We start from the raw sequence: 60428 nt of genomic DNA on the forward strand, positions 1-60428 counted from the left end.
TAAATTATAGAGTGGATAAATATTTTGTTTATTAATTGCATCTTAAAGCTTTTAAAATTTTGATATTAAATATCAGTTGAAATATTCAATACAAGATCAACACAATACAATTTTATTTATATTAGTAGTGTCTTTAGAAACAGAAAAAAAAATAATCAATAGTTAAAATGCTGGTACTTTCTTTTCTTTTTGGGAGGGAGAAAAACACATATGATATGCCGCTGTGTAGTTCTGATGAATTATTTTAACTAAAATCTCTTAATCTGCTGGGGAAATGTTTTGGACACAGTAACAGAGAAAACCAACAATAGCTCAAACATGCACATGTCCATATATGTCCATATTTTAAAATATACAAATATTTTACATGAATTATATACATATACAGAAAGAAAAAAAAGCCGAAAAACTTTGTAATAAACCTAGCGTATACTAACAATGTTTAATGGGGTTTTAGTCGAGAGTTCAGGGACCAAAGGCGGTGTTGAGAGTTCGATGTCGTGTTCCTCCAACCATTCCTGACTGACATTGGGCAATGTCCTGTTGAAAAAAAAATAGCACTGTCCTCGGGAAAGACCTCCTGAAGATATGGGTGCTTATAGTCAGCAAACATGTCCCTGTAGCATTCACAATTCAGGGATTGTGATAGGATGTTAGGGCATACAGAGAGAATGCTCCACAGAACATCACACCAGCTCCAGCATCACCGGCCTGTAGCACTCCAACGTTGTAACCAGAATATTGTGCGGTTTTCGCCAGATACAGACCTGCCCATCAGTGTAACTCGTCACTCCAGATGAGCGTTTTCCATGTGTCCAAGGTCCGCTTACATCTTTCTTTGGCTGTGTGACATTGCCCCCTGGTATAAGGGACTGGGAGTGTTTGTTTGTGTGTGATTCCAGATAGGCCGCAGACTTCCACAACCCTGACTGTGATGGATGTATGAATGAATGATAACGTGGTTGCGGCATAAAGATACTTTTGTGCTTTTGTCGTCCCCCTGTGGTGAAAAGTAAAACTGCTCTTCAAATAGCCAATATTACTTTAAATACACTTGGTTTTAATCAACTGTTCCCTTTTGCCACACTCTTTTCTTTTTAGTTCTGTGTACACATTTTACACTAGATAATGTCTTAAATGAGAATTTAGGTGAAAGACAATTTACATAGTTTTCCATTTTTAAATTTGTATGTGATGCCACTCCTCACATTCCAAACTTCAAAAGGATCTGTCAACATGCATGTGACAGGAGTTGCCCATGAATAGTTTTTATTATCATTGATTATTATTATATCTCTCTGAGAAGGAAACACAGCAGAACTTAAAGTTCTTTAATTCATTATCTGTAACCGCTTATCCAGTTCAGGGTCGCGGTGGGTCCAGAGCCTACCTGGAATCATTGGGCACAAGGTGGGAATACACCCTGGAGGGGGCACCAGTCCTTCACAGGGCAACACAGACACACACACCCACACCCACACCTACGGACACTTGAGTCACCAATCCACCTACCAACGTGTGTTTTTGGACTGTGGGAGGAAACCGGAGCACCCGGAGGAAACCCGCGCAGACACAGGGAGAACACACCAACTCCTCACTGACAGTCACCCTGAGCGGGAATCAAACCCACAACCTCCAGGTCCCCTGGAGCTGTGTGACTGCGACACTACCTGCTGCGCCACCATTCTTAAATATTTTTGAACTGCTTTAATGTGAGTAGAAGACAAAGTGGAATTACAAATCACTGATTTCTGTTTTCCATGTTTGTATATTTATTTACAGAACTACAATATGTGACTACACAACTGTAGTACCAGCATAATTGGTTGAAATGCAAAAAAAAAAAAAAATCAATATAAGAAACTGTTAGAAACCGTGGGAATGCTTTTTCCATAAAATAGGGTTAGTGTAAATGTATTTAATGACCTGACAAACACTTTAATTGTGAGTAGTAATTTCAAAGGACTAATGATACATTTGTCTTTAGATTAGACTACTCCGTCTATCTTTAATTAAAACTAATGACTGTTAAAATTGAGCTTTCCAGGATCAGTGTCATTAACCACAGTTAGACACCCCGTGTTTAATCACAGGAGATAAAATAAATATCAAAAGCAAAAAACAAACAAACAATTTTAGGTTATTTCTTTAAGGATATATAAATAAGTATACATAAAAACATTGATCTGTAGTTGTATTGAATCTTCATTAACAATCATTATCTCAGATCTGTTAGTTTTATGCAAACAGGCTCCATCTTGTTCAAGTCTGAAACATCTCGAAAATGTTGATATTTGTAAAAGGAACATTTTATCAAAACCTAATTGTAACAAATGAATTGTGCAGCTGTAATTCATGAAAAAGACTGACGTCTCATTTGTGTCTTTTATGAGTTCAGTCATAAATGTTATTCCCGAATAAGAAAAGAAAAAATGCTACATAGAATGATCGAGTATTTCATTCCCTACTTTATGTAATACTTGCTGTAATTCAAATGTATTGAAGGTTTCTGGAGGTTTCATTAATAAACTAAAGGTCACAAGAAAGTTAAAGTTAGTTATTAAAAGTGTTTTATTTAATGTTACTTGGTCAACTTGTGTTTTTGTTCCCATATTTAAACTGAACACACAAAGAGAGTTTATTTAAATATTGTGATTTCTGTGGGAAGTCTGTTATCACTTTGGCAAAAAGTACATCTAATTCAACATATTCATACAGAGAGTGACACTTCAAAATAAAATCATATGTATAAAACCCACTACCACTAAAGTGGTATAATGCCCTGGAATGTTTCAGTAGGAGTGGAATGAGCATGAGGTTAGACTCTACTACACAGGCAAATAGTCTCACAGGTCCCTTTGAGAGGAATCAGACACAGAGCCCACAAGGCAGTGACTCCACTTCAGTAGTGGTTCTATGTACAGAAACATTGGGACAGAACTGCGTTAGCATTGAGAGAACACTGCTGGAGTCTCACTGGGTCTGAGTGGGTCTGCTTTTCCTCTCCTGCCAGTCTTTTTCTCTCAGACTCAACTCTGTCTCAGTAAAGGCAGCAGGGCCCCAGTTTGTGATCTTCTGTGGGCCTTTTGAGCCTGAACACACACACACACACACACGCACGAAAAAGACAAGCAATCAGTATTAACATTGGGCAATACCCAAATAAATAAAGATGAGGAATTTAGTCTATGGATAAAGAAGAACATGCAATAATATTGTTTTTTCTGCAACATACGGCAGCCATTCTTATAGCTGCATTTTAAGAACCATGCAGAATAATGCAATTATAATAATTATAATGATGCTTTATATGACTAAGAACATGACTAAGAGTTGTGTGCTGCTTACCAGGCTGTATAAGACGGATTAGCCCCTCATGATGGGCCACTTTATCCTTCCAGCTCTTTGTATTATTGGTGGCATCCTCTAGTTTCTTCATTACTTCCTGTTCAGAAAAGGATGCACATGATTATGGCCCATATATCAAAAAGTTCTCTAACATTTTCAATATACCAGAATTAGATGGAGTTCTAAACAAATCTTGGATGCACTTGACTTGGACTTGTAATAAATCTAGTCTTGCGATGACAGTTGCATGTCATTCATAAAATCCAATTAAGTCTATGTTTAGTCTTAATCTGGGAACTGAATGTGCTACATGAACTTCAATTAACGGCAACTTCAATCAAATTCATTTTGTGTATGTGTGTGTGTGTGAGAGAGAGAGAAAGTGACAATATCCATGTATGCATGCATGTGACTTACCTCATACTGCTCCAGTGCGCCATGCCTCTCTGCCTCCAGGTGTTGCAGCTGCTGCATGGCAGCTTGCAAAGCATCCTCTTTGGCGAGCCGCTCTCTCTCCAGTTCTTCCTTCTCTGCCTGCGTTTGTGATATGGCCTGTTGCTGCCGTAAATGGATCTGCTCCAGCTCTGCGCGCTTTTCTGCCTCCTCTTCTAACAGCCTGTACCAAACCAAAGACAATTCAGCAGGAGGACAGTGTGCTACAGCTTGCAGCTAGTGGCATAACCTAGATCTGTTTTGACTAAAATTATATATATATATATATAAGTTACTTACACTAAACATTAATTACTTATTCACTGTTGAGGACTCAAACAAGTTGATCTATTCATTATATTAATAATTCAATTAACTGAAGTATATAGGGCTTTCAAAATACCTAGTAGAAACTTACATTGAAAATAGTACTTAGAATACGACACACACCACATACAACAGACGGCATATATATATTAATTAGCCTTTTTCAGCGGCAGTTCAGGCATGGATGTTGATGTAGGTAAAAAAAAAAATCAACTAAACTATTCCCCACTTTTCCAGACAGTCCTGTTAATTGTTAATCAAGCCCATGACCTTCCAGTTCCAAGCCTGCCTCTCTATCCTTAAAGGTGACATCCATGATTCTAATAAAAAGAGGAAAAAAAAAACATTTTTGAATATGTTTTGTTTGTTTTGTCAGCATTTGCCAGTTCGGTCAGATATGCTAGGCTTCCTTTCTCTCTGCTCATGAGAGAAAAATGGAAAAGGGCCCTCCAAATGCTGAAAATCATCAAAAGTGTTGATGTATTGTTTTTCCTTTATTAGAATTGTGCCATTTCTCCTGGCATGTGGACTCATTTGGAGATCACACATTCCCTGACCTTACCTCATCTGATAATCTGTTAGACAAACATGGTTAACTTTACGACAGTGCACCAGGAACTCTGATAATGTTTATGGTTTGTTTACAACAGTGATGTGTTACGACAGTTCATCCTGTTCTCAGATCCTGCTTACGATCAATCCATGTGTAAGGTTGCAAAATGGGGTATAAAGATGTGTGACTCTCACAGACCATTAGATCAGTCTGAGGTTCATCCAGAGCGCTCAATAAACAGCATTATATCCAGACTGATCTACTCTCTTCAGTTTGAAACCACCAGAATACAAGTTTACAACAGTGGGTAATAACTGTGTGAAAATAACTGCATGAAATTAAACACAGATCGAATATACTACAAAACTAAATAACTGGAATTACAAATTAGTTTTTGTGGTAATTCAAACGGTGAATAAAAACTTAGAGAAGTTAAACTTCAGCCACTTACAAACAACAGTTATTTTTCTCCTCAAACATAACATTCTACCTTAAAAGACATACATTACCGTTGCCAGTGGGGCGTGGTACAGCCTTAATCACCAGGGAGGACAGTGTGGATTTCTGGTTAAGAGTATGTTAGAGCTATAAAGCTAGCTTGGAAAGGGGTGGGTCTGGGATTCCAGACTTCACTGTTGAGCCTTCCAGAAGTGTCATGGGCTTAATTCATTGAAACCCTGATGAGGGGAGGTGCCTACCTTAAGACCCCTGTAAACAGCTAGTGATGCAGTGGGTGATTTGGGAAGTCATTGTCTGGGCCCAATGAGTAACCATAGTTTGCTGATCGGATAATAACGTCCACATCAACCCTAGTGTAGTATTGTTGTTGCAGGTAGTAAGAGGGTGGGCAGGGCCCTATGTGAAGCTCTAATGGATTGGCATTGGATATTGTACACCTTATTCTATGTATAACTACAATTACTATCTGAAACACACATACTGCATTTAGGAAGAAAAATTTGCCCAAAAAATTAAAGGAGGGGTTTTTGTTTGGCTTTTTTATTTATTTATATATTTTTTTAAACAAAGCTTTTGATTTGATATTGTGTGCCAGCACAATGACTTTAAACACAAATGTCTAAATAACTACAGAGTCCACAGTATGTGTAAAATTTCACAGCAATAGAATGAGACTTGGTGAGAGTGTGTTTTAAAGTGCTGATTTGTTAACAGGTCAGCACAATGGCAGGAAGACTGCAGGCCTGTGTGAGGTCAGACAGGGAACAGGAACAGCATACTAAAACCAGCAAATCACAGCATCTCACATCCTTTAACATTGCTCTGTCTCTGTCACTTCTCCCTCCATCAAATATCTCAGAGCTGTCTGTCATTCACACAGTGCTTTTGTCTTTAGACAGTCTTTCTGCAAACTTCCAGAAAGGCCAGCTGAGATGCAGGCTTTAGAAGTGTTTGCTAATAAGGTTACACAAAATTCTTATGTGTTGAGTTAAACAAGTTAAACAATATCTTTAAAGGTAACTTAAGCACAATTATTATGCAAAGAAATGATACTGGTGTCAGTGTCAACAGGGGAAGTGGCTTGAGTGGAAGTACTCATGCATTTTAAAAAGTTTGCAGTCCTATCTACTGCAGCTGTGGCAACACTGAGCACTTCAGTGAATGTCATAAAATATAGATCCAAAATCTCGGAGACCAAAAGCCGTGGGGGCCTTGTATCCAGTGACATTCACTGGCCATGTGTTACCCAGTGGCATTTGTGATCCTAGAGTCCACAATAAAGCATCCCTGTAAGGTCCTTGAGGCTGCAGGGCATCTAGGGTCTCATTTTAGAGTTTAAACTGCCACTCACTGGCACCCTCTATGCAGACTTGCAGCCAGTGACCGTAGAAAACATGGACAGCACAATGTCTGTCCTACAGTGTACATTTAAGAACATCCTCAGACCTCAGCATCAGTACTCAGGCATTGAACAGAATGGCATCATTCCTCATACTCAATGATAAACCATTTTCATATCTCAGATCATGTGAAACTGAACATCAGGCTTCAGACCAAATGGCTTCAGCCCAAATGGCCTCAGACCAAACTTCCTCAGAAAAAAAGGCTTTAGATCAAACCCCCTCAGAAAAAAGGCATCTGTAAAATGGCCTCAGACCAAATTCATGTGCTTGAAACTTTTTGTTATGTGTTTATGAAGCCCTAGTGACTGTAAATGAGTGAACAGGCAAACTGGCTCAGCCTGGTATGCTAGGCTTTCTTTCTCTTTTCTCTCTGCTCATGGCAGAGGCATCTGGATTATTTTTGTGCAGAGAGAACTCCAAACGTTGATGAACCTAAATGAGGGTATTGCTTATGACTGCTCCATAGGTGGGTAATATTGACTTGCTTTTGTTGTTTTGGATCACTTAAGGTGGAAATGTCATTTTGTTTCTCCTCAAACACAATGTTCCATCTTAAAAGACACTTAGCCTCAGAATGTAAACAAACGGAGAGTACTGTGATTGGCTACAATTGTAGACGTTCCATTTAAAAGGGAGAACATGACTAGGTTTCCACTTCTATTCCTTCGCTACCAAACTACATTTTCATTTTATTTTTATTGCCCATTTAAAGAATTTCTGAACACATTTTTCTGAACTGAATGGTGAATTAAGCCAATCTTCAGGCTCCAATGTAAGTGACTATTGTCAAAGTGTACGTACTTATGTAGTCCTGTGGTAAAATTCAAAATGTCAATATTTTTAGTGTAAGACAAATTTTAAATAGCATTTCAAATATTAACAATTCTTTAATGTAGGACCCCAAATTGTAATACCAATTTGCAGTTACATGACACTCTTTAATTTAAAGCTTTTAAAGTTTTGGTCCTAGATTAACAATATTGACATTTTACAGTTCAGCACAGGACTTATACAATACCTATATTCCTTGAGATTCCTTGAGTGAGGATGCATCAGGATGGCCTCAGACAGCTTTGTTTACATGTATGTGACAACCAGTGAGTAAGATATTCAGAAATTCATATTATTTAATAACTTAAACGCTGAGTTGCACTGTACTGGTAATCTGCACTGAGGCAAATTAGCTCCTTTCAAAAAAGAGAATGACCAATATATTTTGTGTGGCGCCTGCAGAGATTGCATGCAAAACCAGCTCCATCAAGGTCTCGTCCTACAGGAAGTTTTTGACGTCACCAAAGTTTGAATTTTGTCGAGGGCATTAGGATTAAGGCACCATTTTTAGGTGCACTTTTGTTATATATAATATGCATGTGTGAGTGTACCTGGCCTGCAATTTGCGCACAGTTTCTTCATCCTGCCTTGCCTGCCTCTCATCCTCCAGTGCCTCTTCCAGGCGACGGTACATATCCTCTAACTCCTGCACTCGCTGAAAGTACTGCTCCAGTTCACTGGACTTCTGTGCCACCTGCTCCTCCATCTGCAGCCGCACCTGAGACACACACACACACATATTTTACAACAAGGCAAGCTTATTAAGTATCATTGTTAATTTTGGCAGTTGATTTTGGTTTAGTTTTAGTGTTAGTCTTTAGACTACAACGTGTATTAGTTTTAGTAATATGTTTGCGACTTAATTATTGTTAGTTTTAATTGATGAAAATGACATTTTGTGTAGTTATTAGTAGTCAACAACATTTAAAAATATTTAGCATAATTTATTCATTAATTCATTATCTGTAACCGCTTATCCAGTTCAGGGTCGCGGTGGGTCCAGAGCCTACCTGGAATCATTGGGCGCAAGGCAGGGATACACCCTGGAGGGGGCGCCAGTCCTTCACAGGGCAACACAGACCCACACACATTCACTCTCACACTCACACCTACGGACACTTTTGAGTCGCCAATCCACGTACCAACGTGTGTTTTTGGAGCGTGGGAGGAAACCGGAGCACCCGGAGGAAACCCACGCGGACACGGGGAGAACACTACCTGCTGCGCCACCATGCTTAAAAGTGATGTTAAATTTAGAAACACGTTAAACCTAGATTGAGCAGATTTACCAATGTTTGAAATCTATGACTCATTGGCCAATTGTTGATAAGAGGGATACTCAGATTTGCTTCTTTGGGAGTTGACTCCACTAAATCCCTTTGACATTATTCCAGTTTCAATGTGAACAGAGATGCTGTTTAGCTGCACTTCTTTGGAACTATATTCTGAAAATAAGTCTGGACCTTTCAAAGCAGTATCTGCTCCATGTCTCAGGGCTGTGATAAAGAAAGAGGTTCTTTACTTTTTAATATAGAAAGTGGAGTCAAGCCATTTTAGAGCAAAATCTCCTCACACTCCTAAAGGAAAATCCTCTTTCCTCATGATAGTCATGTGACACACTGGCAGATACTGTGGTGTCTTCTTTTTGCTGTGTGTACAACTATTCCAGTGTGGTTCCAGAGCCTTATGAATAGGACGAGCAGCCGAAAAGGTGAAAGTAAATGTGCCTTGTCACCTTGACAACACTGGCAAAAAAAACAAAGTCTTTTGCTTTTTTTTTTCTTTGCCGTTTTATGTTTTCAGGTCAGAAATTGGATAATGGGTTATTTATCAGCCTTTCACTATATTGTTAATGAATATTTTTATTACAATTGTTAATGAAATTTATATTTCAGTAACTAAGGGTTTAATAACATGATTGTATGATAAAGTTGACTGCAAAGAAATAGAGTTTTCATTGAACGTTATCTCAGTATTTCAGTGACACCCTTACTAATTTTGTATATCAATATCAGGAACAAATAGGTGTCAATGCCAGTAATGCCGTCATTTGAGAGATATATCAAAGTAAACCAATATAGACATTGCAAAACATATTAGGAATGTTAAAATTAGGATTTACCCAGCACAGACGTCACAAATCTCATACTATTATTTCCAGAGTTAATGAAGTGGAACACAAAGACAAAAATTTGTCACTGTCTGATTAAATATGGACTGCACTATGTGTGTGTATCAGATTATAACAAGTTTCTGTGCTTCCACTTTCAAAGAATAACTGCAGAAAACAGAATTTATACTAAAGTGAACTTCCTAAAAGTCTACAATCACACCAGGCTTAAGTCACCAAACAGCCCATTGGTGCAAGTCCCTGAATGAGGATATGATGTCATTTAAAGAATTGGTTTGGTATTATTACCACTGACTAAGGCTGGTCTTAGACGAAGGAATATTTTTAACAGGGAAGTTCCACTGCCACGATACTTGGCAGAAAGTATAAAGAAAAAGATTGAATAAAATGATGGAGCAACATATAATTTTTTGGGGCACTGTTTTCAAACACTTAACCACACTCAACAACAGTGTAAGAACAATGGAATACCATTTTCTCTTTCTCCATTTCGGCTCTGTAAATGTGCTCCAGTTCGTTCTGGGTTTGCAGACGTCTGCGCTCTTCCTCTGCTGCATTAGCTGCTGCCTCCTCCAGTTTCTGGCCAGTGACAGGGACATAATGGCAATTATATTTAACTGTGCACGGCAAGAGATTTCAATTTCTGTAAAGTATGTGTAGAAAATAAGATATTAGTGTATCTCACACTGTATTAAAAACACAGTTTGTAAGGCTATGTGAAATAATACATTTTTCATGACAAGACATAAGCCTATATAACCATCTGTAAAGGCTTAATTCAACAAGCAGCAGCTGTCAATCTTTGATAGGGTGAAATTAACTGCTAATAAAATTTGTTATCCAATTGGTTGTGTTAGCCTTGTTGTTGAAGTCATATTTAAAAGATCTTTGGCTATTTTGTGTTTTTTGGATTGTTCCATCTTCAATGCCGTAATTCAGTGTACAACAAAATATAAGTATTTTAAATAGATATGCATTACTGATTAGTTCCATTGCATAAATACACTACAGACTGTCAAGCTCAAGGAAACTATCTTTAAGAGTGCTGGCAATTAAAGAAGGTATTTGTCCAGGTTGGTCCTCAAAGATGATCACAAGACCTTTACTAAATGCAAAGGACAGCAGTGAAGGTCATTACAAGCAAGCAGAGGAAAAGCAGGACAGTAATAAAACAGCATGCAAAAGGGAACTTGTTCAGCAGTAAACCCAAACACTGCGGGACTTCTCAGAACATTCAACACACATAAACCTGAAAGAAACATCTCATTTACACAGTCCTTCAAGGTGTACTGACTCTGCATTTTCATAGTTGAAAAAAAAAGGCAAAACCACATTCACATAGCCACAAGCAACTTCTCAACTGTATCTATACCCCATGTGCATAAATAGACAACAGCTTTTATATTGTGAAATTTAAGAAAAATCCACATAGCACAGTGAAAATTGTTAATCGGTTTTCATACAAGCAACCTGTACATTTCTTCTCCAATTTTAAATTATAAACAAAGTTGGGGTTAATAAGTGCAGATGATTGTTATATGCTGACATTGTATTTGTAACAGTCACAAAAACATGGGTAAATTTATGTAAAATGCTATTTATTTAACACAACTGTATGTTGTCTGAAGCAGTTAAGCTTTCCAAATATATTTATAAAAATGTATGCCTCAAATTAATTATTAGTGGACAATGGCTGTGTTGATTAAAAACAGGCATTTTTTGCAAAATATAAAATGTAACTATATATAATTTACATGCTATCTGTAATACATTTAGATGAAGTTGTGAATAAAATGTCCAAAAAAATTATCTAAATTAGGCATTAGGCACTGCCCCAGTGTTTCTCAATAGCTTGGTGTCATCCTAACAAGTTCATGGGTTGCAGCTGACGTCACAGTACAGAGTAACGACCATATTGGGACACACAATTCAAATTAAAAACTGTCACTACACTTGTAGTCCTCATTTTGACATAAAAAAAAAATAAAAGTATGGATCCCTGACCCATTTATCCATGTCATGTTTGTAAACAGAGTTCTGTTCATCTTTGTCAGTCAGAGGAGCTCGGGCACCCCAAAGTAGCACATTAATCCCTACATAGCGCACATCACAGACAATAAAACTAATAATACAGAAAGTCATTTGATGCTAATTCGACAGAGAAACTTGAATTTCATAGCTCACAAAAAATTATTTTCATCATACAACGCACTTCATGAGTGCACAAACTGTACTCTACAGAGGGTTTAGGGAGACATGGAAACCTCTTTCACTGACCTCTCACACATTCAGACAAGGAAATTTACTTTATTAAACTGTAAGCCAACCCAGAGGAATAACATAGGTAGACCATTGCCATAAACATCCAAAAATCTGTTTCCACTCTCAGATCAGAGGATCAGATTATTTACCCTGTAAATAGAGGGGAAAATTGAGACAAAAATTTGTGGCTTGTGTCTGTAGTCTCTTACATGCTAAAACAACAACAGTGAAATAAAATGATTACTGAAAGTTGTATATGATCTTTGTATGAATAACTCAATCATACTTGGACAGAAGAGCACAGTTTTTCATTAGATCCTATAACAAAAAGCTAATGTGGCTAACATTTTAAATTATTTTTTATGTTTTTCCTCTTCATTATGATACACCCGACTGAGTCTACATAAAAACCCTACAAGTGTTTTAAAGATGAAAGACTTTCAAGCTGAGTATATCAGTACATTGCAGTTTCATAAGAAAAAAAATGACAAGAAAACATACTTAATCGAAAACAACAGTGAAATCAAACACTGAAAATGTCAAATGAAGGCATGGTGTTTTGCAAGGCAGCATGAGTGAGTGACACTTCTAAATATAGCAACACCATAATCACAGAGTCCCCTCTCTTTACTACATCAGCTGACTCTGCAGTCAGAAAGCAAAACAACATGAGCATGCATAGCTACAATTAGCTCATCTTTACTGAGAATATGGCTTCAGTCTTAATGTGACTGTAAGCACTTTCTCACTTTGCATTCTGTGAGAGATTTGGCAGCGTGAAATGTCTCAGGTGGTGGAGCAGAGACATAGGGCAGGTATTGTGTCTCTGTCTGAGCGCTGCAGGGCTGGATCCAGTGAAGCTAGCTATCTCCTGGTGCACTTATTGTATTGCTGTGTGTAAGGCCTATGTGGGGTAGGCAGTGACTCAACAATATCAGATTGTTCTCATTCACACTCTGGCTCAGACACACTGAAGTCACACAAAGAGAACTTGTACTCATAATAAGTCCAATGATTGTTACCACTTCACACTGTCTGCTCAGTAGCACAGTGTTACTCCATTGTGAAATATTGTATAATGTAAGTTACTTGCACTACACAGACCTGCATGTTACAGATTAATGAAAAGTTTCCTTATGACCATCAGTAGATTTAAGCTGACCTCACCAAGGCCAAAGATAAAAACTGAATATCAAACTGAGGCCCACTGATTACAAATTTTAGAATTATTTAACCTTATAAACTAGTTATTTCTTACTACCAGTGGGAGATCAGCTTTACTATTCGATTGTACTCAGGTTTAATTACATGAAAACAGTCTGACATTTTTGTGTCAAGCAATGGTAAAAATATGGCTGTAATTTGAATTGTATTATAACAAAACTGTATGCATAACAATTACTTTTCCACACATTTAATTCATAAATGATAAAATACCTACTTGGCTACATGACTGTTGTACAGACTAATGGTGCATTTTCACATTTTCAAAAAACAAAATAAAAGTGAATTTGATGCCCTAAGCCACTAGCTCATTGTACTACAATATTTCCATGAATTATGCAATCACAATAATGAGAGCAGACTGAAAACACAGGATAAGTAAATTTGAGAGAGCAAGCAAAAACATGCCCAACCCCCTTTCACCCCACCCCCATCACAGAATCAAATGACCTCTCTCCAGAAATGCTGAAACACACAGTGGGCCTAATCTGATTTAAACTGTCAAACAGCTAATTAGCGAAAACTTCTGCTCAAGAGTATCTTGTGAGATAATTATAAATGAACGAAGAGGGAACTAACAGAAGAAACTTTTAGATTATCAAATGCCTATGATACAGAAGCACTGAGAGTTCCTGTGGAAATACACATTTGTGAATGGTCAATGTGGTCACAGTCTTTGTTCCTGTTTTACTTTTTATATATATATATTTAGATTGAGTGTGTATATGCTGGTATTTTTACTGGTCATATGATAATAACTTTCTATACTTTTGCTAATTGTCTTGTATCACATTCAGTAAACTTCTACTTTAAATCACAACTTTTGGACAGACAGGACAAAAAGTAAGGCTACGGTTTAATATAAAACCTGCTTAAAGCTAAAAAGTAATGGTCAGAAAAGGGTAGACAGAATTATATATGAGTGCAGGGAAGGCAGGTCAAACTCCACTCTAGGAGAGCTGTGACATCTTGCTCAGATTCAAATAATTTTAGTATATTTGGAGTCATGAAAAGACATGATGCTGGACAAAAAGGATTAATGAAATAATCCTGATTTAAGGGCTGAGAATAATAGACAATTCCTGTACTGTAAGGAGCTTACAGACCTTCCTCATAGCCTCCAGCTCTCTCTGCTTGTTTTCATTGGCTGTCTGCAGCTCTCTCATCCTGAGTTCCAGCTGCTCCTGCTCTGCCTGTTGCTTCTGTCGCAACTCTCGCCGCTTCTGCCTTGCCTCGTGGTGTGGAGCCGGCCGCCCCACCTTCAGCAGAGAGATACATGTCTGAATAGCTGAGAGGCAGAGAAAGTAAAAGGAGGCATGTGAGATGAACACTGGACAATAAAGAAATCTCCCAGACATTAAACAAACCATTTAACCTTTAAACCCAAAGGCAGCTTCTGACAAACCTCAGGGGGGCAATGGTTGACATTTTGTTCATAGGAAATTTTAAGAGCTAGCCATCAGGACAACCAGAAACCACTAGATTCATAAAGCTTTCTCTTTATCTACATACTGTACAGTATTTGTGGATCGGTATATCCAGAAGTTCATTAGAAATAACTTCTTTAATAACGAAATAAATCACTTTGCCTTCAGTGACTGAACAATCAACTATGGTCATATACAAATACATTATCATTATTCATCTTTTAATATTTTGATGAGAGATCAGCTTTATCATTGTTCATTCATTGGCTGTAACCACTTATCCAATTCACGGTCACGGTGGGTCCTGAGCCTACCCGGATTCACTCATATAAAAATCTATATATTTCCAATATTCAGATAACATTTTATTTTAGGTGCAGGAGATCCTGAATAAAGAGTATTGTGAAGTGTACAGTAGCCACACTGACCAGAATGTTAGCTGCTCCCTTTATGTGGCTCTGGTTATCCATACAGGGTTGTGCTCAAAATTCACCAGTGCTCTATTCACTATATACTTCACTACATTGTGAGCAATGTATTTTTTGTAAATGTAATTTTGGAACACGTCTCACTTTGTGTATGGCTAAAGCATGTAGGGGCGAGCCCTCCCAGAACCTATAGAGAATGAACTGAGAGTCAATGAGAGGAGTCAAGATGATAACTCACCATCTTAAATCTCCCAAACAAAACCTAAAGCTGATTGGACTGTGATACTCAGAGGACGGACAATACTGTGGCACAATGAGAGAAAAAAAAAATCCTGCCTTTGCCTTATGCCAGTGTGTTGCCATATTGCCCTAATGAACGAACTGCTCATGCCTAAATATATATTTAATATGATGACTCATGAATAAACTGTTACTAAAATGTTTAAACAGCTTTACACTATGATGACACATCTGCATCACCCTACAATATAATTGTTGGGATGCTAACAGGAGCTCTGATGTAAACCTGAGTGAATATGTGAATGAGTTACAAGCCAGTTCAATAATAAACCCCTTAAATAAGCACATAGGTTTTAGAGCTTTATATTTATTTAAATTTCATTAATTTATTCAGTAATTATCTGTAATAGCTTATCCAGTTCAGGGTCTTTGTGGTTCCGGAGCCTACCCAGAATTATTGGGCAGGAACACACTCTGCAGCGGGCACCAGTCCTTCACAGGGCGACACACACATATTCAAACCTACGGACACATCTGAGTCACCAATCCACCTGTGTGTTTTTGGAATGTGGGAGGAAACCCACGTGGACACAAGAAGAACCCAAAAAACTACTCACAGTCAGTCACCCTAAGCAGGACTTGAACCCACAACCTCCAGGAGCTGTGACAATACCTGCTGCGCCACCGTGCCACCCCTATTTAAAGTTCAATACTTATTCATTCATTCATTCGTCTGAAACCGCTCATCCAATTCAGGGCCGCGGTGGGCCCGGAACTTACCCAGACTCACTGGGCGCAAGGCGAGAACACACCCTGGAGGGGGAGCCTTGTGTCCAATGATTCCATGTAGGCTCTAGACCCACCGCGACCCTGAATTGGATAAGCGGTTACAGATAATGTATGAATGAATTAACTCTTATCGTGTGTTTATGTGTTCTTGTATTAAAAATGTTCTTGAGTATCCTGAGAAGCACTAATAAATAAAGTTTGGAGTCTGGAGATTCTACAGGCCTTCAACAGCTTCACTTCCTGCATCCATGTACCAACTCCATGTGCAATAGATAATTGGAAAAAAATAATCATGCATTTACATGTTAAAGAAAGTAACTATAACTTAATAGATTTTAAAGTATCAGTGTCATTACTGAATATAAGTATATGCATCATCAAAGTGAATCAAGACATATTCCTACCTTGAATCCATTCCTGTTTCTTCTTTTTGTCTGAAGCGCTGATTTCAAAGCTTTTGTCTGAGCACTTGACAAAGAATAGGCATTTTTTGCCTTCCTTATCTGGTAATGACTGTGAAAGGGAGGGTGGATTAGTCAGCACAGTGTCAAGGCAAAAAAGGAAGGATATTGATTTAATAACAATGATTGTGTAATACAGGAATATCTCAGACTGTAACACTCCACCCACTTGCCTTTCAGCTTAAAACACTGTAGTTTCACTTTTTTGGATAGTCCCTGTATGTAAGTTGTGCATTAACAAGGACACATTAGACGTTTCCCAATTCCTAGTTAACGGCCTTATTGCTAAAAAGGCAGCTGACGAAACTGTCAATGTTCCAACTGACATTCAGTCTCATAAGAGAAGTTACTAAGGTGCTCCAACTAGACAGCAATGATGTCACTACTTGCTTTACTAATTTCACTGTCATTACTCACTGATCTTGAACAGTTTAGGGGAAAACAGCAGTAAACAATTCCACCCATCTTAAAAAAATAACAGCCGTATCCACTAAAGGATCATCCAAAGCTCTCTTACATTACAATAAAAGTATCCTAGTAGGCCACATAGGATTGAGACAGCCTACTTGTCTGGAGTGCAGTATGAACTATAAAACTTTCTAGGCAGACAGCTCACTAGGCGCTTGACCTAAGGAACTGAACTGAGTTTTCGAGCCAAACTGTAAAAGCACAAGTACTGAGGGCTGTGGACCAGGAGCTCCATGTCTGTGTCCATGTCCCTGCCAGATGTGCTTTGTGCTTCATTCCCAGCTCCCACTGACTTTATGTCAACTTTATTTTTATTCAGTAATAAATCCACTTGTTCTGATGTTGTCCCAATTTAATATTCAAGAAAGAATGTTTAAACACTCAGGCTGTGGAGACCTGTGTGTGCATGTTGGCTGCCACACAGAGGCATAGTGTGTGTTTTTAATACACTTTAGTTTGAGATTACATAAAACTGTGCATACTGTGCTGTGATTTAAAAAACACTCTCTATTACACCTCTGCTTGAAATCCATATTTAAGATGTCATACAGATTGATTTTAGAATTATCTTGCCTCAACACAGCAGTTCCCATCTAGGAAGATATCTCCTTTTTTCTCAGCCAGGTCTTCACTCACATAGTACGAAATGCAACTGGGCCGGAGAAGAAACCACCGCTCAGTCCAGTTCTTACGTTTGTGACCTTTTTTCAACATATAACCCTGAAAGACAAAGAACAAGAAGGACTTTTGTCATCCTATGTCAACATCCTATGTAATATCAACAGTGAGTGGAAAAAATGCCCTTCGAGGGACTTGGTGCAATACACATATAATGCACCACACAGCAAAGTGCAGAAAGACAATGCAGTGCAATGTACATTACAGAGAATTGCCAAGCACAATACTGGAAACATCACACTGCAAATGTCCTGCAAATAAATAACCACTTAATGGATATTTTATAACAGGAAAATAATAAATTAAGTGCATCTAATAGAAGAAATTTTCAAATTCATTCCTGGTTCTGAATTTGTCTTCTCATCATCCAGGTAAGCTCTTTAGTCATTATCAGACCCCATCAGTCCATAAACTTATTCAAATTTGTAGATGTCCAGTGTTGGTTTCTCATGCAAATATTTTTTTCCCCTGGACAGAAACATTTTTCTACTGTGGACCTGAATAAACATGAAAAGTACTCTTTATCTTATGGTCTTGCACAGTAGTTAAGACACCCTTTCTGTCTCTTCTAATAAATCACTGACCTGACAGAACCGTTCAATTACTTATTTTTCAGTGTATTATGTATTGTCTCTCTTTCAGGAATATATTCTTGCAATGTATAAATAAATAAATAAACCCCCTAACTTGACTGGAAATTACGTAAACAAAATTGTGGTCAAGGACAATACTGTTTATATCTCACAAAACAAGTTCTTACATTCTTTTTCTGACCAGAACTGGTAGCAAATTAAATGGCTAAATTTGTTGCTGCCAGTACGTTTCTCAACAATGCTTCATGTCAAAACAAACCTCTCAGAATTTCCTTCTGAATTCCTCTTTAAAGTCTCTAGTGGAAGTGCATACATTGGATAATATACACTTAGTTAACTGGGCGTGGAGGAGAGCACATGTACATGTAAAAATAGAATTCAAAGCTATTTATAGCTTCTAGTTTGAAAGTGACAGACATTTATATGGTAAAGGACATGGAATAAATTTCATGCACAGTAACTGATTTCCTGTTAGTATTCTCTGCCTGTGGTAGCACATCTGGCCTTGGCAATAGTCTCCTCCCCCGCCTCTGTGCATACTGATTCAAACCAAAAACAGTAAACACTACTGCTATCAGAGAGCCCCATTGATGCCACCTGCATTTTGCAAACCACGAGTTAATTCTGGCTGCTACAAACTCACAGATGTCACAGCCACACAACAGACAATGCAGTCTACACAGAGATCAATATGCAGCAAACATCTGCTTAAACAATGTGCTTGTCATACAGTGTGAAAAATGCATTTTGTAGCCCAACCATAACACTACACATATTAGATGACTGATAATTATGAACTCCTTTTTTTGCACATGAGGAACTATTGGATTGAGGCATAGTTAAGAATTACTCATTAAGCAGGCTGTTTCAATCACGAATGTGAAATTTCCCCTTTCCTTTGTGAGCAGCACTAAGATATAACCAGTAGGTCACAGGATTCAAGTACATGTCTGTACACGGGTGGTGCTTGTTGATGGTATATTGATGTAACTGTAAAATGTTTAAAAATCTTAAGTGTAAAAAAAAAAAAAAAACAATGCTCGCTTCTATATTTTGGCTTGTACTGAAGGCTGTTTCTTTTGGGAAATTACAAATTACTTTATTGGGAGACTACAAGCTGCTTTAAAGTAAAGTAAATGAGATATTGGGACCTGTTTCAGTACATCCAGGATAAGCTCCTGGAAGACTTCACTGATGCCCATGGAGAGGGTCTGACGGTCCATGCCTTTGCTGAAGTGGCCCATGCCCACCAGCTCGATCAGCTCCCATGCAGTTAGGCACTGCTGCTTGCTGCATAACTGCACTTTGTAGTCCTCAAATTTCTCCTCGATCCAGCTGCCTCCCATCGCTTCTGTCAGCTTGCGCAAGAAATATTCAATCTGAGAGATAAAGGATGAAGATTAAACATGAGACTGCATCGCTGTATTGAGGACAATTACAACTTTTGGATTTGTAGGTAAACCGTAGGTAAACTGTTATCAGAAGTGCATAGAAATACATAAATATACATTTCTGACAGCAAAAGTAATATGAAACAAGACAACACAGACACAGTAAATTTCAGTAAATATTACAGGAAACAGGTTAGTTCCTTCTTTTACAAAACCGTTAAGCAACACAATAGTGTGACCCATATCATGTTAATATACAGAAGACCCATTTGTTGATAATAATGGGATAGATATTTTCTAGGAGATCATTCAAATATATTTAGATTTTTAAGCATTCACTTTTTATATTTGGATGGGCTGATGTTTTGTTTTTCTGTTTATGAGATGATTTTAATAAATACATATCTTTTTTAACAATTAAACAAAAAGTTATTACACATCATATATGTGGACAAGGAACAAGGACTGCATGCTATATTTTTAAATACTCAATCCTATGACTGAGATATGCCACAACAGATTTTAAACTAGCGAAGTGTTTGTAACTTTAACATTTTCATATAAAAATCCACAATGGAATAAACTGACACTAATTTGTTGTCTGTCTGACCTCCTCTGAGACGATGATCAAGGGGTACCGGTCTTCAGAGAGGAAGTTGAATATGCACCATATTTTAAAGGCATCTTCTTCAGAAATAAGCAGGTGATTTCTGTTTAAGTTTTTTCTGGCACTCAGTGTCCAACACATCCTGTTAAAGTCCACTCGGTCAAAGTTATCCTGGACCTGCACAAAAAAAAAAAAAGCTGCAATTAATTAGCTTAATGAACTAGCATCTGGTTGACTCTGATTCTGACAGATTTATACATCAGAATTAACTGAATGCCCCGCCCCAAACATCTATTATCAATAAATGAAGACTGAAACGACAATGTTGCATGCTTGCTTCTGGCACTGAACTGGCGTTCCCAGGGAAACCTCTGGAATGCTTTGCCAAAAGTCGCTGATAATAGAGCCTTACCCAATGGACCCTCGACAGGGAAACAGTTCAGCATTAAAACCACGCAAATGTTCTCTCAAATGGCCTGTGCTATATTCAGACAATTCACTCAGAAACAGACAGCTGACAAACATTCTTAGTAAGAGGCTTATTCATATTCACAAGACACTGGACCCTAATCAACAAAACCCAAAGAGATTTAGAAACATACAGGTAATCCCATCTGAACAGAAAATCAGCATTTAAAAAACCTGTAGCCAAGAATATTTTACCACAGCCAACTTTATGGCAATCCTTGTAATTATTGATGATGGTTGGCAGTTTGGTTTTAACCAAGCCTTGCACTAAAGTTACTGACACATGTTTGTTTGCCTAGTTCACAGATTCTCAGACCCATTCTTCAGTTACCCCAATCATTAGCCAAGCAAACATTCTCACAAACACCCTGCTGTTCTATCTGTTCATTCCCACTCCAGACACTTCCCTGTGACATTAACTGCAATAAACTGGAATAAACATCCACATATGAGATATCCAAAGTCACATTCAGAAAGCAGGGGGGATGCCTACATTTTTTATTACTATTTCATATATGTACTGTATATATTACATACTTGTGCATGGTCCTGAATTATAAACAACTAAATCTAAAACTAAAATTTTGACCGACTTTAACTTCTGAGTATTTTCAAAGGACATTTTCACCTAAACTCATAAATTTATGAGAAAGCAACCCTATATTTTGACTGGGATAATAATTTACTTTTTGAGTATAATTTCAACTTATTTTCTAACATTAACATTTTAGCTCAAAAAGAGCCCACCAAGATCAGACAAGCCTAGTTTTCCCAGTTTTACCGCTTATCCAGTTCAGGGTCACAGTGGGTCCGGTGCCTACCCGGAATCACACCCTGGAGGGGCGCCAGGGCAACACAAGGCACAACACACCCCCATATGGAAACTTTTGAGTAGTCAAACCACCTACCTACATGTGTTTTTAGACCGTGGGAGGACACCGGAGCACCCTGAGGAAACCCATGCGGACACTGGAAGAACACACCACAGACAGTCACCCAGAACGGGACTCGAACCCACAACCTCCAGTTCCCTAGAGCTATGTGACTGCGACACTACCTGCTGCACCACCATGCCACCCAACAAAGTAAAAAAGATCAAATGGCAAATGATTGATGTACTTAAAAGTCCTAAATAGGAATCCTTTACCTGATTCTTTTGTATTTCCTAAACTGTTCTTTTCCACATTTATTTTAGTCATTGTTTCCTCACATAAAAGATAAGAAGTGTTGTAACTTTAACTATTACCGCCCGCTGCCACCTAAACAAAAAGCACTGAGATTTCTTGAGCGTGTGACACAGAGTGCTAACCATGTTGTCTGGGTTTGTAATGTTCTATAGTAGTAGTAAGATAGATAGTAGATAGTAGATAGTAGATATTTCTCTAACACTGCTGAAATGAAGTATTTGTTACTTCCTTACAACCATTTCACAACAACTGACAGAAACATTTGTAAACATTTAATTTGTCATAAAGACATTTTATAACATGATACTTGTTGTAATAATTTGATATAAATACTTACGTAGTTTTGTGTCTACGTGAAACATTCCTGGGTTTAATGAAACCCTAAATTAAATGTTTATAATTGTGGGGCACTTTTGCTCTCTTGTTTGTTTATGTTCAGAAGCTCTGCATCTTTTAAGGTGGAACGGTATGTTTGAGAGAAACATTGTGTGAATTGTCAAAGAAACTAACTTGTAAAAAGTTAGAGTCAGTTCCACCTTAAGTAATAATTACAGCAAAAATAGGTCAGTATTACCCACCTATGGAGCTTTTCAAAGTTTGGAGGTCTATTTGTTGTCTAAAAACCTCCAGGTGCCTTTTCTCTGCCATGAACAGGAATAGTGAAAGTCTAGCGTACTGGGCAAAGATACTTTCTTTTTTTACCCATTTACTGGGGCTTCATATACAATTTCTTCAGTTCAGTTGCTGAAAAATCTTATGTCAGCAAAGTCTTAGTAGAGCCATAGTACTTTTTATAGTTTATGTGGTTAACAGAGTACTTATCCGTGAGTTAGAATATGTGCAGATAAGCCTTGTGAAATGCTGGCTCAACATAATTCACCAATGCACAACTATCTCCCACAGCTGGGAGAGAGTTTGTTTTGAACGAGTAGCCCTTGTGTACTAATTTTTGTCTCTCTCACTCTCACACACATGCACGCACACCTCCCATTTCGCTCTGAGCACTGCGGGGCCACACAATAGTAGCCTTGTGGAGCCATTGCTGCTGCTGAGACACAGAGAAAACTGGTGATTTGCATTCTGAGGAGCTGAGAGTGAGCAAGATTTATAAACATGCCTTATCACTGCCTCTGGCCTCACACACAAACACACACACACCTCCAAACCTATGCAGTTATGTAAACAAAAGCTCATCATGTAGTGCTACATAATGTAAAAGACAAAATTTTGTTACGTGCATAGGTCTTAATCATTATTCATACTTTAATGGGACAAAAAAGTATCCATAAATACACCTAAATACAAGGAAATATGCTGAAACTTCATGTAACTATGTAGAAACCCTGTATAAACATATCACAATAGTGACGAAGTTGTGATATAAAAAAAAGGACAAATAGGACACATGCACCACAACAACTCTATGAAAAAAAAAAAAAACCCAGGTCTCTGCTTGCAGGTTTTTAAGAGAGACGCTCTATTTTGGTCCTGCGTTTGTGTAGCGGCCCTGCTCTCTTTTGTTCCCTTTCTGACATCATGGCACTTCATTAACAATGCATTCCAGGATTCGAGAGAGAGCCATGGAGGCGGAAGAATGACTCTGTTCCACATTTCACCCAAAAAAAAGAAAGAAAAAGAAAAACAGAAACGGAAGTATACACTGGGTCAACACTGATTAAACCAGGGGGTGCCTCAATTAAAATGACCACAGATTTATTGGAACTTCATGATTCATTTAGCAAAATGAAACCAGAAATAGTCTGTGTATATATAAAGCAACAAAAGTCTTAACGTGTGATAAGCATCTGATATGTTTTGAATAAAAACACAAGTGTTATAATTTCTATTGTCTCTGGAAAAGTGGCCTGGACTTTGATAATAACAAGTGATAATACATAATAATATTGAGTAATAAGGACAAAGACCGTATACGAGTGTGAGAGTGAATGAATAAAATCAAACTACACATCAAGGGACCAGACTTGGCTCTTAATCAAGTGGGTGGGCAAGGAAAAGGGAAAGGCAGGTCTCAAATAGTCGAGAGAGGGTGGGGGACATGGTGCAACACACCATTAGAAATGTGCACTTCAACAAATGTGCAGTAAAATCATGAATCGAATGCTGACTTTGATGACGGTTTTTCCTGGACACTAACATGAGAAAGAAAAAAAAATTATATGTTCATGTGTATTGTGAAATATGCCTCTTCCTTAATCCATTTCCTCTTGCACAAGGATGTAAGAGCCCAAAAATGTCACTTGCAACAACATTCTCCAATATATGCAATCTAACATATTAACATGTGCATTGTGCATTTGCTAGCCAACTGTAGTAAGGGGGAGTGATTCAAATTAACAACACTCTCCTGAAAATTGTTAGCATTTGTGCTGCTGTCTTATAGTACATAACAACTTCCACATATCACACTGCCTTTCAACAGATCTGTCAAAACAGTGATACCACACTGCACCAATATGGTCAAATAAATTACAATATAAGAATATGTGATGTGTTACTTGTTCATATTTCATTGTATTGAGACACACAGTAAATCTGAAGAATTCAAATCTATATTTTGAAAGTGAAGCCTTACTCAAGCACACAGCACTTGGTGAAACCATGGTGAGCTTCTCTGTGCTCTAATCCAAAATCTTTCCTGTTTCCTGTAATGACGGATAAAAGGGCCGAGGCAGTCCCAGCTCCTCTGCTGCCGACACATGCTTTCACTTTTTAGAATGGGGCTTTTGGGAGTGAAGTGTATCAGGCTATCGCTGGGAATGGAGGCAGATTGATGAAGGAGAGTTTGAGTGAATTTTTCTATACAAGTTTGTGCCTTCAAAATCAACAAAATATGCTACACAACCAAACAGCTCACCTTGTCCAGGATGAATCTGTTCAGATAGGGCATGTATCCCTGGGTCGAGACCGGACCCTCGTCATCATCCTTGAAGTGCTCCTCCAGAGCTACTGGATCATGAGGGATCTTCATTACAGTACACAAGTTATGTGAAAGCACCTGAAATGAGATATTCATAGCACTATTTTCAATACAAACCATTCAGTAATTTCAGTTGTGTTGCTTTGTTTTACTTTTACAAGAACTAGCTGAAAGCCCCAGCTTCCCCTTATATATATATATCAAAATTTTATATTGAATGGGCCAATAGATATTCTCCAAAATGACTGGAAATAAATCTTAATGTAACTGATGATAAAAATGAACAATGTGTATTTTTCTCAAAACATACTGTTTTGGAGACCTGAGGTTTTGGATACACACTTTGGTGAATGTATTTTCTAGATTCTGCATGGACATAGAGTAATACTGCTGACCAAAATTTGGAGTCACTTATTTTAATAATATAAAATAAACATGGATGCAAACAAGTATACAATATTCCTGATAGGTTAATATTGGTCTATGCCAGCCTTACACCAAATGACTTATCAAGTGATTTCGTTGATGCAGACTAATCATTAGTGTCAGAATAAAATCAGGAGAGTTTTGCTAGAGTTGTGGCTTGCTCCCGTCATAGTCATTGCTTGGTGTAATGTGGTCAGGACAGCAATCTTAAAATAACAATTATCATCAACATCGTGGTTTGGTATCTCTTGCCCTATATCAGGCATGGCTAATAAAAAAAAACACTGTTAAATATTCTCATATTTTTGGCTTTGGCTCATGCAGCTCACCAATCTTTGCAAAATCGTTGTTGATAATTAAACGTACCGTTAGTTATGCTATAACATGGACTGTTAGTTTAAGTCGGATAAGTCGGGAAGTTTCTACAGTCAAACCGGCAACTGTTGAAGTTTGCAGCAGACGTACGCCCATAAATAGACCCTCGTGTAATACGGCGTCCTGAGCAGAAACCACTCCGCGGTTATTTACAGGAGATGGATTAGTATCTGAGTTTATTCTGAGAACAAACCCACAGAGAACAGCATTAACAGGCCTTTAGATACCCTGAGTGTCGACATGTACCTACCGTTAATTCACTTTCTGAGCGTAGAATGTGTAAAACAAGATACTGAGGTTTATACAGTGAGTTATATTAGTGCACACGTTTTTGGGAATAGCTAAATGTAGTATCTACAATGTGAAAAATCACTTATTTCACCAAGTTTACACTGAGTAACCTTTCACCGTTCACACATGTCCAGAATAGCAAGGTTATACGTTTTTAAAAAGTACAGAAAACCTGCGATATCCTTCGCCTGGGTCGGAGAAACGGAGGTCATTCTGTGGTAGTGTTTCAGTACAAAATAATAATAATAATAATAATAATAATAATAATAATAATAATAATAAAACACAAAAAAAGAATTTAAAAACAATTAAAGCACCTTTAGCTGAGATTTTGACACTTTCCCGCTTTTGTCGACGTCCAGCGCCGTGAAGGCGTGCCATATTGCCTTCAGAAGCTCATCTCTCAACCCCATGTCGAGTAGCACTCGGCAACTCCGCGCGACACAGCACTCAACGGACAGTGTTCAGAGTCAACAGCAACGTTACCCAGAGAGAGAGAGAGAGAGAGAGAGAGAGAGAGAGAGAGAGAGAGAGAGACGGTCACATGACTGAGCATTTAACAGACTCAGCACTGAAGAACCAAGTACTCAGAAGGGACACTCGAGCCGAATGTTTTGCCTTACTTACACAAACCTATATGTCCATAGAAATTTAATAAAGATTAAGTAAGTAAGATGTAAACAAAGTCTCGTTGACTGACTTTTTGCCAGTACTATTTTAGAGTTGTTCACAGTGGTGGGAATAGGAACCATGACGTCAGAGGGTTTCAAACCTGTTTCAAAATCTCCCTTGCTGAAATGTTTTAGAATATGTTGCTCTTGGGAAACACTTTTACTGTTAATTTTGAGTTTTTCAAATAATTATATTATCAAATATATAAAACAGTCAGCCACAAGATTAAAGCCACTGACAGATAAAGTAACTTAGAATGGCACCTGTCAAGACGTGGGATATATTAGTGAAGAGTCAGATCTTGCAGTTTTGGAGGACAAGCGTAGGACGTGACTGACTGTGATATGGGTCAAATTGTGACAGCCAGTTGTCTGGACATGAACTTTGCCAGCAATTTGTGAGACAGTAACTCTCTTCTGGCATCAGGTCCAACAATCTAGCCTTCACTTCCCATGGGCAACACTGAACCATGGGAACCCATCTCCCTGTCGACATATCACCCATCTATTTGTCCTGCCACATCAAAAATTGAATGTTCACTTGCTGCCTAATATGTCCCACCCCTTGACAAGTACTGAGAAGCATCTCCTATTCACTGAATAATGGGATGATTAACTAGAACTAATATTGCGAGCCAGGAGGACTTTAGTGCGTTATCCTGTGTCGGTGTGGGCTTACTCCATGTGCTCTGGTTTCCTCCCACAATATACACTCTCGAGCGCGAGACGTTGTGTGAGTTTGTGCCACCCTGTGAAGGACTGGTGCTCCCTCCAGGGTGTGTCCTGTGATTCTGGGTAGGCTCTGGACCCACTGCGACCCTGAACTGGATGAGCGGTTAGACAATGAATGTACGTCATAAAAGCACTTGAAGGTGTATGGTGTCCCAACACTTGCCCACGTAGTGTGCCATTATTAGATAAACACTATCTTTCACTTCTCTTGTCAGTGGATTTAAGTTTGATGCCTACTGGTATATACACCAAGCAATTATAACATTAAAACCACCTCCTTTTTTTCTATACATTGTTCCTTCTCTCCATAGACCCTACAGGAGCACCTTGTAGCTATAATATTAGACTGTAGCGTTTAAGACTCCAGCAGCACCATTGTGTCTGATCCACTCATACTAGAACAAGCACCACCCTGTCACTGCAGCCCTGAGGATTCACCATTCAGCCGTACATGCTGTGATGGTCCTGAACATTGAAGTACAGAGTGAATTTGGGCAACACATGTACTGAGCAACAAGTGAACTAGTCTGTAATTTTAGAACTATACAGTGCCCCTGTATGAACCGTGGAGCTGGGAACAGAACGAGGGTAAAAAGCACGTGGTGATGATGTTATGGTCGATTAGTGTTTAAAATGTCTTTGAATAGCATTACATCCATGAATTTCTATAACTTCTATTTTCAGAAGAATGTTTTAAGGATTTGCTTAAAATAAATGTGTAGGAACAGAAACACTGCTATACACACACACACACACACACACACACACACACACAAACTGCTGAATGCAACACCAAAAAAAAACAATGTAACTGGACTTTATTAAAAGAACATATTTACAAGAAATAATGTTATATCGTCTTACAGGACAGATAAGAGTGAGCAACAACCTATGATGCTGCAGTAGCCAAAACTGAAAAATCATTACCTGTAAACTGATAAGACATCAAAAACAGGACTGCGATTGTTCTATTAATGCTACAAAAAAGGCTGGAAAATGAAGTGGCAGATGCTTTTAAGGCATGGATTGTTGCTTACAGTTTAAGCAATGTGGAAATTTGTAACCAATTCTATCAATTTAGCTTAATTTGCTGAGCATTTCAGACTAAGCCCAATTTCAATATCACATGATCAACACCTTCCCCTGTAGATTATTCAAAATAGAGCACCAAAACAATAAATGGGATTTCTATGAGATCACCTCAAACAGAATGAATGAGGTGACTGATTGGCAAAAAAAAATCAGTGATCGTGGTGAATAGACCCATGCAAATGTAAGCAATCAAATTTCCAACCATATCTGGAAAATGGACAAACATGAATAGCAGCAAAGTTTCTGGCAATTTCCCCATTGCCTCCAAAGTGCTCCATTTAATGGCATAGGGCCCAAGCTTTTTGTTCAACACCAGGCGATTTTCACAGGCAGTAAGGTGCACAAGTCTTAGGTTTGGAACATTTCACAAATTAGGGCTTTAACAGGGTCACATTTCCCTATTGTCTGCGCAACTCTGCACATTTGATTTAGAAGTGCAGGGAAACCATGCATACCCTCATCTGTGGAACTTGTAGCAGAGATAAAGAAGACAAAGTGTGTCTATGTCAAGGAAGTTTTCTACCTTAAAAAACAACTACATAGAAACATCTGCAAAACTGAAATTGTTACTTGAGCATGCAAAAAGTCTATGCCCAGCAAAAACTGACGCTGAGACTTTTCCAGGAGTTTGTTGATGAAAAGACATTTCTTCACTTAAAACAAAAAGTTCACTTGTATCAGAACAGTATAAGCACTAACAGTTTTAGGACAACTGTTCACCCAGTCATAGATAAAACTGCCTCCATGTGAAACCATGATACAGCACCACTGTTTTTCCCACCAGAGACATTCTTCTTTCGTTTGACATTAAGTTCAGTAAATGGTTAAACTGAGAGAGCGATTCATCTTTTTCCCAATCAGCCGAGTGTTTCTGGAATTAGACTGAACTGTGGAACGGGTCAGAACTCTGTCTGTGGACAGGACTCTCTCTTCTGCTGCTGCTTTGGCAAGTTGTGCTTTTTTCAGCTCCCTATGAGAAAAGAACAAATTAATGCAAAAAAGGGTGGGATAACACTTAATATAAATGTAATTATTATTATTTTTTAAATAAATAAATCTTGTTTTCCCCCACTTCTCCAATAAAGTTCCAATTTTGGAGATGCATGTTTCTCCTTTGGACAACAATGATATATAACAAAACTGTGATAGCTACAGCCTTCCTGGACTGGAGCTCCCCAACCCTGACTTCAGGGAACCCATGTCCAAACTAGTGACCCATGACTACATGAAAATGTGACTAAGTGATCTCTCCTGTTTTCCAGGCTTTCAGAAATGGCAAATTACAAAAATCATGAAATTAAGTGAAAAATGTTAATCCAGTCACATACTTTTGGAGCAAGGCATTCTTGAATTTCTCTGCATTCAGTTCCACACGCAACTGGTCAGCACTCATTCTGGAAGCGGTCAGCAGAACTGGATGCCTGATGAGGTCAGATGTTGAAGGCCTTCGTGCTGGGTCAGGATGGATCATTAACTATGAAAAGAAAGAAATATTCAAATGTAGTGATGCAAGTAGAATAACTAGGGCGGCACGGTGGCGCAGCATGTAGGTAGGCAGGTAGCTCCAGGGAACTGGACGTTGTGGGTTTGATTCCCGTTCCGGGTGACTGACTGTGAGGAGTTGGTGTGTTCTCCCCGTGTCCACGTGGGTTTCCTCCGGGTGCTCCGGTTTCCTCCCACAGTCCAAAAACACACGTTGATAGGTGGATTGGCGACTCAAAAGTGTCTGTAGGTGTGCGAGTAAATGTGTGTGGTTGTCTGTGTTGCCCTGTGAAGGACTGGCGTCCCCTCCAGGGTGTATTCCTGCCTTGCGCCCAATGACTCAAGGTAGGCTCTGGACCCACCGCGACCCTGAATTGGATAAGCGGTTACAGATAATGAATGAATGAAGTAGAATGACTATTTAATAAAAGAACGGGGAGTGGGGATGGTGCGAAACCAACAGCAACACATTACCTTTAGTAAGCCTATGAAGTCCGGAGAGAGCACTTGTGGGATGTGGGGCAGGATCCCCTGTCGTATTTGGTGCCATTTTTCCCCATTGCTAGGCAGTGGTTCAGCTCCAGAGGCACTCACTACCGTCAGAGCTAAAGCAAATATGTCTGCTTTCAGCAAGTTAGTATAGTCCTGTAAGGGAGAACAGCAGAGTCATTATACAGGACAAAGTTAACATTAACAATTGCAGATGTTATGTCCGACTGGTTATTTGTTTACCTCTTGAAGAACTTCATTAGCCAGGTATCTGCTATCACCTTCTTCAACTTGGGGGTTTGTTACTCTGGTTACGTGGCCTAGATCACCTTATAAAAAAAAAAGAATAATAAATAAAATTAAAATAACGTTAACCCCAAGAAATGTTATGTATTTGTCTATCCCTATGAAGGTTGAAGTATGATGTATTCGTACCGATTTTGTAAATTACACTAGTACTTGGTCCATCCTCTTCATCCTCAAACTCCTCCACGCTCACTGTTGGTTTCCTTGAAATGAATATGTTGCCTGAATCAAGCACATAACACTGTTAAAGATCTTGTGGATTTTGGTATTTATGGCTCATCACTTTTCATTATTCCTTACACAAGTACCAGTCAAGAAAGACTCACTTGGTTTAATGTCCATATGCACAAGTGCCATTGAGTGAATGTATTTAAGTCCACGTGAGACCTGTAGCAGCAAATCCTTTAGTTCCAACTCAGACAGAAAGTGCATGCATCTGTAGTTTTCAGTTATAATGTCTGACAGAGTGCCACCATTGCAGTATTCATTTTGGATCAGCATGTGGTCATCCTCGGCCCAAGCAGAATAATACCTCACTACATGAGGGTGCTGCCCAAGAACAGCATGTGCATAGACCTCTCGAAGTGCATTCTGTCTGTTGGAGACAAATTCAAATTTTTGATCAAAAAAAGAAAAGAAAGAACACTGAGGATCAGTGATCAGAATATAGTGTGTGTGTATATATATATATATATATATATATATATAAAATAGAAAGAAAAAAAAAAAAACTTACTCATCCACAGATCCTGCTAGTGGCTTCTTGGAGCGTTTGATGGCATAGATGCAGCCATCTAGTCTTTTAACGCATTTGAAGACAGCACCAAACTGTCCAGAACCAATTTTTTCAAGCTCATGGAACTCAGATGCATATCTGGACATCATGTTATTCTCCATCATAGTCAGTCTCTGAATAAAACAAGTTGTACATAACATAGTACCGAATTAATTCATGTTCAGCATCTTAAATAATTTCATTAAATGTAGAAAAAGTATATAGTTGCATGCCCTATTTATACACTCAAAATATGTCTATAAAAGTTGACAACAAAAAGCATATAATGCCAAACATGTAAAATAAACGTTTGAAGAGCAAAATTACTACCTTTGATGGAGGAATGGTGTCTTCTTCAATCTCTGCGTCACTGGCTTCCATGTCCTCTCCACAGGAGCTGTGAGAGAGACATTTCAAAGAGAGATGTTATATTTCACTCCAAACACTGGAGGGCAGCACAGAGACTCGGAGCACGTGGCCCGCTTTATGAGCAAACACGAGGTTTTGGTTTCTTGCCAAATTTGAGAGTAGTATCGGCCTTAAACGCATTTAACGAACATCAACACAACCTGCGCGTTATATGACACCACAAGCTCAGACATTCAGTAATATAGGGAAGCTCAACCGCTGTTCCCCTCAATAAATCAAATAAACTACTCAAAATAAATGCATGAATCAGTACTATTCAACAGCTTACTCATTCCAGTGTGAGCGTTTCCTGTTGTGTCTTTGCTGCGTTGATGACTGGATAACGATTGAGTCAGGGGTGAAGGGGTTAATGTTGACCAAAGGTGTCTGGTTTCGCCTTCCATCGAGACTGGCCTTGCCTTTGGAATCCACATTCTTGAAAAGGGCTACTCGTCTGTTTGTAGAAGCTGATGTCCTTGCTCTCGACAGCAAACTCTGAAAACAAGGAGCCCACAATTTTCAAACATGACTGCAACTTAAAATAAAAACTAATTACCGGTGCTTTTGAAAACAAACCAGAAACTATGAAGTAAATGCTCTGCTTTCAGACAATGTGTTAAATTCCATGAGGTTCTGTATAAAGATTGTATAGAGAAGGCTGTGTAGAGACCTACAAAAAGGGGCAGTAATGCTGCATTAAAAATCAGAGTGACATATAACCTATAAAAGTATTACATATGCATCGTGTGGGCTTTAAGCCACCGTATTAAGTGTTGAAGGAATTAAATAATAACAAAGTGTACTGTTTAGGAGGGAGGGAGCCACCTGAGAGTCAGCCCTGAGTTTCTGCTGGATCAATAGGATGATTCATTAGAGCTCCAACACATTACGCAACTGTACAGAAGCAACTGGGTCACTGGGTGTAAAACTCCCACCTGGGTGGAATCTAAACATGGTACTTTCTACTAGGTGTGACGTTAGGAAAACCTGGACAGAATTACTGCAGTACAGGTCTGCCTTTAAGTAACAGAATGAAGGCTTAAGGCCCTACAGTCATTTTACGCATTAGTTTAGACACCTCAGTAAAATTAGACATGTGTTGAAATATCATCACATTGGAAATGAACATTAAGAATGACATGTTTTTTCTGTAAAACGTTACATTCAGGAAAAAAACAACACTGTGCTAGTAAAGTTAAATCTCATACTAAGAAAATCAACAAGTGTTACTTGATTGTAACAAAATACCCTTTCCCGTTTGACATTTTAACAGATGAAAATACAACTCAGATAAAGATCATTTGTGCTTATCAGCTTTAAAGAGCAGGACCACCGACCTTGGGTGTGTGCGGCGTGTCGAAGAGCCGCAGTTTTCGGAAAGTCTTGTGCGGCGGTGTGTCGGGACAGTCCGGTACGGGAGAGCTCGATCCCTCCAGGTCGTCGTGGATGTAAGTCCTGTCTGGGGAACTATCGTATGCCCGAGGGCTCTTTCTGGGCGACGGTGAGTTCTTGAAACAGAAGTTCGGTTTAAGGTGGGACGGAGAGCCGAAGCCCTCTTCGTCCCACGATTCGGGGTCGTCGTCCTCTCTTGTGCGGTTCAGGGGGCTGCTGTTCATCTCCGTGCTCCTCTGGTCCACGCCGCGGCGACGCAGCACTGGGGAGTCCAGCTCCGTGAAGCCGGACTCGCCCCCCGCGCTGCTGTTTGCATCTTCCACACTGTCCTCCTCCCCGTCACTGCCAGCAAACTGCAGCTTCTGTCGGATGGGCCGAAGATTAGGAGAAAACTCCGTTGGCCGCCGACAGCCGAAGCTCATCTCGGCGAAAAACACTCAGGATACGTATTTTCTATTATTAATATGTAACAAATCTGGACGCCGTTGTTCACCCACCAACCCAAGAGGAGGGCAAATCAAATTCCCATAAGCGAACGATACATATTTACTAACTTTAACTGATAGGGCTAACGTGAGCGCTACGGACTGTGGGATCCTTGAAGATTGTGACTCTTGAATAACTTTTTTCCTCTTACACTAAAGCGACAGACTCCGTTTCTAGTTACTCACTGTCAACAAATAATTCCCGTCCCAAATCCAAAATATACAGAGACTAAACTAAACTACCCTTCATCCCACGGGTAAGCAAACTTACACAAAGCAGAATAGTGGCCAAATTAGAGAGAAAAAATGGCCTCCTCTTCTCAGCGTCTCTTAAGTCCTGAATAATTTCGAAGGAACCAGAGTGTGCGAAGGGCGAGAAAATAAATATCCACGAAAAGCGCTGCCACAGCCCAAATCCAAAAATAATAAGCCAAAACTCGTTAGGGTGCTAGAAAATACGGATTACGACTATTTTGTTTACAAAGGTGAGGATAGTTTGAATGGAGAACTACTCCTCCCACCCTCAGCGGCGTGTTTCTGGAGCTTCCCGCGACCGTTGGTCAAATGACCACCTCTCGGCCAATCAGGGCTCTTCCCTCAGTTTGAAACGCAGGGTGACGTCACTGCCATAGACTCCATCTTACCGAAAGTGGCCGCTCTCCAGTGGCGCGAAGAGTTGCTCTTACCCCCGCCCCTTCTCTGTTTCGATTGATCATACAGTTATTTATCATGCTAATTTAGCTTCTGAACCTGTATTATTACCCTTAATCTATCTACAAGTAGGCAGGGGTAGAACACAATCCACACTCAAACACCACCAAAAAAAACAGTAGCTCAAAGAAACATCAAACAGACCATCAACAGAACTGCAGTGGACCTTGGAATGCACTGGAATCCACTATCAGCGTGACATCAGCTTTATTCAGCGCTCTTGGATAACTATGTAACCAATGAGCAGCAGAGACTCAACGGAACAGTTAAACTTAAAAAGGGAAGTAGTACCCAAATGTTAATGCCTAAATGTAAAAGGTATATTAATATCATCATGTGTACATGTGAGTGCAATTATTAACGTTTTAAATATTAACTATAAAATATAACACCCACTTCCGCCTAAAGGTTGCTTCTGGCATAATGGATAACACCATTAATGCAAAAATGAATTAATAAACAAAACTACATAAAATTAGTTAGGTTAGGCATGGAAACACAAGCTAAAAATTGAGCTTTTTCCTGTGGCTTGGAAAATGGTTGCAAAGGCATTCATAAATGTAATTACAAAACTGATTTCTGGAAGTCCACTGAAAACAACTCGAATGCTGCTACAATAATTTTTGGACCATTCATTTATTAAGATCCTAAAAAGTCAGGTATCCAATATAAGAATCAAATAAATATTTACAGCAGAAAACTCAAGTTTCAAAACATTGCTATGTACATAAATCCACACAAAAATATCTTCAGTCCTCTTGAAACAGAGCAATCATAATCCTGGCATTACAAACATTTCATATTGGGATACATAATTCTTTTAGTTGTTCACTGTAAACATATGCACACACTCAAGTTTATGGTACTAAATTAAAGGACATGCTTTAATCATCCAGGCCTGGTGTCTCTCCTTGCTGTATTCTTGATGCAATTCTGATTGCCTCTTCTAGTGAGGGTTGATCACTGAGCTGCAAAAGAACAAAAAGTGCTACTGTAATGTGCTGTTCTAGAAACAAACAAATGTCCAATAAAAATTCAATATAAACAGTACAATATTTTCTAATTTGTTTGATTGTTGATTGCTTGAAGTCCTGACTTCAAAACCTTGACACATTTTAGGCAATAAAATTACATAACTATGGTTCACATTTCTGTGAATCCACATTTTGTATACATTTGTGCTGATGATTAAATGATTAAATTTTCACACACTATTTTTATATTTTTTTTCCCTACTGAGATAATTTTATACAATTGCTTGTGTATTTCAGACAGACACTGATGTGTTATTTCCACCTTTCCAAATATGATTTGGATGTATGGGTGCACTCATTAATTGTTTTAACATGCTTATCTTCAATATTTACTACTTATTATATATCCTATATAATTTTAAAAAATAACATTTCACCCTAAAATCATTCAATAAGTAGCTCTGTAATCAGATATAATTGACAGGTTGGTGATAAGACTTGGATGATTACACTGATAACAACTCTGAGCAAGCATAAAGAAATAAGAATCAGTAGCAGTTTAAGACAAGAAATTAATCAAAGTAATAGTGGATTAAACCTAATTCATCTTGAACAAGGAAATTGTTCAAATTATGCATGTATATAAAATGTATATCAAATATTGAAAAGCTCAATAAACACAAATTTTTGTGTTTTGATAAAATATAAAGCTAAAAATAATAAAATAAAGACTTTGAAAAAGCCGGTAAAATTATTGATACTGCCCAAGATGAACTCCAACTGAGAACAGACTATTACACAACAGCCAGCCACACACTTTCAGTTGAACTTAACTTCCCATACCCTTAAACCATAAACCACCAGCCTAAATCCCCTAAAACAAAGGATTTCACTCTTTAGAATGCAGTCACCCCATCAGCCCCTCCTCAGTATGGATTTATTTGTTTTATAGCATCTCTAGAAGATTATGTGAAAGCTTGGTAAATAACCTAGTATTTGAACTCAGTAACCCACGTAAATGTGTCTGAAAGATACCTGAACTGCTATGTGTGTGCCATTGGACGTAGCCAACAGAGTAACTGGGTGTGGGCTGGTGGAAACCACAGACTGCTGTTGCTCCTGCACCAGCTCCCCATCCTCTGTCTGGAACACAGACAGATCCGGTGTAACAATGGCCACCTACAAAGCAAACCAATAGTTGTAAACAAGCACAAACAGATGTAAACAAGCACATAGCTCCAACAACACACCATTTGTAAACTGAAAGCTCTTCTCAGTTCAACCAAAACAAACACAAGAGAGAACAAGGACGCAAAACATAAATAAGCCCTTACCTGTCCTTCTGTGCCATCTCCTGAAACCATGGTTACAGAGTGAGCTTCTCCTGGGGAAAGCATTGCTTCATGTGCAGGAATGGTTATAGTGGTTCCCTCATGTGTTACCATGGTTATTGTGCCAGTCATTGCTTGTACGTCTGCCTGAGAGAGAACCTGAAATAAAAGGTAGGTTTTTTTGCTGATCTCACTGTAGCACATCTTTTTGGCAAATGTAGATATATGCTTTTCCTGTTTTGCACATGATTCAGTGTACAATGCATAAATTATGCAAGAGTTTGGATTACATAAAAAAAAATATATGTTGAAGTTACACTTGCAAATGTATTCTGATAGTATTTCTTAACAAATGTATAAGAAGCTATTGCAATTAACAAGTGTATAGCAGTTTGTGTCATTTTAACAAAAAATAAATAAATAAATAAAAATAAATAAATAAATAAAAAATCCTGACCTGCTGAGTGCCATCCTGTGATATGAGTGCTACATGCTGTTGACTCATGATCTCAGATCCTACTGAAACCTGCTCTGACCCACTGTCTTCCTCCACCACAGTAGGTGTAAATGTTAATGTGGGGTCATCAATGGCCTCTGGGGGGAGAAAAAAAAAATCATAATAATTAAAAAATAATAATAACAACAATAATATATATATATACACACACACAAATGCACATACTGACCTGAAGGTGGCTCAAAGTAGGCCTCCTGCTCCTCCTCAATGGGCTCAGTATCATTGTGGGCTGTGCGTTTGTGCATGGCTAATGTTGAAATCTGCTTGTAGGTCTTCCCACAGTGGTTGCAGATGTAGGGCTTGCAGGGTGTGTGAACTACGTGGTGCTTGTACAGACTGGAGTACTCAGTAAAACGTTTATCACAGCCGGGAACAGTGCAAACATACGGCTTCTCTCCTACAGCAGCAAACACAAATTATAATACCAAAATTGTACTTTTTTCCAGAACTGTGATCTAATCTAATATGATGCTTATTTTCACATCAGATGATTTCAAACAAAAGTATTGCTTTTTTATTTTAATTATAATGCCATAGCTGTGTACTAATAAGGCAAATTTAGAATAAAGCAATTTAGTACCTGTGTGAATCCTCATGTGATTTTTGTAGTTAGTGGCACTGGCAAAGGCCCTTCCACAGTTGGGCTCAGAGCAATAGTAAGGCCGCTCACCAGTGTGTGTTCGAATATGAACCTTTCGAATATTTGAAGTAGTGAAAGATCTCCCACAACCTTCAAACGGACATTTGAAAGGCTTCTCCCCTTTAAGAACAATAATGTAAGAAAAATATTCACTATAGAGTCTAAAATCATACCACTGGAAAACAATGTCAACACAGCTTAAACACTACTGTACACATAGGGCTGGACAATAATTCAATATCAATATAAAATGTTTCAATAACAATATGATTTTTAAAAATAATTTCAATATACATTATTTACAACAACTGTCAATGACCAACATTCATTACTGGGTTCTGTCGTCAGTTTAGCATACTCAATTTAAATTTTAGTTTAAAAATTTTAAATATTAAAAATATTGACAAAGCCAAGAGGTTTATGTTTGATGGTGATGTCATGTTTCTTGTTTGTTCTTGGAAGCTTTTCAGTGGATTTTATACTGTTCATATTGATATTGAAATTATATCATATCGACCAAAATTAAGGAGTATATGATGATATATATTTTTGGCCATATCGTCAAGCCCTATGTGCACATTATATAATGGCTTAGGCAGACTATGATGTGTTATAAATACCACACCTGTGTGTGTTCGTGTGTGTTTTTGAAGGTCTCCAGACGTCTTGAAAGACTTAAGACAATTGAGCTCCTGACAACGATACGGTTTTTCACCAGTGTGTGTTCGAACATGACTTTTGAGGCCATACCCTGGAAGAAGCATGTCAAAAGTATAAGGTGTGAAGTTAAAACAGCTTTTTTGCTAAATTGCTGAAATTAAAATGTAAACAAAGTCACTTAGAGTGGTTTGATTTGAAGTGTTCCACTGTACAGAAAGCTGCAGATTCAGAACTGTCTACAGTGGTACTACTGATACTAGACATTCTAAATATTTACTGCCTCTATAAACTGTCTACAAAGTGTTCCATGAAGTGATCCTGTGCTGCCTGATTCTCGAGACATACTTTACAATGGTTTGTGATAAGGTTAGTGATAAGGATTGCATGCATTTCCATTCTTGGCAGAGATTTACTACACATTAAAAATAATTAATAAAATTGCTATAATTTTTATTATATATTTTTTTTTCATCAAACCACACTAAGTTTTGTATACAATTCACAGATTAAATTATGAATGCATGTTTAAAACATTAATTTTAATGTATAACCTGAGGCAAAACTACCTGTGGCAAACTTTTTACCGCATCCTAGGTGGTCACATACGTAAGGTTTATCACCAGTATGTAGCCTTTCATGCACCTTTTCAAATAAAACAAAAATCACAATATGTAAACACATTTATGGCACTATATTGGTAAACAAACCAAAACTCATTTTACATTTACAAGTAAATGGTGACAGGGCTTTACCTTTAAATGGTGTGCTGTGGTGTATAGTTTACCACATCCCTCATGTTCACAACGGAAGGACTTTTCTCCAATGTGCTGCACTCTTGGAGACCGGCTATCCTGACTCTGGAGTACAATCTAAACAGGAAATTTGTCAGTTATACAAATTACACAGAAACTCATAATAAATCAAATACAGTAATGACTGGACTGTATTGATCAAAAATTCACCTGCATATGCACGCTACCATCAGAGTCACCTCTACCGAGCAACCCAGTCCCACATTCTGTACTCTCCATCTGAAAGAGTAATTCAGGAATATAAGAATTTAAACACTTTAATACTGGAGCACACATTTTCATTGTAGAGTAAGCATGCGAGACCATAACCTTGGTGGAATATTGCTCCAGCACACTAATGGTTTCAGGGTCAATGGCCCCCTCTGTCTGCAGATCAGACACTGTGCCATCAGCCTGAATGGCCAAGATGGTGCTGGATTGTGGCATATGTTGGATATAGGCAGTTGTACCATCCTCCAATTGGACTGCTTGTAAACCACCCTGATCATATGTCTCTGAAACAACAATATATACCCATGTAAAATGCAAATGATGACAGTCTACAGTATTTACAAGAATTAAATCTGAGAATATTTCACCACACAAAAGAGACACTACAGTGATAGACATACCTTTGGGTGTATGAATGTATGCTGTTGTTCCATCTTCCAGTTGCACAGCTTGGCCATCCTCAAGTCTCAGCCCTTCTCCTACTGATTTTGTTTTTATGTAGAGGTGGACAAACAAATAAAGAATAATCAGGGTTTATGCCTTTGAAAATGTTTTCTGAATACATTTTTTCTGTTTGTTTATGTCTGAATGTATCAAAGATTGAGATAATGACATATTTTTCAATCAGTTAACATATTTTGTCATATTGTCCTAATCTGAAGTTATATGTTGTGCTGTACAAGTTTTGCAATGCATATAGCTAGTACAGATGGTGGTGAGCAAATAACCAGGTAACTAGACCTGAGTGAGGTACCTGCTTTAGGCATTGGTACATGCTGAACATATGCAGCAGATCCATCCTCCAGCTGGATGACCTGCCCTTCCATGATCTTGTTTTCTGTTAGAGAAACTGCAAAAAATGTAAAGTTTCATATTATAGTCAGACTACAGCACTGGCACCTGCAGTTGTAGTCAGGGAGGTGCTTTCAATTGTGTGTGGATAAGCTTACTGGCAAATTACATCTTACTGGCATAAACATCTATTGTGTTTAAAGTAATAACTGGAAAATTTGAGCATTCATTACAATGATGCCTGTAAACAGTTATTACGCCCCTGTCTCTGTACCTTTAGGACTGTGCTGTATATATGCAGTGGAGCCATCCACCAGAGTGACTGCCTGCAAACTCACTGTGTCCATGGCCTCAATGTGTTCATCTGTAAGGCAAATGCTGCTAATTAAAGGCCAGCACTGGAATTATCAAGCAAAAAAAAAAAAAAACTAACATTAAAAAAAAACTCACCTGCAACTGTCACAGCTTCTGTCAAACAAAGAGTGACTTGCTGTGGGTCACCCTCCACACTTTGGAACTCCATGCTCTGGGCGTCTCGATTCACCTGAGCCAAAAGCATGATCTGAGAAAACAATCAGTCATCATCACACTAACCTGAGCAAGTCTAACAAGCACCGCAATAAGAACAGTATTAGTAAGTGTAATAGTAACACACAAGCAGTCTTTTTCTGTCTGTAACTGTAGTCCTTCCCCTTAGAATTAACAAGAGGGGGACCTCCGTCTAATGGTTTTATATACTTAAAATTTGTATTGCTCTCAGAGCAAAACTTCATATTTGCAAAAAGGCAACTTCATAGGAGTTAATTAAACAATAGCTTTCCAATGATACCGAACACATCTTCACTAAAGCAATGTATCCTTTTCAGATTGAGCTAAAGAAAATTTTAAACATCATAAAAATAATGTGAGGTTTTGTCCTGACTACAAGGTTATGTTTAGCATTTTGACTCCACCTACCCACTCACCCTCCCCCACTTGCATGCAACAGGTTGGCAGGATTGGCTCTTTATTTACAAATGCTTTTTGGCATGACAGAATTAATACATATGGAAACAACTACATTTATATGTTAACAAGCTTTAAAAAAAATGTGATTTTAACTGGAGGGATTCTTTAAACTCAAGGTCTTGATCTTGATAGTCAAGTCCAAGGTTTGGCCTCATTCAGTTGCTACAGCCATTTGGCTCATCTGCAGCACATACGTTATTAAAACACTGAAGCAGAATAATGCTTAACATGGTTTAATTTAATGAGCACAACGACGTCTTAGACCCAGCAAACATCACAAGCAATGACATGGCTCTTTTGTGAGAGATTGGGTGCTCCTATGTTGTTTTTCTGGCACGTTAAACCATGTTATTTATTCTCATTCAAGCTAAGTCCTAACATGGATTTATTATTTCTTCTGTATTAGGTTCTAAGTCTTCCTAGCATTTATGAGCTGTGCGCTAATACTGAGTCACTTCATACATTAAGCGTTGTATAATGTCCCTAATATACGATTTCTGCTTGGTTGGGATTTCGTTAGACTCTCTAGAGCTGCGGTTTGTGTTCATACGGCGAAGATTTGAGCGGGTTTAGATGTGTCTCTTCACGGTTAGCTCAGCGTTAGCCGAGCAGCGATTCTCTAATGGAACAGTAGCTCAGCTAGCATTGCGTGTTAGCAGACAGGCTACAATAATGTCCTGTTTCTCTGCTTGTTTAAGGTTAACATCTGCCTGGCGCTTCAGAAAGTTCGGTTTAGCCCATGAAACAAATCAGCTACGGATAGGTTACCAGTTACTAGTCTTAAACTCTAAGGAAACTGGGCAGAGTTGAGGTGACCGGCGTTAGGTGAAGTCGAAGAAGCGCAACAAGAGCAGCGTTTTAATGTTGAAACCGATCTGAGCGCTGCGTCCAACAGACTCCAATAAATAAAACATCGCCTCGGCAGCGTTACAACCGCTTTATCGCGCTCGCGTCTGTCCTCGGAGCTTAGTAACTTCTCCTGCGCCGAACTCCACAGCTCTGCAGTGACTAGGGGGAATAAGGCACACTGGGTAAAAACACATTTATATACAGCACTAACCTCCCAAATTTCCAACAATCCCTTCGTCCGACCACCATGCACCAGGGCAGGAAACGCTCTGCGGGCTCCACCGCCCAGGAACATGAACGACCGCCGAGTCTGCCGCCAGGGGCGGGGCTTTTCTCCCGTACTCTCATTTGATTGCTTCAAATCCGCCGGCCGCCTTCACTCTCGCTTTCTCATTGGTTCAAGTTCCTTCGGCTTAACCAGACGTGTTAAAATATTCAGGTTCAGGGGCACCATAAAACCCCATTCTGGTCTTTGGAGCGTATTGTGTGTCGATTAATAAACACGAAGCATGCTCGGAGCCCGGGCCAGAGCCGGGTTTCCTAAACCTGCGGACACCGGAGTTCCTCTCCCGCCGCCTTTGGTGTCCGTGGCTGTGAACCGTGCGGACAGTGATGGAGAATAACAGAAAGAAAGGGGTGTCGTAAGAGCGAGTCTGCGGCCATGTTTACTGTCAGAGCGATGATGAGTGGAGTGAGGCCGTCTGGGCAATGCAGTGCACAGAGACACAGAGAAACAACTACACGCGGACTCTCGGGGAAAAATAATTACATACAGAAAGAACTACACAAAGCGAAATACCTACACAGACTGAGCTGGAATTGTTATAATTGTTGTTGTTGAAATTATTACATACTCAAAAGAATCCACAGAAATGAATAGACGGATTAACGGCGAGAGAAATAACGACACAAACATTTACCACAGACTCAGAACAAGACAAATAACTACACACAGAACACCGAGAAATACAAGCACAGTAATAACTACACACAAGTACAGAACACAGCGTGAAATACAAACACAGATATAACAGACTCGGGGAGAAATAACTACACAGAGAGCATCTTAAATCAATCTACTCTATATACTATATCAGTCAAACCCTGCAGCTCTCCCACTTACATTTCAATTATAACATTAAAATGACCTATCTTCTACGTATTGTCCACTTAATCCGCTTATCATTTAGATGCACTTAGTTCTACAGTTTCAGACTGCTGTTCATGCATTTATTTACATACTATATTGTTGCCCTTTCACCCTGCTCTTCAATGGTGTGGTCCAGCACAAAGCAGGTATTACCTAGGTGGTGAATCATTCTCAGTGCTACTGACACTGATGTAGTGGTGTGTTATGCTAGTATAAGTGGATCAGACAGCGGTGCAGCAAATAAACTATGGACCCATTCACTGGCCACTGTTTTAGATTAACCTACACTGTTGGTCCACCCTGTCAATGCAAAGTTAGGGTGGACTTATAATCTGATTCAATGCTGTTGTCTTGATATTTTTGTTTGGTGGAGTACTCTCAGCCCAGAATTGACAATGAGGCATTTAAAAACTCCAGCAGCACTGCTGTGTCTGATCCAATTTTACCAGATCAAAACTTACTAACACCCTTACTTCTCATTGTCAATGCATTGCTGAGAATGAAAGTGTAAATTGTGGCTAACAAATATATAAAGTGATATGGATTATAGTCTGTAATTTCTTAATACATTTTCTAGATTTTCACAACTGTATGCCTCAGCCATTGCATTTTTTTTTTTCATTTCTGTCCAGCATGCCCTCATCATTTTAATGAGGTACTGACTAAGCCAAATTAGGCATTGGATGATAAATGGTTAGAAAATTCATTCATATCATCAATGTCCAAAAAAACATGCATCTTGAAAATAGTAACTTGATGGGAGAAAGAAAATCTTTAATCAGTGTAAAAATATTTTATTTCAAGTATTTCTGTTACATTGGTTAAGATTATTTTCATACGATGTTAAGTGATCATTGTAAACTAAAAACTGACAAAAAAATAAAAACATACTTCTTTGGACAGTGATAATATCCAAAATTATGGTTTAATGTGCAATAACTTTTGAACGGGCAATATTTTATGTTTCTTTTTCAACAAAATGCTTTGTTTAGTGGGTGCATTACCATTAACAGTCTATTTAATCAGTTCAGGGGCCCAATGAATTTATTAAAGATTTTGATAATAAAAGATTTAGATTTTTTTTTTTACATCATAGTCAAGATACTAGGTTGTTTTCTGTCTGAACAATCCATTTTGCATTTCAAATTAACTGGGCATGAAAAATAAATTAGTTTTTTTTTAATTATTACGTAGATGTTGTCCCACATTGAATGGCTAATTTAAACTAGAACAGATTTCACTATACTATATGCACGATATGCATTTAACATAAAGATTCATTCCAGTCAAAATTATTTACATTGTTGCTGCAACAGTCTCTATATACCAACACATCAATAATATCTTATGATCTTTAAGAAGGCAAGGACTTTTCAAAATTATAGTGGCCATAGGGCAGACTCATGTTTGAAATTATTTGTAATCACTCTGCTATGTAGCCAGATAAATAATAATTGGAATACCAAATATCACATTTGTATTTATAAGATTCTACATTAACTTTCATTAATATTACTACCTAAGGTTACTTTATTAACATGGAAGGATTTAAAATAGCTTTTGTTTAGTGCATGCTGAGAGGACATTGATGAGATACTATGCTTAATAAAATTTTAAATGCAAGCTTAGGGTCAAAATTCCTCTATAATGCCAGAACAGGGATGCACAGATTTAACAATGGAGGTCTGATCTCCAGTTTAGTTTAGTAGTTCCCAAATTGCAAAACTGTAGAACTATGCACACTTACACTAGAACCTTGATTTAAAATCCTCTTTAGTTTATGGCTGCTTGTAGTGGCGTAGATTTGCTCTTGACATTGGTGGGGACCTATGAATCCACCACTCATCCCTGGGTGCTGTTATATCCCAGATTAACTCTGCACCTGCTTGTACCCTCCCACAGAATATCTGACCACTTCCTCCTTTCTAATACTCTTATATCACTAATATTTTACCTTCACATTACTATAACTCATTTTTCTCTATCAGTTCACTTTTACTTCTGTTTTGTTCTCTGTTGTGCTCTCCGGTGTCGACCCGAGGAGGATGGGTTCCCCCGTATGAGTCTTGGTTCCTTCCAAGGATTTCCCTTGTGTGCTGAGGGAGTTTTTCCTTGCCACTGTTGCCCTTGGCTTGCTCATAGGAGGCTTGGACCCGGATCTCTGTAAAACTGCTTTGTGACAATTTTCTGTTGTGAAAAGCGCTATATAAATAAAATTTGATTGATTGACATAAAAGGTGGATTGATATTGTTCCTTAAAACCAGTCGTCCTGATTAACCGTTTCTCCTCTACTGCCATAAGGGCCCTTCAGGCAAAGTGTAATTAACTTAGGCCAAGCGTGCAATTGCCCATTTCTTCAGGTTAATGGAAAAAAACATTTTCATTACATTATCCCAGTCATTAAAGGAATACCACTAGCATATGACATGACCTAAATTTAGAGACTGTCAACTAGGACTAGTTTACTCAGTGTTACTGAAGAACTACCATTAACGCTGTACTAAAAAATATTCTATGAGCAATGTCATAAAAGAACCACAGTTTGTTGGAACCACAAATAAGTTTAAATAGGTGAAGTACCATAAGATCAAGTGAAGTTTTTTTTAAACCTATAAACGATTCTTTACACTCACGCATTTATAAAATAAAAATGTTTCTCTGTGGCTTTGCACAAGGAACCCTTTGTAACATATTTATTTTTAAGAGTGTATATATAAGGTCATACATTTTTTTTAGAATTTGCTTGTATTTTTACACCGTTGTCCTTTCATGAGCTTTACAGTTTACAATAAGCTGTCAAAATATGGACTGATAGGAACATATTATATCAGAATCTGAAGATTATAAAGGGGAGAAAAATTCACTTTTACATGTTGGGCTCTTTAAACCCTACTGAAACAGACTGGATAAATGGAAACAGGAAAACAGAATTAACATTTAAAAAGACCATTTTGCCTGTTGTCCTGAAATTGAATCTGAATAGCAGGTAAAAATAAATCCTCTACAGAAACAAACTTTTCTAAGAAGCTGCTGTGATGTTAAGGTTTCTTCATTTAATAAACAATTCCCTTCACTACATTGCTCTCTCAATAGAATAAACAATTCCCTCCAATTAGTCAAATGGAATGACTGCTTAGTTACAGATCCCCATCAGTGATTAATCAAGTTTAAACGTATTAACCCGTCCATGTGCTGTTCATGCATGAAATAAATAGTCAACACCACATGATGTGTTTCAAAGACAGTCTCAAATGTGCAGATTCTGGCAGCCAGGGTCTCTTGAGGAGGGGCTTTTAAGCTGCAGGTGAGCATAGATAGAGGCAGGGACTAACTGCTTATTCACAGACCTGTGCATATTGAATAAGAATGGAGGTGTGAGTTACATCTAAACCAGCTTTAAGAGACTATAAGAATCCTTTCTTATAATATAGTCTTTTTCATGTGTGGGTGGTGCAGCAGGTAGTGTCGCAGTCACACAGCTCCAGGGACCTGGAGGTTGTGGGTTCAAGTCCTATTCCGGGTGACTGTTTGTGAGGAGTTTGGTGCGTTCTCTCAGTATCCGCATTAGTTTCCTCTGGATGATCCAGTTTCCTCCAGCGACCCAAAAACACATGTTGGTAGGTGGATTGGCTATTCAAATGTGTCCATAGGTGTGAGTGTGTGTGTGTCGCCCTGTGAAGGACTGGCTCCCCCTCCAGGGTATGTTCCTGCCTTGTGCCCAATGATTCCGGGTAGGCTCCGGACCTACTGGGACCCTGAACTGGATAAGCGGTTACAGACAAATAATCAAGTAATGCTTTAAGTTTCTATTTCTACTTCGCCAGATTACCATTGTCTGCTTTACGCGGTGTAAAGGCTGCGAGCAGGTGTAGTAAACATTATGCGAAGTCTGTCTAGTGGGTCTGTCTGAGACTCGTTTGGTGACGAGGCTCAGGGCTGTGGCGAGCGGTGTTTATAAAGAGCCCCCGGCGGCAGAGAGAGGAGCACGGCGGCGGGATGGAGATGAGGGAAGCAGCCACTATCCGGCAGCAGCGTAGGATTAAACAAGCCGTTCAGTTTTTACACAAGGACTCTGCAGACCTCCTGCCTTTAGACGGACTTAAGAAGCTCGGAACTTCTAAAGAAGGGGTGGGTTCTTTTGTCTTAATACAATGTGCAATATTTAACCCCGAAAATTCACGCGTTTTCATATGCCGAATATGGGTGTAGCATACTTACGGTCGTGTGTATGGCAGATATCTAACCGGATTGTTTTTAATGGGCTAGAGGATTTGTTTTAGTAATTATATAATAATGTCTGGTATTTTTAGTTTTTTTTTCTGCCCGTATCCTATTTCCAGTTGCATTGCAAGGTGAGAGCAGAGACAAAACAGGCATTATTATTATTATTATTATTATTATTATTATTATTATTATTATTATTATTATTATTATTGTCTAGGTCATGACGTCGTTGTTCAATCCGGGGAACCCCTGTGTTGGCACTGGTGATTTGTTTAGAAAAATCCAGAACCTCACTGATTTACTTAATGTAGAAATGGGATGAATGATGTGCCACATGTGTCGAGATATATAATAAATATACTATTTTTTATATATATTATATATTCTATATAAGTATACACAATCATGAATTATTTCAAACGAGGCTTCACTACAGAATACCTTATAACATGTGAAATAGCTTTTTTAATTAATCCTTTTTACTTGGAAAATATTACAACGTGCAAATGAATTAAATGATCTTAAAATCAGAGGTTTCAAAATTTTATTTGTAAATCTAACGTTTCTTCCTGTTGTAGTTATACACTAAATCTAGCTACACTTTTTTGTTTATGATTTTCTGTCAACAGCAACCACACCACATTCTCCAGAGAAGGCTGCTAGAGGCCAACTTATCACGAAACAGACTGAACAGCTTGAAAGCACCTTTGAAAAATCTAGGTCACAGCTATGGTGTTAACAGCGAGACTCAAGAGACTGAGAGTGGCCTCATTCAAGTTCTGGGCCAGGTGAATACCACACAGACTGTGTAGACATTGGAAAATATATTTATAGTTTTCAAATCGTACCCAAAACCATTTCTTCATTTCATTCCCTCTATAGTGCTCTGGGCGTGAGGTGCTGGTTACAATTGACACTGGCTGTACACTCAATCTCATATCATCAGTAAATGTAGAGAAATTTGGGTAAGTTTATACTGTAGCACAAATGTGATTTGCACACAATAATATTCTAAAATAAACTAATAATAATATCAAATTGGTCTCAAAGTGTAAAAGAAAAGACCATCAGAGGCAAAAGTGAAGATGATTTAGGGCCTCTCCAGCACAACCTTCAAGCCATAGGACAGATTTTGCTGAGTCTGGTGATTGGGCAAACAAAGATGGATGTTTTATTTAGTGTTGTGGGTGAGTTCAATATAGCAGCATCACACTGAGGATATTAAACAAAGTTTAAATTAAGATTTGGGACTAAATGCAGTTTGTATTGTAGAAATCGACAGGATGTTCATGTCTCTTGGCACAAAGACGCTCAAGTCTTTGAAGGTAAAATCTCTCTCCATTTTATCAGTTTATCCATTCTAAAAGTTTGCTTCAGGTATAATTTAAATTAAGTGCTGTGATCCTGTTTGCAGTGTGTAATTGACACTGAAAGGCAGATGCTTGTTTTTGGAAAATCCATTAGAGAGCAAGTTCATTTTTCTGGGAGACAAGACAATGAAGGTAAGATTTATTTGCTGCACTATAAAGCTATTTCAGTACACAAATCAGCGCTTTCTAACTTCTGATTTACATTTCAGTCACCATGGAATAGGAAGAATTTACACATTATTCCTGCAGTAAAGACTGTGTTTGGGAATAAGCCAAGATTCAAGCTTTACAGTTTCTACTGGATACACTGATATTCTCCACTATGCCTGCACATGTTATCTTTACCACAGTCCCTCCTGTCCACATACTGTGCAGTTTGCAGTGGAGCTCATAATGAGCCAGCTTTCCAAGCAGGGCACTTCTGAATTATAAATAAAGGGCAAGTATCGTCTCAACTGCTGCACAATTACACTGAAAGTCACAGGTGCATGACACGAAGTAAACAACAAGTTGGAAAATGTATAAACCTTAGTAGATGTTGAACCAGGGGCATAGGAATGGGGTGGCTGTGGACAGTGACTAGTCTGAAGCATGGCCACTCTTCTGGTCACTCCTATTAAACTAATAAAAAAAAGTCAAAATGTAGCCGTTAGGGCAGTAAAAAATTACTAAGAGTCTGGTAATGCTGCTTTAGTTATCACTAAATAAACTGTATTTAAAATAAACATGGGTTATTTATCTTAAATGAATAAAAAATATATATGTGTTTTGTTACATGCCATACTCTTGTGAACCACATTTAAATATATATTTATAATTGAAATTAGAAAAGGTTCTTAATAATATAAATTATGGACACAGATGGAAGAATGATATAAAACCTTTGCGGGGACACAAATGTGGGGCATCAGGTAAGGTGGCGAAAAAAAGCTTTGCATTGCCCTTTAAATGACAGGAACCAATGACATGACTGGCCTGCTTCGTTTACCAAAATGTGTAGACATTTTGATGTAAAGATATAAAACCCTGACTTAACAAATAAGGTAGCACTGTTTATAAAAAATTCAGATTTCTACCTCCCATCAGCTGTTGCACAGATGAAATCTAGCAGCTTTCCTGTTTTAATACTTACATTTCTAAACAGAAATCAAAAAAAGAAGATATGTGATAATCTATAAAATCCTAGCAGTAGCCATTTCTATTTGCCGTATGTTTTACACTGGTAAAGTACTGGTATGCCCTCTTTATATGTTTTAAAATATAAAGTCCATTGTTCCTTGGGGCTCACCATACAGCTGGCATGTTTGTTGTATTCTAGGATCCAAACCATCTGAATGAATTAATTTATAAATCTGAATAGCATGTGTACCGAAGGCTAAGTTAAATACAAATAGGGTGCGGTAGGCCCTGAGGTCTGCGATTTAAAACACAGATTGTCTCAGTAGATTTGGTGCAATCCTAGTTCTTAAGTTTTTGTTTGCAGTGTTGCATAGGTTAGTGTTGTTGATGTTGTTTAACTATTTATAAGTAAAGCATTGTTTCGAATGCTTAAAGGCAAGTAGTTTCTCTTCACTAACACACCTGATTAAACTGATCTAAAGCAGAAAAGCAGAAAATATTGCATAATCACATTATTAATATTTAAAGAAAGATTCAGATTTCCCAGGAGTGAGAAGCAGAAGCTATGCTTTTTAGCCATTTCGCTTGGTTCTTTCTCTTCTCATACTCAAGTTCACTACATTTAATAAGTACTATAATTCCTCCACATTGTGTGTGTTTGTTTTGCTCTATTTAAGCTCATATTTGTACTCTCACATAAATGCTAGTCCAGCACTGTAATTGGAGTGACTCAAATGAGAAGCCAGGACATTTGTAAAGTCTCTGCACACTGCATAGGATTCATAACAAAAACATGGTGTCATGAGACGAAATAGTACACAAAGAAACCATTGTTAAAAAAAAAGTATTTTTAGAAATATGTAAAATAGCTGTATTCGTGTTGTATACATTGAGACTGCAAGTTATTATATAAAAGTAGAGTGGTAAGTTTCTCTATGAATCACATTTCACATCAAAAACCTTTTAACAGTTTTTCATTTATTAAAATTACTAGAAGTGATTTTTAACTGTGAAGTTCAGTCAGGTATGGCAGTGCATGGGAAGCACTCAGCTGTGATGTTCAGTTTAGTAGACTAGACTTACACCAAAGTAGAATTGTAAAACAATTCGTATACACTTTTGTTGCCTTTATCGCACAAAGTTTACAAATGTGTTCTGTATGATCTGTATCAGAATACTTCACAAGATGGCTGTATTGAGACTGTCATGTAACCTATTTTTGTCAAGTTATGCTTTAATCAAATAAACATTTTACAGTGTTGACATTATGCCTTGTTTGGCTAACTAATTTCAGAGTTCATTATTTGGAATACATTGTTCTGTGATTTAATGAGAACATTCATTCATTCATTCATTATCTGTAACTGCTTACCCAGTTCAGGGTCGCGGTGGGTCCAGAGCCTACCTGGAATCATTGGGCGCAAGGCGGGAATACACCCTGGAGGGTCGCCAGTCCTTTACAGGGCAACACAGACACACACACATTCACACCTATGGACACTTTTGAGTCGCCAATTCACCTACCAACGTGTGTTTTTGGCCTGTGGGAGGAAACCAGAGAAACCGGAAAATGTCCTACAAAGCCTTGTAAGTCTTAAAATATGAACAAATTTTACTTACAAAAATAAAGAAATAAATTCAAAATTTACTAAACTACAAATGGGACTTGAATAATATGCATACAGTTTAAATATTCATTCATTCATTATCTGTAACTGCTTATCCAATTTAGGGTCGCGGGTGTCCAGAGCCTACCTGGAATCATTGGGCGCAAGGCGGGAATACACCCTAGAAGGGGCGCCAGTCCTTTACAGGGCAACACAGACACACACACACACATTCACTCACACCTACGGACACTTTTGAGGCGCCAATCCACCTGCAACGTGTGTTTATGGACTGTGGGAGGACACCGGAGCACCCGGAGGAAACCCACGCAGACACGGGGAGAACACACCAACTCCTCACAGATGGTCACCCGGAGCGGGAATCGAACCCACAACCTCCAGGTCCCTGGAGCAGTGTGACTGCGAAACTACCTGCTGCGCCACCGTGCTGCCTTAATGAGAACAATTGAATAAATTTCACATCATTCATTCATTCTTTCTTTCTTTCATTTTACTTAACTGCTACATGCTGATCAGTGTCATTGTGTCATGTCCTACACAAAACCTTTGGTCACAAGTATGAAATTCATTGACATCACACATACATAGGGAATCGGTAACACTGTTACCTCTATGAACAAGCAACACACCTATCAACATACTGTCATTCTACAATCCATTCGTGTGAATTTTTAGTTTACTACATTTAAACACAGGGGCTAGCCTTCACTTTTGTGAAAATTCCATGATGAATGGACCAAGAGAAATGCTCAAAAATGACTTGGAAAAAAATCTTTTTGCATTAATTTCCATTGAAATGTAAGAAGTTTTTTCCCTTATCCTATAAAGTTACTATTTTTGGAGATACATGTCTTTATTTGCCCCCTCCAGGGTGTATTCCCGCCTTGCGCCCAATGATCCCAGGTAGGCTCTGGACCCACTGTGACCCTGAACTGGATAAGCGGTTACAGATAATGAATGAATGAATGAATGTCTTTATTTGGGCAGCTAAGATAAGTTCTTGGATTGTGGAAGGAAACACAGAGTATTAAGAAGTCATGGCTATAAATAAAAACAGCTGCATACACATTGCAAGTCATTCCCTCAAAATAGGATTTTATCAAACCCTTTCTTTCACTTCTGTTGTACAACAGTTTTTTTGTTGTTGTTGTTTTTTGTTTTCTGTTTATTGTTTTTGAGCTAATGAGAGTGGGTTTGCAATAGTGGTTGATTTGACCGTCTGGTTTGTGACAGTGTGGAAAGATACCCAATATGAGACCAATTACTGGAAACAGCCTGGCCTTGACTGCATAACATTCAGATCACAGTCATCATCATGCCTCTCTTCACAGAGAGAACATTTTGTCTAATTAGGCACTGGTGTTCTGAGTGTGATATTATGGTCGAAGGAAATATGATTATAGTGGTTGTTTAAAAATCCAGATAAATTCTCTTCGTGGTGCTCCTGTATGTCACCACTAGGAGGACTCACTTTGAGCAAAGTCACTAGTTAATATGGCTCACTATGGCAACCCCGGTACACAACATAGTCCTGTGAACTCCTCTGGGAGTGGATATGAGCACACTAGGGAATTCATGAAGGTAAGCCTGAGATTGCTTTTCTTTATTTCTTAGCTACATTCCACATGACTGTGATAAGCAAAGACAGAAAATCATTCTAATGTAAATCATCATATTTCAGTTACTTTTGACCCTCTGTTGCAGAGGGACGATGGCATCTGTAAATCAGATCTCCGGCAGCCAGAGTGTTATCCCTGTGCTCATGGGGAAGGACAGGAACGTTACCCTCGTGCTGGACACATCTGAATCTATGACTGCAATTCTGGGAACAGTGAAGAATCTGATTATTCAAACTCTCCTTGCCAAGGCTTCACTCAGGAACTCCCTCTTTAATATCATCAGCTTTTCATATAAGGTGTCATCTCCTTTGAAAGCTATCATCCAGCTGTTTCTACTATAACCATGACTCAAATGGCCTAAAATAAAGCCTCTCGTTATTTTCAGCGTTCAGGAACAAAGCTCATGTTAAAATCTGTTGTGATCAGTTTTTTGTGGAATCAAACCTTTAAGAATTTGAACTAATAGAATATCAGGCACATGACTTAAGTGGCAATAATATGTTTCAGCCAGAAACTGGTAAAGTACACTCTTAAATTATAAGTGCTTTAAAAGTTTTTTTTCTTAGGCTGCCAATGTGTTGATTGACCAGTGGCCAAATATACAAAAACAGTATGGAAATGAAGGTAGAAAGCCTCGAAAGACATTGTGATTAACTAAAAGTTGCTACAAAACTTTGGGCAGCCCTGCCATGAATGGAAAAGAAAGTATTTTGTGTGCTTTGATGTTTTCCTGATTCTTACTCTAAAGATCTGGCAGACAGAGAATCTACTGAAAAATGGTGGAGCTACTCCTTTAAAGAATCATCCAATACCGTTGTTCTAAAGGGCCATCTCTGCACTTATTTTTAGTGTTGTAGTATAAGTTAGAATAGGTAACTGCTCCTGTACTTTGGTTTTTAGGTGACACCATGGTCTGATCACATGATCCCCTGTGCCCCTGATATGGTGTATGAGGCCCTAGGCTGGATCCACTCGCTCAGGACTAGTCCTGGAAATGATCTCCTCATGGCTCTCACCACTGCATTCTCTGACCCTGCATGTCAGTGTGTCCACATAATGACCAACAGTCTCCCAGACAACCTGCAAATGTGTCTAAATGCACTCTCTACCCGTGGGACACGCCCTGTGCATACATTTTATATAGGTGAACAACAGGCCCTGGACACTGACACTTTGGACTTCCTCAAGTGCTTGACTTCTGCCACTAGAGGGAGCTGTTATAGGTTATATCTAAACTCAAATGGCACTGCAGAGCAGGTAAGCAGTTCTCTAACAAGAATGGTATTTTTTTCCTTCAAGCAGAAAAAGAGCGTACTGGGTAAATTACACATTGAATGATCTATTTAATCTATTTTCATTTAAAACAGGTCACATTGTTGTACTCAGCAGAACAACAAATTCCAGACACATCGTACTCAGAGGACAGATGCTGCCAGGCCTTACGTTACAACCCCACAAATACAGTCTGTCTTTCACCATTCTGGTATACTCACCATACAATATTACTCTACATTACAAAAGTCAGAGACAGCCCTTCTTTTATTTAATTAGTAGACAACACAGCCATTAAGTGCCAGAAGAACACACCTAATAAACAATTACATAGAAGCTTCAGCAGCTAAATATATAGATATAGATGTATCAGTCGTTGTTTGAATCTATTTCATTTTTTCAACACATTTTTTTACAGTTTCAGACCCATTTCATATATTTAAATCATTCTAGAGTAAATTGTTGTTAAAGAATTCATTTTCATATTTACAACACAAATTCCTACCATTTAGACAAATATAAGCGGTTACAGATAATGAATGAATCTATTTCCACTGCTCTTACTCTGATATTAACGAAAGAAGACATACACTGTACTGCCATTTTTACAGAGACTCTAGCTCTGGGCTATTTATATACACTCTGACATTTTAAAGGGATAGTCATCACAGAAATGATAAACATTTCAAATGTATTTTATGACTGAGAATGTATTTGTTTCCAGGTGTTCACTGAGAAATCCCTTTAGTGCAACACCATTTGTTTCAGCGAGGGTGATGATGGGTGCTGAGTTCTATCCAGGCTGTCGTGTGTTAGCTAGGAAAGAGGTGGATGGGTTCTACTACCTGGGGACTATTGTTCACCAACTACAGGTGAGGGAATGAACATATCCATTGTTCCATGCTCAGTTACTATAATATTGTGCGCTGCTAAATTTTTTTTGAATGAATGGGTTTATGTGACCACAGTATGTACTCTATATTTGCTCTAGGACAGAGGGGGACTCTTTATGGTGTTGTTTGATAAGCTGGGGCTCAGAGAGGACACCAATTTTGAAATGACACTACCTCAACCAACATGCCAGTCTGATATGGTCAGTATAACCAAGGGATATAGGCACAGTCTAGTGCCAGGGGACACAGTGTTAGCACCCTTTGAGTCCCAGATAAGCAGATATGGGCCTGGCAGGATAATTTCAGGCATGGAGCTAAGAGACACACTGAAAGGTAAGTACTAAAGGTTTTTTTATCTTAATTAATATTTTAATAAAAGCACCTAAACCAGATTAATCAGCTCTGATCCTGGGGGCATTTTATGAATTAAGTTAATGTGATTTTGTCCTGATTCCACATTCCTGATCAGACCCAGCTGACCTATGTCCATGTTTCAGTTCGGTTTTTAAACTAGGTCAAGTTTGCTCTTGTGGACACAAAGCATGTGCATTCTACAACAATCACAATATGACCAATATATTTAGCTAAACTTGCCCTTGCTCTGCATATCTTAGGATATACCTAGGCAAGGCAAAGCAAGTTTATATAGAGAGCACCTTTCATATACAGTGGTATAATTCAAAGTGCTTTACAAAAAGAACACGCATACAAAAAAAAAAAAAAAAAACGCATGAGTGTGGGTATGTTGAACTCAGGGATGTTAATCAAGTATGTACTTTAGAATATTAGGAACTTGTCCAGATATTTTTCAGATAAAATCTCATGAGCATGTTTTTATTATCGGGTTTAATAGGCTTGACTGAGAAGCCATTTAGACTGTGGTCTCCAGAACCAGAAAGGATTCCCATTTACTGAAATAATTTATTAACATTTTTCAGGTGGGGAAGGAGATGGGCTTTTGGTTCTCTTCTGGAATGGAATCAGAATCCATGTATCCAAAAACCTAGCTGTGTGGATACCAGCCTCTCACCATGAGCGCATCATCAGGGAACTGCAGCCTTATCCATTTAGGCCGTGTTACTTAAGCCATACTCACTGCAGTCCAATGAACTGGATGTCAGCCTGCTGCACGCATCAGTGTCTCCCAGCTGCTTCTTCCTTATGCTTTTGTCCAGTTCAAAGCTTCCCCTTAACTTCATCCCACATCTTCAACAACCAGGGTAACAAATTGGAGATGAAAGCAGACCAGCTGAAGGATCTGCAGAGCTCTGAAGAGTCAAAGACTCCTTCAGTTTTACCATCATCCTCAAGCTCAAGTGAAGATGAGGAGGAAAACCAGAAGTTAAATTCCATAGGGTCAGAGCTGGTGAGCCGTTCCGTGAACACAGAGGTATCATGTTTGAAAAAGTTCACTACTGAGACACAAAGCAGACCTGCCTGGAAGTACTGGAAAAGTGGAGCACCAGAGCCACATCATAAACAGCCAGGTAACCCCTAATAAATGTTTACATTATTAAGCAAAAGTAATGAAAAAAATATAAAATAATAGCAAATCAAATAAAGAACCTGTTGGTGTTGACAAAACTGATTGCCCTCAAAAGCCACAATTTAACAAGGAAAAATAGAACCAACTTTAGAGACTGAACTTCTAAAAAATTTTTTACTTTTCCCCTGATATTCAGAAATGTAATAAACTGCACGATGGCCATTTCAATCAGAAAAATCTATATCTGGCTTTTGTACAATTTTGTAAATACTGCACATGCTGATATGCTCTCTCACAAAACTGTATTTGGGAATCTAAAAGTTTGTAACATTTAACATTGTTCTATCATTTCTCAGGGCGAGTGACCAAACCACAAGACGCAAGCTATTCTTGGCTTAGAAAACACGGACAGTCTGGAAATTCTTTTTCCAATTCTGCAGCCACCAATCACAGCTCACTATTTGAACTGGTTCCAGATTCAGTGAGAAGAGGTATAACAATAAGAGAGATATTTGAACCTCCTGAGCAACTACCACCTTCTAAATCAGTATCTCCACTGGCTTATGCCTTAGGCAAAATTTCATCTAAACCAATATGAGCAACATGGAAATATACTAGATAAACTTTAAAATGAAAAAACATATAAGCACGCTGAAATTTTGTAATGAACTGTGAAACTGTTGAGTTTTGAAAGACCTTATGTGCAAAGAAATCCAGCAAAACAAATGGTATAAAAATACATGTTTATTATATGTAAACTGATAAAAATAAGATTTGCAGTAGCTGCGTAGCACAAAATAAACTTATTAAGTCATAAATTGTATCTCCTGATATAATGTTTAAAATTCAACACTGGTCATAAAAAATCCTGAGGTGGACATATAAACATGTCAAAGCACACTTTAAAAATCACACTAAAGAGCTTATACATAGCTGGGGTCCATTTTAATACAGTTTTAGTGCAATCAAGCTGACTTGTCAGTCACTTCAGTACTGGAATGAAATTTTTCCAAACCCTGATGATGACCATGAGGTCAGAGGTCAAATCTGAGATTTTTGCTCTCCCCTGCATTGATGTGCACCACTCTGGTCTGGGGTCCGGCGTCCTGCATTTCTGCTGTTATGGCATAAGTTCCTGGAGACACTTCAATCAAGAAATCCTCTGGCTCAGACAAACCCTTTATAGAAACATTGGAGTAAAACACTTAATGATTTTCATTAGACCCAAGAGTCGTCATAAAGTTGTCCTCCTAATACCACCTCTAAATGTTATTCATAACGTACTATCATACACAATTTGAGTTGGAAATATTCCTGCTTACAGTGTAATGAACTCTTGTGGAAGTCATGGTTGTTGGCTGACATCTACTTGTAGCCTGCAGCAGCTGCGGAGTGTGGAAGCGACACATGTGGGTTTTCTCTTTCTCACTAACCTTCGCTGCACCTACAGTATGGTAGAAGTTCTGTGGAGGAAAAAAAGGCTTAACATTTCTTCCCACAAAGGTGATATAGTGAATTAAGACAGGCAGGTGAATAGCTATTTACTTTTGAATATACTCCAGTAAATTTATCATGGATTTGTAATTTCTTCAACAGCAGTTGATCATAAGGTCAAAGTACTATTTAAAAATTTTACCCCCCCACCTCTGTAAAAGAACATGTTAATTCCTCTTAACTCATTATTAAACAAAGAAAACAATACCTTTTGCTTTTTTAATAATACTTTAGTTTGATATTTACTATTATGATATTTGCATGATATGATATATTACTATTAATGATATTTACATTACTCACCTTTAAAATGAGACGATGTATTAGACAACTGTACCTTGCACTGACGTGAAGTTTCTGACATGTGCTGGACTATTCTGTCAAAAGCTTGGTCCAAGCTTGCACTGACACAGGGGTCTTCCAGGACCTTTAAATAGATAGGTATACACATTAAATGTCTAAATGAATAATGCCTATAGCATCCAAGCTCAAAACTGAAGCAGATCGTACCTGTCTGCGTTCTTCTTTTTCACTGTGCTTCTGGTTTGGCCGTCTTTCATTTGGCCAGTCCACGGACCGTCTTTTAGCCCTTTCTAGTACCTCACGTCCAAGTCTAGATGAGCGCTGAAGTGAAGTCTCCCACCAGGACTGAGCTGCCATGGATGGCTTCTTCATCACCACCTCCAAAACATGCTTAATATGACACCCCTGCTGAAACAAGACCATTAGGAAATTAAAAGTATAAATTTGATGGGAACTGGCTTAATGTTTAAACTCAAAGCCACAAGCTTCTACAAGACACTTGGAGATCCTATTAGTAAACCAATAAATCTGTCTGAAATCAGTCCCTGTTTGACTGTTATACCTATTGTTAAGCTTTTATGATGGGGAAACTCTCATACCAACCCATGGGGAAAAACAAGAGAAAGTATTATTTCTATGATTTCAGGGATGAGTTCATTTATGACATCACAATAATCCGACTGCAGAGACTTATTATCAAGACCTCTTTTATGAGCTCCACTGACAATATGTATGCACTTTGTATTTCTACAATTACAGACTGTAGTCCATCAGATGCTCTGCTTACTTGATTTGATGCCCTTCACCCTGATGTTCAGTGGTCAGAACCCACAGGGCTATCACAGATCAGGTGTGATTCGGGTGGTGGGTCATTCTCATTGACACTAACATTGTGGCACTGTTCGTGTGCTGCGCTGGTAAACCTGGACCAGACACACATTTTTAAACCCTGTTCCCAGTCATTGTCGACAACTACCGTGATGGTTCACTTTGTAGATGCAAAATCAGAGACATCTTTTGAAAACAATTTATAATAGTCATTCTCCAGTTCTTCGTCGGTGGTCTAAGTTGCTGCCCACTTGACGGTGTTGGCTGGATATTTCTGGTTGATGAACTAGTCTGTCTAAATGTGTTTAAAACTTCCAGCCGTGTCCGATCCATTCATACCAACACAATACACTAACACACACCAACAAGTCAGTGTCACCGCCGCGCTGAGAACGACCCACCGAATAAACGTGCTTTCTGGTGTTTCTCGCCATGAAAAGACAAGGCGAAACGAACCGCGGCTACAGGATCAACATATGGACAACAGTTTGATTGTAGAACTAAAACTCGTACTTACATGGACAAAGTGTTGGTGTAAACACTCTATAACAACACTGTAATTGTTACTTTCTCTGTCGTCTTAATCTTAACAGCGCAGGCCTCGTAAATATTCAGCTGGAATTTATTAATGTAAGAGAGGGGCATTCACAGAGCATTTTTAAAATCGACCACTGCAAAGTCTGTACGCTCAATCTAACTGGACAAAAACTTACAAGACTCAACTCTTTGTGGTAATGGCTTCCTCAAACGAGCCGTTCTGGATTCGCTCGAACAGTTGTCACTGTCCCTGCCTTCTTTAAAATCTATCACACCGCCAGACTGGGCGTGAAAGTGAAAGGCACAGACGTGAGGTGTGCCGTTCTTCTCGCGGTTGTTTCTGGGAAATGTGGTTTTTATCTCTTAAGGGCTGTTTATGAACTCTGTCGCCCTCTACTGCCCTCTCTAAAAATAAACAACCAAGAAGAAGA

General features: G+C 38.5%; 6 protein-coding genes across 13 annotated transcripts; 2 read left to right on the forward strand and 4 right to left on the reverse strand.

Moving 5' to 3' along the window:
* Positions 1-209: 209 nt before the first annotated feature.
* swap70b (switching B cell complex subunit SWAP70b) lies at positions 210-27181 on the reverse strand. The gene is made up of 13 exons (XM_066684517.1): positions 27088-27181; positions 26055-26186; positions 24583-24723; positions 20056-20229; positions 19206-19433; positions 17357-17503; positions 16259-16367; positions 14077-14258; positions 9956-10063; positions 7905-8071; positions 3766-3964; positions 3349-3445; positions 210-3092 (listed from the first exon to the last, which is right to left on the reverse strand). Exons 2-13 carry the CDS (start codon positions 26148-26150, stop codon positions 2974-2976), a joined length of 1767 nt encoding a protein of 588 aa, XP_066540614.1. The 5' UTR covers positions 26151-26186; positions 27088-27181; the 3' UTR covers positions 210-2973.
* Positions 27182-27956: 775 nt separating this feature from the next.
* On the reverse strand, positions 27957-34321 carry wee1 (WEE1 G2 checkpoint kinase). 2 transcript variants are annotated; one of them, XM_066684515.1, is made up of 11 exons: positions 34214-34321; positions 33030-33446; positions 31982-32187; positions 31615-31681; positions 31246-31418; positions 30836-31104; positions 30639-30731; positions 30447-30532; positions 30189-30359; positions 29561-29706; positions 27957-29202 (listed from the first exon to the last, which is right to left on the reverse strand). In XM_066684515.1, exons 1-11 carry the CDS (start codon positions 34298-34300, stop codon positions 29046-29048), a joined length of 1872 nt encoding a protein of 623 aa, XP_066540612.1. In that variant the 5' UTR covers positions 34301-34321; the 3' UTR covers positions 27957-29045. The 2 variants fall into 2 exon arrangements, with proteins under 2 accessions (XP_066540612.1, XP_066540613.1); XM_066684516.1 differs by lacking the exon at positions 34214-34321 and having other exon boundaries at positions 33030-34110.
* Positions 34322-34891: 570 nt separating this feature from the next.
* znf143b (zinc finger protein 143b) lies at positions 34892-42428 on the reverse strand. Of its 3 annotated transcripts, none has more exons than XM_066684735.1 (16): positions 42285-42428; positions 40667-40778; positions 40491-40580; positions 40179-40274; positions 39826-39903; positions 39524-39708; positions 39365-39433; positions 39155-39271; positions 38969-39044; positions 38368-38493; positions 37683-37862; positions 37272-37499; positions 37043-37179; positions 36589-36744; positions 36290-36433; positions 34892-35248 (listed from the first exon to the last, which is right to left on the reverse strand). In XM_066684735.1, the coding sequence occupies exons 1-16, from the start codon at positions 42366-42368 to the stop codon at positions 35165-35167; spliced, it is 1962 nt and encodes a 653-aa protein (XP_066540832.1). In that variant the 5' UTR covers positions 42369-42428; the 3' UTR covers positions 34892-35164. The 3 variants fall into 3 exon arrangements, with proteins under 3 accessions (XP_066540832.1, XP_066540831.1, XP_066540833.1); XM_066684734.1 differs by having other exon boundaries at positions 39826-39906; XM_066684736.1 differs by lacking the exon at positions 42285-42428 and adding an exon at positions 41174-42215 and having other exon boundaries at positions 39826-39906.
* A 4775-nt stretch (positions 42429-47203) lies between these two features.
* On the forward strand, positions 47204-51175 carry LOC136710018 (nuclear receptor-interacting protein 3-like). 2 transcript variants are annotated; one of them, XM_066685630.1, is made up of 7 exons: positions 47204-47352; positions 48078-48236; positions 48331-48413; positions 48499-48635; positions 48721-48773; positions 48863-48950; positions 49028-51175. In XM_066685630.1, exons 1-7 carry the CDS (start codon positions 47221-47223, stop codon positions 49039-49041), a joined length of 666 nt encoding a protein of 221 aa, XP_066541727.1. In that variant the 5' UTR covers positions 47204-47220; the 3' UTR covers positions 49042-51175. The 2 variants fall into 2 exon arrangements, with proteins under 2 accessions (XP_066541727.1, XP_066541725.1); XM_066685628.1 differs by having other exon boundaries at positions 48863-51175.
* Positions 51176-53078: 1903 nt separating this feature from the next.
* c11h11orf16 (chromosome 11 C11orf16 homolog) lies at positions 53079-57566 on the forward strand. The gene is made up of 8 exons (XM_066685286.1): positions 53079-53146; positions 53270-53480; positions 54085-54441; positions 54552-54667; positions 55181-55328; positions 55448-55682; positions 56288-56836; positions 57192-57566. Exons 2-8 carry the CDS (start codon positions 53277-53279, stop codon positions 57431-57433), a joined length of 1851 nt encoding a protein of 616 aa, XP_066541383.1. The 5' UTR covers positions 53079-53146; positions 53270-53276; the 3' UTR covers positions 57434-57566.
* Positions 57567-57639: 73 nt separating this feature from the next.
* On the reverse strand, positions 57640-60316 carry akip1 (A kinase (PRKA) interacting protein 1). 4 transcript variants are annotated; one of them, XM_066685288.1, is made up of 5 exons: positions 60174-60316; positions 58840-59040; positions 58667-58756; positions 58158-58298; positions 57640-58013 (listed from the first exon to the last, which is right to left on the reverse strand). In XM_066685288.1, exons 2-5 carry the CDS (start codon positions 59002-59004, stop codon positions 57870-57872), a joined length of 540 nt encoding a protein of 179 aa, XP_066541385.1. In that variant the 5' UTR covers positions 59005-59040; positions 60174-60316; the 3' UTR covers positions 57640-57869. The 4 variants fall into 4 exon arrangements, with proteins under 4 accessions (XP_066541385.1, XP_066541387.1, XP_066541386.1 ...); XM_066685290.1 differs by lacking the exon at positions 60174-60316 and adding an exon at positions 59978-60124 and having other exon boundaries at positions 58840-59037; XM_066685289.1 differs by having other exon boundaries at positions 57641-58013; positions 58840-59037; positions 60184-60312.
* Between the last annotated feature and the right edge of the window lie 112 nt (positions 60317-60428).

Source organism: Hoplias malabaricus, chromosome 11 (assembly GCF_029633855.1).
Source record: "Hoplias malabaricus isolate fHopMal1 chromosome 11, fHopMal1.hap1, whole genome shotgun sequence".
Classification (NCBI taxonomy): Eukaryota; Metazoa; Chordata; class Actinopteri; order Characiformes; family Erythrinidae; genus Hoplias; species Hoplias malabaricus.

Bases quoted from the DNA above. Each gene is read 5' to 3' on its own strand.
- c11h11orf16 (XM_066685286.1), top strand. From the start codon at position 53,277: ATGGCATCTGTAAATCAGATCTCCGGCAGCCAGAGTGTTATCCCTGTG. The intron at 54,668-55,180 runs GTATACTCACCA...ATTTGTTTCCAG, and splicing joins GTCTGTCTTTCACCATTCTG to GTGTTCACTGAGAAATCCCT. The intron at 55,683-56,287 runs GTAAGTACTAAA...AACATTTTTCAG, and splicing joins GCTAAGAGACACACTGAAAG to GTGGGGAAGGAGATGGGCTT.
- LOC136710018 (XM_066685628.1), top strand. From the start codon at position 47,221: ATGGAGATGAGGGAAGCAGCCACTATCCGGCAGCAGCGTAGGATTAAA. The intron at 48,414-48,498 runs GTAAGTTTATAC...TTGGTCTCAAAG, and splicing joins GTAAATGTAGAGAAATTTGG to TGTAAAAGAAAAGACCATCA. The intron at 48,636-48,720 runs GTGAGTTCAATA...TTTGTATTGTAG, and splicing joins TGTTTTATTTAGTGTTGTGG to AAATCGACAGGATGTTCATG.
- swap70b (XM_066684517.1), bottom strand. From the start codon at position 26,150: ATGGGGTTGAGAGATGAGCTTCTGAAGGCAATATGGCACGCCTTCACG. The intron at 14,259-16,258 runs GTAGGAATATGT...TCTGCCTCTCAG, and splicing joins GAAACAGGAATGGATTCAAG to CTATTCAGACATGTATCTCT. The intron at 3,446-3,765 runs GTAAGTCACATG...TTTTCTGAACAG, and splicing joins GCGCACTGGAGCAGTATGAG to GAAGTAATGAAGAAACTAGA.
- akip1 (XM_066685288.1), bottom strand. From the start codon at position 59,004: ATGAAGAAGCCATCCATGGCAGCTCAGTCCTGGTGGGAGACTTCACTT. The intron at 58,299-58,666 runs GTACAGTTGTCT...TTTCCTCCACAG, and splicing joins AAACTTCACGTCAGTGCAAG to AACTTCTACCATACTGTAGG. The intron at 58,014-58,157 runs GTAAGCAGGAAT...GTTTCTATAAAG, and splicing joins CCACAAGAGTTCATTACACT to GGTTTGTCTGAGCCAGAGGA.
- wee1 (XM_066684515.1), bottom strand. From the start codon at position 34,300: ATGATAAATAACTGTATGATCAATCGAAACAGAGAAGGGGCGGGGGTA. The intron at 32,188-33,029 runs GTCGGTGGTCCT...CCTTGTTTTCAG, and splicing joins ACACGCCGCACACACCCAAG to AGTTTGCTGTCGAGAGCAAG. The intron at 30,360-30,446 runs GTAAACAAATAA...TCTCCCTTACAG, and splicing joins CTAATGAAGTTCTTCAAGAG to GACTATACTAACTTGCTGAA.
- znf143b (XM_066684734.1), bottom strand. From the start codon at position 42,368: ATGTTCCTGGGCGGTGGAGCCCGCAGAGCGTTTCCTGCCCTGGTGCAT. The intron at 37,863-38,367 runs GTGTGGTATTTA...TTGTTCTTAAAG, and splicing joins ACACACACGAACACACACAG to GGGAGAAGCCTTTCAAATGT. The intron at 35,249-36,289 runs GTATCTTTCAGA...GTTCTTTTGCAG, and splicing joins GCACACACATAGCAGTTCAG to CTCAGTGATCAACCCTCACT.